The sequence below is a fragment of the Phalangium opilio genome, unplaced genomic scaffold (genome assembly GCF_054372755.1).
Source record: "Phalangium opilio isolate 3A_F unplaced genomic scaffold, DU_Popi_V2 ptg000217l_1, whole genome shotgun sequence".
Taxonomy (NCBI): domain Eukaryota; kingdom Metazoa; phylum Arthropoda; class Arachnida; order Opiliones; family Phalangiidae; genus Phalangium; species Phalangium opilio.
Window position 1 is genome coordinate 13,935,052 of NW_028324218.1, and position 59,143 is coordinate 13,994,194.

The 59,143-nt window shown below is 37.8% G+C and overlaps 2 protein-coding genes and 1 long non-coding RNA gene across 10 annotated transcripts; 1 reads left to right on the top strand and 2 right to left on the bottom strand.

The window, feature by feature from the left end:
• The first annotated feature begins 11,413 nt into the window (after window positions 1-11,413).
• On the top strand, window positions 11,414-15,618 carry LOC149616726 (uncharacterized). Of its 5 annotated transcripts, XM_089856220.1 has the most exons (3): window positions 11,414-11,823; window positions 12,610-12,915; window positions 12,976-15,618. In XM_089856220.1, the coding sequence occupies exons 2-3, from the start codon at window positions 12,660-12,662 to the stop codon at window positions 14,616-14,618; spliced, it is 1,899 nt and encodes a 632-aa protein (XP_089712346.1). In that variant the 5' UTR covers window positions 11,414-11,823; window positions 12,610-12,659; the 3' UTR covers window positions 14,619-15,618. The 5 variants fall into 5 exon arrangements, with proteins under 5 accessions (XP_089712346.1, XP_089712341.1, XP_089712343.1 ...); XM_089856215.1 differs by having other exon boundaries at window positions 12,610-15,618; XM_089856217.1 differs by having other exon boundaries at window positions 12,633-15,618.
• Window positions 15,619-28,741: 13,123 nt separating this feature from the next.
• On the bottom strand, window positions 28,742-30,912 carry LOC149616727 (uncharacterized). 3 transcript variants are annotated; one of them, XR_016375860.1, is made up of 8 exons: window positions 30,792-30,912; window positions 30,642-30,718; window positions 30,365-30,437; window positions 30,128-30,292; window positions 29,894-30,062; window positions 29,594-29,807; window positions 29,205-29,523; window positions 28,742-29,077 (listed from the first exon to the last, which is right to left on the bottom strand). XR_016375860.1 is itself a non-coding variant. In XM_089856539.1 (7 exons), the coding sequence occupies exons 2-6, from the start codon at window positions 30,644-30,646 to the stop codon at window positions 29,602-29,604; spliced, it is 618 nt and encodes a 205-aa protein (XP_089712665.1). In that variant the 5' UTR covers window positions 30,647-30,718; window positions 30,792-30,912; the 3' UTR covers window positions 28,742-29,523; window positions 29,594-29,601. The 3 variants fall into 3 exon arrangements, 1 of the variants encoding a protein (XP_089712665.1); XR_016375859.1 differs by having other exon boundaries at window positions 28,742-29,147; XM_089856539.1 differs by having other exon boundaries at window positions 28,742-29,523.
• Window positions 30,902-41,131, bottom strand: LOC149616728 (uncharacterized). 2 transcript variants are annotated; one of them, XR_016375861.1, is made up of 8 exons: window positions 40,457-41,131; window positions 40,300-40,377; window positions 40,189-40,231; window positions 40,076-40,131; window positions 37,261-37,419; window positions 36,929-37,014; window positions 36,834-36,865; window positions 30,902-32,702 (listed from the first exon to the last, which is right to left on the bottom strand). It is a non-coding gene; the product is annotated as an uncharacterized LOC149616728 (long non-coding RNA). The 2 variants fall into 2 exon arrangements; XR_016375862.1 differs by lacking the exons at window positions 40,076-40,131; window positions 40,189-40,231; window positions 40,300-40,377; window positions 40,457-41,131 and having other exon boundaries at window positions 37,261-38,145.
• Window positions 41,132-59,143: the final 18,012 nt, after the last annotated feature.

Sequence of the window (59,143 nt, forward strand, 5' to 3'; positions counted from 1 at the left end):
CACCCCAAAATCCAGTCTTTTCCGCACGAGAAAAACCTTTAACCTTGCCAAAAAAACTTCCTAGATGATCATTTCTAAGAAAAGGTTCATAGAAAAAAGAGAATATTCTTAAAAACCGAGCGCGTCATGAAATGAATAATCGTTAATAGGTCTTCAGGAACCGCCATATCACGGTTAGATTGGTCGGCCACGCTCGGGAAGGCCACAAAAGTGTCAAACTAGTGAAGCCACTGCGGGGTTTGTCCTTGAAATTTATGAAGAAAGTGTGACGAAAGAGTTGAGGATCTTCCTTACATCGTTAGGGGTGTTCTGGATATACAGTCACTGACATCAATACATAAAGTATATCACCTGAAGTTGACGATACCAACCGATGCAACATTTCGGTTAGTGATAGTGAAGACGACTGAGAGGAAATTTAAAAGCAATGCTCAAAAATATCGTGGAATTTGAAATGAATAGTAAAACAATTTGAGATACATAATATGTTTTCAAAATCTAAGCAATGATTGCAGATTTTTTAAGGAAGTTATAGTATGAAAATACCGTCTTAGTTTCATCTTACGTTTATAAGATATGTTTCATAAGTATGACACTTCCAACACTTCTTACTTAGAGACTTACTGAGAGCTATAGGTTCGAGAACGACGCGAGAATTTTGCAGTCCATCTTCCTAATATGTATTTTGTACTAAGCCTTTGACAGTGTCTCACCAGGGGTCGCTTTACGAGAATCTATGACGTTTCACCAACGTCACCTCATGACAAGCTGTCAGTAAGAACATATCTTATGAACTTTTTCATCTACTTCCTTGAGTTCTGTTTTACAAACGTTTCTACGAAAATTCCTAGTCACAGGTATCTCAGATTTTGACAAATGAGGTGTTGATGTAAAACTTTAGCTGACAGACTGATAATCAAGCTAGTGGTTTTTGATGTCAGGGGTCCGCAAACTATTGTAACTTGAAATATTCTTTGATTGCTTATGAGCCACTTCTTCACACTTCCCTCAGGTTCGGAAAAATGTCACCGGGGTGATACTGAAGATTTTGTTTTTTTACCTCTAGATCAAGGGGTCAACAAACTATCGAAACACGTGTTTTTTAAATAAAACTGCAATTAATGCATAATTTCCTTAAGCATTAAATGATAAATTCTATATTTATGTAAAGACTAGAAGCAATGGCACTCGGACTCGCCCGTCATCCTTTTAGGGACCCTTTTATTACTTTCTAGGCAGCCATTTTAAAACCATGACAGCAAATCGAACCCCAAAAAACCATAAGGCTCAACTATAGAATATAGGGAACCAGTGCACTGAATATATGTGAAATCATGAACGCTGGATCTCTAAAGGGACCGGAAAACGCCCGCCTTCCACTGTACAAACCGAGTCCTCTCTAGCATGGAGTCGGGGGAAGGGATGGGGGTTGTGAATTTGGGAACACTCAAGGCCATTCGGTCAACCTATTGAAAAGAAATTTAAACGACCTTGGCCGTACCCGTTTTTTTTTATTTATTTTTTTAGAAAGCAAACGTGCTATAGAGAAAAACCTATTCCGTTTACCAGTCCCTTTAGAGATCCAGCGTTCATGGTGAAATCGGTTGCAACACGCCAACGTCATTCCATAAAAATATTTTTACCTTTTCCTGCCGCCATTTTAAAAGATGGCGACGGATGAGAAGAATCTTTGCGTGCCTACTACTTAAGAGTAACGCCCCTGCAAAATGTCAGCCTTCTAGGTACAATGGTACATAGATTTGGGCTGGCGCTGATAATCAGTCAGTCAGTCAGTCAGGACTGTGACATACATATACATATAGAAGTAAAAAATAAGTACATATTTCTTCACTTCTGATTACCAACGTCTGGCTGTCTAAAACCGAGTGTTACGTGCTTTTCATCGTCAAGTAATGTAAGCGGTGATGCGGAGATCGAATAACGGGAGGTTATCCCTGCAAAAGATAAGCACCAAGCCGGGATCGAGAAACCCTCCCTACTTTTTAAATGGGCCGAGGGTTAACATGCGCGTGAGAATGGAAAAGGAGCGACACAATGGAATCGGGGAGACGGCAAAGTCAAGAAGGCTTTTAATGAATGTCTACTTGGCCTATTATACAGCAAATTGGAGACATTTTTTTCCATGCATGAAATTTTAACTCGCCCATTGAAATAGATCCATACGCATGTTGCTTCAGCTAAAGTAACCTCCTTGACATTGAACTTTCAGTTCCGGTTACATGCTGAATAAGTTGCGCAAGCTCTATCTTGAATCTTGATATTTTAAGCGATAAATAGGTATAGTACTCGAAATAATTATAATTCTTTTGGTGTATACAGGGTGTTTCTGATGAAATTGCCATATAAAAGGGTGTGTTCTCTGAGTCCAACTGAATGAAAAAAAGGGGTCTACAACGTTTAGTCAAGGAGATAAGGGTTCCCAAACACTAGCCCCTGAAACAAGGATATAGTGGAGTCGTTATCTTTACTTTACCAGGGCACGCACCATTCCAAACTTTTTATAGTACACTTATGTTAGTTAAAGGTTCAATAATATTCTTTTTAAAAAGACTGATATGTCTCACTCCACATGTGACTATTTCCTTTGTTTTAGGTGCAATGTTTGGGAACGCATGTCTCAGTAACTAAATGTTGTAGACCCAATGTCTTTGACACTTTCCAATCATTTAGGCCCTAACAACTCCCCCATCAGAAATACCCAGGGTTTTTCCCGTGATTTCCTCGGATTTTGCGTTTTTTCCCGTGATTTCGCAGGATTTTAAGATTTTTCCCGTGATTTCGTAGGATTTTGAGATTCCTCTTGATTTTGAATTTCGTGAATTTTGTAATGGATATTGCGATTTTTTCACTGATTTCGTGATTCCTTCGCTGATTTTGTGATTTCTTCACTGATTTTGTGATTTCTTTACCGATTTTGTGATTTCGTTGCTGATTTCGGATTTCTTATGGGATTTCGAAAGCAGCCTTGATATCGGGTTTCTTATGGGATTTCGAAAGCAGCCTTGATATCGGGTTTCTTATGGGATTTCGAAAGCAGCCTTGATATCGGGTTTCTTATGGGATTTCGAAAGCAGCCTTGATGTCGGATTTCTTTGGTTGGATTTCGCGGGTAGCGTACGGGATTTCATGAATGAACGACCCCTTGTATTTAATAGTAAAGGTTCAATAACGTTTTTAAATTGAAGACTAATTGAGACTGATGTGTCTTAAGCCTACTCCACATTTGTGAATATTTCCTTGTTGTGGGACCAGCGTGGGAAATAAGGCGGTGGCACAGGGCAAATGACCAGTTTAAAAATTGCCTGGACCAGTTTAAAAATTAAATCGGAGGGGGGGTCAGTGGTCCAGAAAATTCTAGGGTTTCCAGAGTCCAGACATTAGCTAACATATTGTAATAATCCACTTCTTCAATTTAGCAGACGACGCGTCCTGGTCAGTGGTCATGGACCAGTTTATTTATTTCAGGCCAGAGGGGTCGCTGGCCCAATGTTCAGTTTAAAAAAATCCTTATTTCCCACCCTGTGTGGGACTAACTAAATGTTCCTGACTCGATGTACTTTGACACTTTCAGTTTGACTCAAAGAATACCCCATTTAAAGGGACATTATTGGTAGAAATTAAGTATTTTTATTCTGATTCCTTATGTTAAATAACGCGCCGAGGATTGAAAGGTTAACTAACACGCAGCGCCTCTAGCGGACTGAATTGAAAACTCTTGGCGGAACTCCGCCAATGGTAGATTGGCAGTTTAATAAATGGGGAGCGCTACAATTATAAAATACGTCGCGTTTTTTGCATTAAAAGGTTTACAAAATTATTTTAGGGATTCTACTCGTCAAAAAGTATAGAATCTATTAAAAACTAAACACATTTTCAACCAAACGAAGTTAATACCGTAGTCTCTGGAGAGTGTATCAGGGGAAACCTCTGTAACTAAGCAAATTTATGATATTACCATCTATGTAAGTGTTCGAATTAAATAAATATGTTTATATTGTAAGTTAATTAAATTAAATTGCAAGTGCTTCCAGACAGACACATTTTTGAGGTTAACTATACCTGTACATTTAATTTGGGTATTGGGATTAGATAAGATAAAGTCTAAAAACTTACTTTTCTCTTTAAGTGCGTTAATTCATTCATTTCTTTTAATGCAATGAATTCTAGAACTTCGAAAACGGGTAAAATTTCACCCCTTCTGGCGAATTTCAGTAATAATTCCTACAAGTAACTACACAACAACCCTATGGCTTCATTTAAAGACGCGATCATTTTCCCGCCAATTTGTTCTTCTAAAATCCGCTAGGTGGCGAACGCGGCGGCTCGCTCGGCGCGCTACCGGCCAATCAACGCCCGCGATTTATAAGAGGCAATCCCCAAGTGTCTCATTTACGTCGTCTGCATTAGGTTCGGAAATCTATATTCTACCTTATAGAACTCAAAAGAAAGGCGCGGGTTTGATCATTTAACGAATAGCGGATAAGGAACATTAATAATTAGCAGGTTTATGCTTTTACGTTTCACTTACACTCAAATTTTTCTCCTTAATTTACTATATTAAAATACGGCGTGTCGTAATTTTGTTGTACTGTACATCTGATAATCTGAGTGTCTAATTATTAGTCTTAGGAATGGGAAGATCAGTGTTCTTTTTAAATCTCAGCAGAGTCAATCTAAAACACAATTACTATCGTCCTCAAACTTTAGCAGACGATGGGTCCCGGGGAGTCAATGGTGACGACTCTGACGAGGCCACTCTAAAAAAATACTTATTTCCCGCCCTTGGAAACTCAGCTTTTCCTATTTGAAGCAGACAGCATGCGAATAAATATTCTCTAACAGGGTGGGAAATAAGGATTTTTTTTAAACTGGACATTAGGCCAGCGACCCCCCCCCCGGGCCTGGAATAAATAAACTGGTCCATGACCATTGACCAGGGCGCGTCGTCTGCTAAACTAAAGAAGTGGGTAATTAAAACAGTTGAGATAATGTCTGGACTCTGGTTACCCTTTAATCTTCTTAGTGGTCCCGTGGACCACTGATCCCCTCCGATTTAATTTTTAAACTGGTCCAGGCCATTTTTAAACTGGTCATTTGCCCTGTGCCACCGCCTTATTTCCTACGCTGTATAATTTGTTCCTTTGAAGAAACGTTAGAGCTATTTATTGGCTGAACTCCAACTAGACGCGACCGCATCGATGTAAATGTAATCTGATTTCTTTGAATAATTATATTTCCAATATAGTAGCGCGATTATGCGATATTAGTTTCTCTGTATCTTTAAATGACTCAGACGTAGAATGCAAGTCGGATGATCTTCAGTGACTCACCTAAATATTTCAACCAAGATAACGTGATTCTTGTTAGACATTCATAATTATCACAAAGCCCTATATTCGTTGTTTACTGTATACTCTGTCGAAAATTTTATCATAACAGCTATGTGGTTTTACATTATGGGGAAAAAATGTTTTGTGGAATATAGGTTTGAGTTTTTTTTTTTTTTTTGTCGCTCATCTGTGATCAGCTTCAACAGTACTGTACATTTGAGTTTTTTCTTTGCAGGCCCTTTAAAGAGGATTTGAATGATTTGGTGCGAGTTGTCGAGCATTTGAATTATTTGGTGCGATTTGTCGAGCATTTGAATTATTTGGTGCGATTTGTCGAGCATTTGAATTATTTGGTGCGAGTTGTCGAGCATTTGAATTATTTGGTGCGATTTGTCGAGCATTGGAATGATTTGGTGCTATTTGAATGATTTGGCAGTAGTTCGAATGATTTAGTAGTGATTCGAGTGATTTGGTTCTGATTTTTAGAGTGATTTGGTTTTGATTTTTAGAGTGATTTGAATGAATTACTAGAGATTTCACTGATTTTTAGAGTGATTTGAATGAATTACTAGAGATTTCACTGATTTTTAGAGTGATTTGAATGAATTACTAGAGATTTCACTGATTTTTAGAGTGATTTGAATGAATTACTAGAGATTTCACTGATTTGTGCAGCGATTTGAACTATTTGAATGATTTCATAGCGAGTTTAGTGATTTGCTTGATTTGGGAAGTGATTTGAAAGGTTTGAAAACCTAGGTGTATGAGATTTGAAGGAGCGACGGCCCCCTCGGAGGCTCGGAACAGAATCCCAACATTATCAGCAGAATAAAAAACAAGACGACCCAAGGGCTCGTAATAGCAGCCACATCGTACCATACTTAACAGGAGTACAGAAAATTTGAGTGAATAGCCCCTCGATGCGCTACTGTTTTAAAAATTATTACTAAATTTTTTTTACTTACCTAACTTTAACAGTGGTAAAACGAAATACCCATTAAAAGAAGTACAGATAATCACAGTGAATAGCCCCTCGATGCCCTAACAAAAAATTATAACCCCCTAATCCTTACTTCAATAAATTTACTTACGTTATAATTGTAATATCTGGGGCCTCAAGCTAGTACCTTCTTTTAAAACTCTTCTCGATTTATGGAGAAATATACGTAACTTCTAATAATAAACAACACCTTAAAACCATTCCAAATATAACGTCGGTATATATTTCCTTTTGCTTTTAAACATTCCCCTCGATTTCTTTGAATTTTGAAATAGGGAAGTGAGATAAAAAGCGTGAAACCCTTATTGTTGACGGGTGACAGGAACTTTAAAGGGATTACTAAACCTCCAATTTAAATTAAGGCACTACTAAAATCCTCTCTCTCTAACTTCTATATCGAGCAAACGTAAACCACAATTCACAAAGCTTAACCTTACCTGTACAATTAAATGCAATGCTTAAACTTACTATTATAATCCCCATCCTTTTAAAATCCACTAACGAAAAATATCACTTCACCACAATTCTCTCACATACACTCTCCCTTCAATGACGAACGAAAAATTTTATACTGCCAAAGGCATAAAATAACCATTTCTTCGGTTAGCTCTGCCATAACCATTTCTTTGGGTAACTCTGACCACATTTCGAATCGCGAAAAACCACCACCACTACCACGCCCACCACAGGCTCGCGGGACTAACTAATAGCAGGAGTTCATAATAACCCCCCTTCGGGGGGGGGAAGTACGAAACTTGCCATAGAGCTAATGGTAAAAATCGCGAACAACAAGATTTTGTCGTTGCGCATATAAAGGACTAGCCTGTTGATGGACATACAACTTTACAGTAGATTGTAGTAGTATCTATACTCCTTGGTTTTCGTTCCAAAACTTGGCAGGGATCTCCGTCGTTAAAAGAACAAGATGGCCCAAGGGCTGGGCCTTAATAGTAATTTTACACGGCTCACGTGACCCCCCCCCCCCGTATAGTTGATCTCTAATAAATCGTACAACTAAAAACATTTCTGAAACACAATCGTGTATCCCTTTAATTTCTAATAACGTCACATTTCAAATAATATTAAATCCTGGATCCCCTAAACCAGAAATCACTATGACCGTAAAGCGTCCCCTCTATTTTACGAAACCTAACCTAACCATCCAGCATAATCTCTGATGTATCACGCGCACAAAGTGCAGTTGTGCAAGAAAATTATCATCTTGTTTCCCTTCCCTCAAAAAAGCCCGCGAGATTTAAACTACCTTTCTTTCCTCTCTCTCCGAGCGGGATGCCCCCTCTCCCTCTTCCCCCTCTCACTAATATACCAGGCAGGCAGTTCTCTCTCTACGCGGAGCTTCGTATCGCCTTGAAGGAGAGAGTAATGGAGTGGAAACCCCCATACCTTAAGCTTTGCCTTTGTACCCCCACCTACGGCACCATAGTCCTCCCATCATCCCCAGCGGTTAGGTAGGGTCGTGCCGGACGAAATTGTAAAGGACGCTCCCTCTATCTCAAAAATAGAAGCTAGTTCTCATTCAAATAAAATGGCGCTACGCGGCAGCACTTAGCAATCGCCTACGGAAAGGTAGGGGCGTGCGCGAGGTACACTGGGAGAGATATGGTGCCGCAGGTCGCCCATCATCATTTCCAATCCATCTGACTCCCTTATCCCTGGTATCGCCACCGCGTACGCTAGCGATCTCTCTCTCTCTCATCGTAAGCGTACGTTTCGCGGACGCGACCGGTTTCCCTCTCTCTCTCATCGTAAGCGTTCGTTTCGCGGACGCGTCCGGGACAGGGACAGGGACAGGGGTTTTGGTGCCGTTTCTTAAATTTTAAACGGAATAATTCCGTGTAGAATTAAAAATGGCGAGTATGTGGACGTAGAAACACGATGGAATTCTTATATTAAAGATACTGGGAATCAATTTGTCCATACCGTTTTAATTTAACCACGGAATTCTCACACATATCACAAGAAAACAATAATGACTATCGTTTAAATGTTTTGTTGAAAACTAGAAACCATCACAAAGCCAACTTCTTAGCCAAGGCTTAATGTACACATCGGCTGCCCGCGCGCCGTGCCGACAGACGTGAAACGCGACTCGCGAGCCATTTTCGCTCCCAAAATCACAAGATAAAAATAGTGCTAGCCCGGAATATGGGAAATTAATGCGCGTGGGCGCTAAACATTGGGGTAACTATTTCTTTGGGAGTTAAGCGGTGTATAAATCCGCTGAGCTTTACGGCGAAACTTTGTTGTTACGGGCTTTTTAACCAGTTTCGTACTTCCCCCCCCCGAAGGGGGGTTATTATGAACTCCTGCTAATAGCAAAAGTGGATGAGGGGAAAAGTATGAAAATGGCCATGAGACCGTGTTAAAAAGCGCGGACATCAAAGTTCGCCAATAACTATTTAGTTTACTAGTGACTGATGGACTTGCAAACTCGCGACTGAAAGAAGTTCAGACATTTATACTCCTTGGTTTAACCTTCGGCGTTGAAGCTCGATTACAAAACAAAATGGAGGCGATAGTAACGTTGGTTGATTTCTCATCACAATATGCACCAGAAACATAAAAATAAATTGGCGAAAACAATTGTGAAATACAATGCATTACTGTAAAGAGGGCATTTATGCATTTTCCAGGAAATAAGTGACCACAATGATAAAGTTAAAAAGAAAAAATTAGAAGAGAATCCATATAAAATGTTAAGCCTTTGCCAAAATAAACCAAACGAGCCTTTAATAATAAAGATAAAACCAGGGATAGATTTATTTTTTTAAGACGGAATGCTCAACGTATGGCCTTTACTGCAGTCCAGCTCATAGCCGAGTATAGAGCCCCTTCCTTCAACACGTAACCAAAAAATTAAATTATCTTATTGGCTCACTAAAACTACATATTGGTGACGTTGCTGACAAGGAGGGCCAAAAATAGTAATTCCTGTTTACCTCTGTCGCTATGACTACGACCCCTCTTGCGTTGTACTATAGCCCACTCGATCACGCACGTCACGACACAAGACTGAATGCAGTGTCCGGGAGCGCGGATCGAGTGGGCTATGGTTGTACAGATAAGCGTCTTCACAGGGGTTCAAAATGGAGTCGTCTAAATGCGAGGGCCCGTTAATTATTCGGGAATTGTTTTTAATAGCAATTAAAAAGGTAGTTAGTGAATTTGGTGCCGGTGTTTTGGATTTGGAGTACATCTGTAAGGGGAATGAGAAATTTATAGGACATTGTCCACTGAGTTTGCAAAAATAGTGTCGCTTCTCCATAGCCAAGCTATCAAAAATTCGGAAAATTTATTGGTCAAACTGTCCAGTGACCCCCATAGTTTTTAAAAAAATTATTGGACATTTTAAAATTTTATAGGACAATGTCCAGTGTCCTGTGCTTATTTCCGGCCCTGTCCCCTCATCCACTTTTGCTAATAGCCTCATCGAATATATACGATGTGGCTATTCACCACAATTCTCTCACATTCACTCTCCCTTCAATGAAAAACGAAAAATTTTATACTGCCAAAGGCATAAAATAACCATTTCTTCGGTTAGCTCTGACATAACCATTTCTTTGGGTAACTCTGACCACATTCCAAATCGTGAAAAAGCACCACGCCCACCACAGGCTCGCGGGACAAACTAATAGCCTCATCGTTTACATACGATGTGGCTAAAAACTTAGGCGAAAATTCTGCCGGACTCGCGACAGAAAAAAATGCTTCAGACCTATATAAGAAAACCTGATTATCTCGGCCCTCTAACTTGCAATTTTCTTGAAAATAGCACCAAGTATTATTGTCAAGCAATCGAATACGCCACCCCTCATTACTGGAAAATAAATAGTTCATCATTTAATTACATAATTAAATCATTTTAAAGGGGAGAAAAACTTGATTATCTCGGCCCACTAACATACAATTTTCTTGAAAATAGCACCAAGTATTATTATCCTTAATACAAGCAATCGAATATGCCATGCCTCATTACTGGAAAATGAATAAAGGGGGAGAAAACTTGATCTTCTCGGCCCCCTAGCATACAATTTTCTTGATAATAGCCCTAAATATTCCACGCCATATAAGGCATTTTCCAGTAATAATTCATGGCTCATTCGATTCGTGATATTGAGTAGAATATTCAGGAATATTTTCATGAAAATTGTATGTTAGGGGCCGAGATAATCAGGTTTTTCTACTTTTGTATAGTAATGATATTAGCAAATGTGGATTAGAGGGAAAGTATGGCCATGGATAAAGAATGCGCGTGCGGAAATTTGTTTTCACGCTATAGGATCGGCAACTCCCTATCTCGAACGACAGAATATTCTGTATACACTCTGTTACAACATCGGTTGTCAGCACGCGCAAAGCTAGGTCTCTATCTAATCTAGCGTTGCGCGTGCTGACAAGAGACAAAAAACTTCAGGATCTTCAGGATTTAAAACTCGTTTAAAATATCCTGAAGTTTTTTGTGTCTTGTCAGCACGCGCAAGGCTAGATTACATAGAGACCTAGGTTTACGCGTGCTGACAACCGACGTTGTAACAGAGTGTATACAGAATATTCTGTCGCCCGAGATAGGGAGTTGCCTATCCTGTAGAGTGAAAACAAATTTCCTCACGCGCATTCTTCATCCATGGTATGGCCATAGAGCCTGTGTTAAAAAACGCGGACATCAAAGTTTCGCCAATAACTATTTAGTTTACTAGTGACTGATGGACTTGCAAACTCGCGACTGAAAGTGGTTCAGACATTTATGCTCCATGGTTTAACCATAGCCCACTCGATCACGCGCATCACGACGCAAGCTGCTCGCGCTATAGCTAAATTACCGAGATTTGTTTAAAACGTATCTAGTTTTATGTGCTCTTCTATTGCTTCGATAACCTTACTTAAATCCATATTTTACCTTCAAATACCTTTTAAAACATTACCAGCTACTCTGTTCTGACTACAAACACAAATCGAGGAAGTTCTAGCATACACAATAGCAGACGACGGTAACAGCGGAACCGCGAATTAACACAAGACTAATTTTAAGGGAGTGAACAGGCCCAGTGTAGCTACGCCAATAAAACGGTCAACTACGGCGAAACTCTGATGACTCGCGACTTTTGGAAATTTTAATACTTTTCCTCTCATCCACTTTTGAGTTTTGATATGAGTGAATATTTTTTGACTATTTTCATATGTCTGAAGCAATTGTTCCGTCGTGAGTCCGACAGAATTTTCGCCAAAGTTTGTTTTGATTCTGTTCTGCTAGCCTAAATTGACGGCGGCGTTGTTGATACCGTAACTTGTTCTTCGCATTAGATGTTTAGAAAACTATTTCGGCAATATTGCAGGTATCAAATAATTCTGTTGTACGTAAATACGTCCCAAAAACACTGCTGCCATAAACGAATCAAGTTGTGAAATATTTCTGCCGCATAGTTCTGCTTGAACTCAAGGGTTTAACAGGTAAGAACTTTATTGACCTATCATGGATTTTGGATTAGGAAATTTGTTTGTAGACAGCTCCCTATCTCGAACCACAGCTTATTCTGATGATAGTATCATCATGGATAAAGAATGCGCGTGAGGAAATTGGTTTTCACTCTACAGGATAGGCAATTCCCTATCTCGAACGACAGCTTATTCTGTATATACTCTATTACAACATCGGTTGTCAGCACGCGTAAAGCTAGGTCTCTATTTAATCTAGCCTTGCGCGTGCTGACAAGAGACAAAGAACTTCAGGATCTTCAGGATTTAAAATCGTTTAAAATATCCTGAAGTTTTTTGTCTCTTGTCAGCACGCGCAAGGCTAGATTACATAGAGACCTAGCTTTACGCGTGCTGACAACCGATGTTGTAACAGAGTATATACAGAATAAGCTGTCGTTCGAGATAGAGAGTTGCCTATCCTGTAGAGTGAAAACCAATTTCCTCATGCGCATTCTTTATCCATGATAGTATGGTGTGGATGGTCAAATATAGGTGGTGGTTTGAAACTTTTTAAAGTGAACATAGCAGACAAACTACTTTTTGCACATATTTACAAAATAACGTTTAATTAAACTGTTGCTTGGGAGCATGTTACCACTGGGGTTGTTACATTCATTGCATGACATACTTCTCTATGGATCGGCCACCTTTCGGTCTTATAAATATTTGTTTAAATTGTTTCTAATTTAACTGCAATTTATAAGACAACACAAGAATTAAGTCGTTAATTCTTGGTTTTGAAAATTGTATTACAAATAGGGTATATAAATTAAATTTAAAAGAAAGTCACTTCAGACAATTTGAAGACAATGCAGGAAGCTTCGAACAAAACCCCAGAGGGGGAGCACCCTCCAGAAATCACCCGTTCACGACGAAGTAATAAAAATCAAATCACTTGTGAGGAATGCGATTTTACTTCTTATAATGAAAACGCCCTTAAGAGGCACAAGTTAACTCACCCACCGAAGTCGCGCGTTATAATTGTTGAAGACACTGATGCTCCAAAACCCAAATTGCGTAGCATTTTGAAGAGAAAGAGTTGCGCTCTTGATGACGAAGACTCCAGTAAGCGAAACAAACAGAGCCCTCGTTCACTTCAAAAAGTACGATTCAATTTGCCAATAGATAAAGTCAAAGAAACTCCCGAGGTTAAATGGAATTTAATCCGAATAAGTACTGATCAAAACATCATAAAACCAATGGATATCGAAGCCGACTCAACTCAAGATATTAACGAAGCCGACTCAACTCAAGATATTTACGAAGCCGACTCAACTCAAGATATTTACGTTAACAAAGAGTCAATGGATGGCTCGAATGCGTCTTCCGATTGTCAGCTGGATTTGAACCCAAGAAATACTCGTCATGAGTCAAAGGGGAATACGCCATATGCTTGCCAAGACATTAAGTCCTCCAATGAAACCATTGAAAGTCAAAACACCGATAAGTCAGAGCATTTAGGACAGAGAAATTTGACATGTCACGATGCTATTGAAGGAAATGAGACTACATCATCTGATGAAAAATATAATGATGATCGTGACAACTCTGCAAAAGAATTCACTGAAAGCCTCGAAGGCATTGACGCAGTCCAGGGGTCTTATAACCAAAGCCATACCAATTCATCGGATGAAAAACACAATGATGATCGTAACAACTCTGCAAAAGAATTCACTGAAAGCCTCGAAGGAATTGACGCAGTCCAGGGGTCTTATAACCAAAGCCATACCAATTCATCGGATGAAAAACATAATGATGATCGTGACAACTCTGCAAAAGAATTCACTGAAAGCCTCGAAGGAATTGACGCAGTCCAGGGGTCTTATAACCAAAGCCATACCAATTCATCGGATGAAAAACACAATGATGATCGTAACAACTCTGCAAAAGAATTCACTGAAAGCCTCGAAGGAATTGACGCAGTCCAGGGGTCTTATAACCAAAGCCATACCAATTCATCGGATGAAAAACACAATGATGATCGTAACAACTCTGCAAAAGAATTCACTGAAAGCCTCGAAGGAATTGACGCAGTCCAGGGGTCTTATAACCAAAGCCATACCAATTCATCGGATGAAAAACATAATGATGATCGTGACAACTCTGCAAAAGAATTAACTGAAAGCCTCGAAGGAATTGACGCAGTCCAGGGGTCTTATAGCCAAAGCCATACCAATCCGGAGAACCAGGCCCATGAAGTTATCGAGTTGTTGAAGCAAACTATGGACACTCATGAGACCTTGGGTGTCGCAGTCCAGTCATTTACCGAAAGCAATAACGCACAAGTCACTGTACAAACCCTCAACAAACCCTGGGAGGGAGTTGAGCAGAATTTAAGAAAAGTCAAAATTTTAGCTGAAAGACTTGACGCGAAGATGTCACCCTCCAATAAGGAAAGATCTTCGAAAAAACTTGATTATAAACCCAAGAATATTGTGGAGACTACGGTCAAAGCCAAGCTACCTCATTCCACCAAACAATCCACTGAAGCCAATATAAATCAAGGAGCTGCGAGCAAATGTGATGACAAACAAACGCCCTATAAACAAAAGGAAATGACCAAGGCCAGATTTAGTCCTCTAACTCGTCCATCTCTCAAGGGCTCCAAGAAGTTTAATGATAATATATTGGTTGTTGATGACGCAATGGAGGAGTTATCGGAAGAGTCACTTGACGATGAGGAATCTTTCGAATGCGAAAAATGTCACGTTGTCTTTAAATGCAGACATAAGTTGCGTGATCATTATTTTAAATGCGGCAAGAAATAGATTATTTTACTCAAACATTGGTTTATGACTCTGAAGCGCAAGCTTGAGCTTCAATAATATTATGATAAAAAATATTTGTATGAAAACCCGCCTTAATACATGTTCTTTCAAGAAGTCATAAACCGTCCAAGGATATTAAGTTAAATTTCAACTCTTAGCAATAAAAGTTCCTTTTTCATTTTTTTGTGTAAAACTAAGTCATAAATAAAAGGCGTTACCTGTTTACAACGTTGTTTCCTAAGCCTAATCACTCCTCAAATGGCGGGTAAGCAATATGCTAACCAACAGTTTGCCCCCCCCTTTCACCCCAACAGGTTTTGGTCGGCCGTATTTCTAGACAATTTTTTTTGCTACAATTAGACAGGCATGAAAGTTTAAGTCTAACAAACGTGTTTACTGCTTCATTACTTTGGTTACGAAATAAATATTAATTCTATTATTATTTATTATTATTAAACAGGAAACAAACCATTTAGCTGTTAAATCCACATTCACACACCCAACTATAACATTTGAACAAGCAGACAGCTTGAAAATATATATTTTTGACACTGAATAATGTTTTCCCTGCAGTAAACCTATGACGTAGTAGTGACGTCGCACAAACATTAAAACAAGCTGGAGGGTGCAGACATAGTTTGCGAAATCACCTATTCATTTCCTCTTTTTTCCCCCATTGAATGATTACATGTGTCCAAGGCACAATCCTTATTGGATGTAAAATTTCGTCTGCTTTAGGCCTACTAAATATTCTCTGCGTGAAGCTTTGGTGGAAACCCTGTCATTGGGATGCTAGACTTTTCCCGTAACCCTAGCCGATCGCCGCGTACTTCTTAATTCTAACGATGGGAGTAGAAGCCAAAAATTGCTTTCTGCGAACACGTTTGCTACGATTTGCCAACTGCGAACACGGTGACACAAACGCGTCCTCTCCGTGACGTCATTGTCACTCGGAGAGGTAAAAACATGTGTTCAATCATGGTCTGCGTTCAGTAACACTCATCGGGTAAATCATCGATGTTTGGAAAAATGAAATCGGTGTACTTTTGACGTCATGATGACGTTTTTTTTTTTTTTTTTTTCCACCTACGAGCACTAGTGCTTAGCCGTTAGGCCTTGAGCACCAGGAAGAATGGAGCGGGAGACCCTACGCGGCCCAGCACAGACGGGGGCCGCTAGGTCGTATGTGGATAAGCAGGGAAGGAAATGAGGTTTACTTGGGAGGTGACGGAAGGTGGAATTGAGGTAAGTCACCTCCGGCGGACACGAGACAGTCGGCACCTATAGGGTAGGATCGCCGACATGTGTCGTATTCCCTCAAACTTTGCCGCCCAGAAGCTGGGCTTACAGGAGCGCGCCACACTCCCGGCTATCATGATGACGTTGCAGTTGTTGAACGGCACAATTTTGTGTAATCAATGCTTTTCAAAATGGCGAAGATATGATAAGGTTATGGCAGAGGCTTAAATAATGATACCGAACTATTTACAAAGATATTGTACTTCAATTTATCAATTAAATTCTGACATAATCGTTTTTTTACCGAAATAATATATTGCTTTTTAGTATTATTATCCCTAAGGATAATATTTGTCAGTTCTTCATTAATTAAAATTGCAGAGATTGGGATGTAGTTCCCTCCATTTTTTTGTCGCGGCGCAAAATGACGAAGTTTACGTCATGAATCCGATGCTCATCAAAAAAACCTCTCACAGCTGATTTTACTGATAGGCATCCGATGAGCATCATGACGTCACGCCCAAAGACTCGAAAAACCGTTCAGTAAGACATCGATGTCATCTTTTAGCCGATTTTACTCGGAAAATTCAAATAAACATTACCTATGAAATGAACTGTCAATAGTCAACAAAAAAAATCATATAGAATGAAAACAAATGGTATTTTAAAAGACCTTAAAGAGACAGCAGCTTGTAAATGAAAGAATAATACATAGAGGCATGGAACAAATTTTCCTTTATGCTACAACATACAAATTAATGATAGCTTGGGACGCCACCGATTCATCGACAACGTGTTGATGAAAAGGGTCTCTCACTAATGCCCGTAGGGTCATATATGTATCTTTTAGTTGTATCTTCGATGGTCTTATCTTCTTTTAAAACCCAAAACCACCAGGTGGCTTCCTTGGCTGTAAGTATAATTCCCTTGTCCAGGGTCAGAGTAGAAATTGACCCATGAGGGGAAACCGTCAAACAGAATTTGAAACACGGCCTCAAATCCGCGTAATTTGACTGGCCCTTCGGTACAGCGCTCGCCCCGGGGTAAACTGGAGTAGATTTTTAACAGGGCATATCGGTTTCTACTGTTGAACTCTGATCAAGAGTTAATACGCAGAGTATTGCTGTTTCGGTTGTGACTATAGAGCTATTTCAGTGGGGGGAAAATTTCGTCCGCTACGAAAATTGGGCCTGCCTTTGAGTGTAGAGCGGCCATTTTATGAGGGTTTTCTCTATGGGCAAATAGCATTGGTGACGTAGCCATTACCCCCTCTGAAATAGCCCTATATTGGAAAATTTGGAAACTCATAATAATGTGAAACGCAATAGGTTTTTTTAAGTTTCCAATGCCGAGTCATTCCTGATTCCGGTTCTGCAACATCTACTATGTATTACTTTGTAAAAGTGTTCATACATCTACTATGTAATACTTTGAAAAGGTGATCCTTCTTTTACTATGTAATATTTTGCAAAAGTGATCCTTCTTTCACCGTGAAACACTTAGTAAAGGTTTTTTTTTAGAATTAGACAAAAGCAAATGTCCATCACTCATTATTAGAACAAAACCAAAATTATATGTTTAATATTAACAACATAATGTCACATGTCATTCACTCCAACTGCGAATCAACCACCGTTTAATGTATCTATGCTTATTATTTATTGGACAACGCTTGATGTCTTTAGTGTCTACCTACAGCTCAAAACCCGACCAAACACACTCGTATTCTATATACTACCCATATTTACTTGCGGAGATTCGTTTCAAATAATGTGTATCAGAATGGCTTACTCCGAATGAGCTCTTAAAAATATCTAATTCGAGCACACCTGGTGCTGCCAATCACGGCCTGTATTCCATATACGGGATGCTCGTGCGCGAGAGTGGTTGTTCCTTAATTAGGTTTGCGAGGTCTATGCTGCGTCCGAAGATGGGTATACCACTGGGAGGGGGTGAGTGTTACTAGCGCGAGGACTGTTCCGGCGATTATAAGATTTGGTGCAATGACGCCTTGAAAATCGTTCGGCACCCATGTGCACCCATCCGATAGGCTTGGAGGGAGAAAGATCATTAGAGAGGATCCGCGTGTTTCAGGCGTTTATGGCTCTTGCGGTTTGACCACCGGCTGTCTGATTATTTACAATTTAGTATTATGCTAAGAAAAAGCTGTTTTAAATCTAGGCCTGTATCTGCATTGCTTTCAAGTCGTCATGTTAAGTTTTTAATAGAATTCCCGATAATTATAGTGTTTCTAATCAGGCTACTTGTTATTTAATTTGGGATTATCAGACTTCTGTTAGGTTTAGAGCTCTTCAAATTGCACAGGGTGTTTTTGATAAGTATGCCATAAATTAAGAGGGATTTTCTTTGGGCGATTTTGAGTTGAAGATGTTCTATGACATTTTGCCGTTCGGGTCACTGTTTTCAAGTTAATATTGGATTATTTTGCCGATGACCCCCTTAAAATTAACTAAGAAACTGAAAGACAATTAATTAAGGGATCATCCCTATAACACTCAAATCAACTTAAAAACAGTGGTCTTTCACTGATCATATATTTAAATTAAAAAATCTGCACCTTATAAAAGGAAATTTGATGGTAAAGATCGTGTAATCAGGGGTCTAACTTTATTTTATTAATTATAAAGGTCTCAATGTGGGCTTTTATTGGGGTCAAATGAATAGCAAAATTTGATAGGACTTTTTTTATAAAGGGCTCCATCAAGGGAATAATCCGAGGGGCTAGTCATTCGCCAAAATTTTGTACATCTGATTTCTGAATTCTGAATTTTTATGATTATATAGAATGAATTCCTTGATTTCCGTGATTACGATTATTTTAGGAGATTTCGATAATCTTTACTCTGATTTCCCGTTATTGCCGCAGATTACTTGTGATTTCTATTTGAAGTAAAATGAATAGAACGATTATTTTTTTGTGAATGCCTTGATTACCATTGGATTCTTCGTGAATTACGATGAATGCGGTGATTGTTTCTATTGTCAGAGGGCAATAAGTCGCTCTATGACTTGGTCCCTCCAACAAATGTAATCTCTAAACAATGGAACTAATAAAAATATTTTTGAAATTGAAATAATTTCAACTGATTACGATTTTTATTTGGATTTTCGAATTCCTCGATTGATTATAAGTGATTATTTCACGAAATGTGTGATTACCGAGGTGATTAAAAAAGATTACTAGTAAGTCATATAATTATTTCTGATTTTCTCAAGATTTCACGTTGTTTCCAGTGATTATCGGAGATTTCTGATTACCAACAAAAATTAACGTGATTACTGATTATTTTCTAAGAATTCAGAAATCAAGTAATAGATTTCTGCAGTTTTGTATACACCTGATTATTCAAGTGACTAGCCACTCGGAATAATCTGAAATGCGAAACACTTATTCTGTCGCTTACCAAATTGTTTTCTGATCTAAAGACAATTGCATAAGCCATAAAATGGAAGAGATAAGTTTTATATCTAAATGTTTCAAAACTTAGCTCAAAATCCATAAAATCTAAAGAAACAATATAGGTTTTCTTTCCAAATACCAGGTAAGTTGAAAACGCTTTAACAAGTAATATACTACATAGATAATCTCTCCAAGGTGAACTTAAAGGTAGTGAATAGCCTCTTTAGATCATCGTCCTAAGTATTCGTAATCTGTTATGAAACCCGATATGTATGTTGACCGGGTTTGATCCAATGCTAGCAAGACGAGCATGCTACCTCACGCTGCACGCTGATAATCTTTAAAATATGAAAAGTTATTTTCAATCACACGTGCATGACGGTTTCTTTCTCCGAGCAGAAACCTAAATATAAAACCTGTTTGTAAAGAGGTTCTTCGGAATACCAAGAGAGCAGTAAGCAAGTACTAAGACGTCGAGTCTAGTTTATTTTCTTGAGAGATTCGTTTCGCGACAAACAACAACAACAAAGCAACCATCTCGCTCCTCTTTCCTTAATACCGGTAATGCATTCAACTCATTGCATCTAGGTTATTAAAGGGCTAGTATGATTCCAGTTCTAAAATGACTATACTGAAGGAGTGTTGACTACTGATTTGACCTATGGTGTCTGCCTATGGACCGAGGGGTCGGGTGTTTTGGAAAAAGTGTACGGAATTTCGTTTGATTCCGTTGGATTTCACTTGATTTCGTGGGATTTTGTTTGATTTCAGTAATTTAAATGTGGTAGACCCAATGTCTTTGACACTTTCCAATCATTTAGGCCCTAACAACTCCCCCATCAGAAATACCCAATATAATCAGAAATATCTGAACTTTTAGCCAAACTATTGATTGGGAGATATTGGCTACGAAAACCAGGAAATTGTCACACATGTTCAGTAGTTAGCTTTTCATTATATTTCATTTCTACCCATTTAATCGAGGGGCCGGACGTTTTTGAAAAAGTGTACGGGATTTCGAAATCCAATTTGATTTCTTCGGATTTCGTTGGATTTAAAAAGTCGATCAAATCCAACCGATTTCGTCGGATTTTCGCGATTTTTTTCGGTGATTTCGTTGTATTTTTAGATTTTTTCCGCTATTTCGACGGATTTTGTTAAATTTCCCTTGATTTCGTTGGATTTTAGGGTTTTTCCCGTGGCTTCCTCGGATTTTGAGATTTTTCCCATGATTTCGTCGGATTTTGCGATTTTCCCGTGATTTCGTTGGATTTTGAGGTATTTCCCGTGCTTTCCTCGGATTTTGAGACTCTTCCCGTGATTTCGTCGGATTTTGTGATATTTTTTATCTTGGGTTTTGTGATTTCTTTACTAATTTTGTGATTTCTTTATTGATTTTGTAATTTCTTCGTTGATTTTGTGATTTCTTAATTGATTTTGTAATTTCTTCGTTTATTTTGTGATTTCTTTCCTGATTTTGTGATTCCCTTCGCTGATTGTATGATTTCTTTGCTGATTTTGTGATTTCGTTATACTGATTTCGGATTTTTTTTATCGGGTTTCGAAATCACCAAAAATACGTTTGATTTCTTTCGGGATTTCTGATTTTGTTATTGATTTCGGATTTCTTAAATTGGATTCCGCGGGTACCGTACGCAACTTCGTGAATCACAACCCCTCGCTAATGTGGGTTAAGGTGGATCATACATTGTACAAAGACATTATACAGTGCTTCAAAGTTACCAGTCCACAAATTTCTTTGGTACCAGGATATATCTAAGTTCATAAGGTATGTTCCATACGTTTGTCACTGGTTACTGAAATGACGAAGGTCAAACGTCATAGATTCTTGTCAAGCGATGCCTGGTGAGGCGCTGTCAAAGGCTTAGTAATGCAGACTAACTAGGAAGATGGACTGCAAAACCGAGTGTAGTCAATTCTCACGTCGTTCTCGGAGTTGAACTAGCACTCAGTAAGTTTCTAGCATTACGAAACATAGGAAATGTCATACTTATGGAACATATCTCATAAACTTATGATGTAACTAATTCAAACCGTAGTTGCGTATCTTTGTGAGCCTTTCCCTTTAAAATAAGCATACACAGTAACTAAAAGTCTTAAAAATCTTTTTACGCACTCTTTAAAGGAAGGTCTATATTTCATACCCGGAATATCAAGTTGCGGCAAAGAATTTTGGTTAGAAAAATATTTTGAATGTGGGAGAGAGTCAAAATATAGAACGCTGAAAAAATGTAAACAAGTCGATAGATTTTTAAATTGTAAAAAAAGGATGCACTGTGTGTAAGCAACCATGCATCCGTGAAAGAATATTGGGGATTTTTAGTTATAGTCGTTTTTTAAAGGCAATGTAACTAGTTATGGCAATATTTTTCCCAGGTGATATATTTAAGGAGTTTCATAATGGCTCGAAGTTTACGCCAACTTTCTTAGTAGTTTTTACTTTATTGTGTTTATTCGTCTAACCGGTAGTTCATTGATATTGTAATTTTGATATACTCAAATAATGGAATATTTACTAATATGTATATTTCGCCAAACATTTGAATAGATTATGAGTTCGAGAACGAAAAGGTATTAAGCCGCGTATATATGCTATATATATCAAATCAATTGTTCTGTCAGTTAATTTCTCTTTGCCTTTATCTTTGTTAAAAGAACTGGCAAGGATTAAAAACAGAATTTATTTTGTTAGCTTTAGAATAATTAGATCTTCTACAAGCTGAAACAAGCCTTTGCCAAGGACTCCATCTTAAGCTATGTTCACACTTACACGGGAATTGGTTCGGAACTGGTTTTCCTACTTGTTTTGAAACCCTCTTCATTACTAATTCGAAGCTATTTGAATAGCCTCGGTTCACTTTTAACAAAGCTTCTATTAGTGCTGTCATTTAGGACTTCCTTTTGTGTTGTAAGGCAAGCGAAAATATCATTAAGACTAGTCTCAAACGAGGTGAAATATCCCTGAAAACTAGTCTCAAACGAGGTGAAATATCCCTGAAAACTAGTCTCATCCCAGGTGATATATCCCTGAAAACTAGTCTCATCCCAGGTGAAATATCCCTGAAAACTAGTCTCATCCCAGGTGAAATATCCCTGGAAGCCAGTCTCATCCTAGATGAAATACCCCTGAAAACTAATCTCATCCTAGATGAAATACCCCTGAAAACTAATCTCATCCCAGGTGAATTATCCCTGAAAACTAGTCACATCTCAGATGAAATATCCCTGAAAACTAAACTAATCTTACCCCAGGTGAATTATCCCTGAAAACTAGTCTCATCCTAGGTGAATTATCCCTGAAAACTAGTCTCATCCTAGGTGAATTATCCCTGAAAACTAGTCTCATCCTAGGTGAATTATCCCTGAAAACTAGTCTCATCCCAGGTGAAATATCCCTGAAAACTAGTCTCATCCTAGGTGAAATATCCTTGAAAACTAGTCTCATCCTAGGTGAAATATCCTTGAAAACTAGTCTCATCCTAGGTGAAATATCCCTGAAAACTAGAAACTATCCTCCAGAGGCCTCAACTTGGTTCGCGAAAGCAATTTCTAGAAACCGCGTTTGTAATTAGCAAGCGAAAATATCATTAATACTAGTCTTATACGAGGTGAAATATCCCTGAAAACTAGTCTCATCCCAGGTGAAATATCCCTGGAAACTAGTCTCATCCTAGGTGAAATAACCCTGAAAACTAATCTCATTTCAGGTGAAATATCCCTAAAAACTAATCTCATCCCAGGTGAAATATTCCTGAAAACTAGTCTCATACTAGGTGAAATATCCCTGAAAACTAGAAACTAGCCTCCAAAGAGGCCTCAACTTGGTTCGCGAAAGCAATTTCAAGAAACTGCATTTGTAATTAGCTTCTCGAGTATTAGTTTTTGTTTACACTTGAAGCGTTTTCAATCGCTTCTAAGTTCTAACAGGTTTCTGATTTAAGCTTGAACATGGCTTAATTAACTAATCTAACTCAACAAACAAAGCCGTGCTACTATTCGACATTCGGTATTACATAACACTTCAAGAAGTAAATATTACAATATCTAAACTTTTTCTTTTCTTCGGCGATGAAAAATTAACTGAAATATCAAAATTTGCAGGCAAAAACAAGTATCGATCAAACCAGCCAAAATTTCACAACGTTCCTATAGCGTCTTTCCCATAGTGAATCTTTTAAAGAAGCTTTTTTACGTACAAAGAAAAAGACGGGAAAATGTATGACTAGCCGTCATTCACTGTCGAGACTAATTTTTCAATCGGCACCGGAGTTTTATGATCCAGTTTTTGCTCGGCAAGGAAACCACCCCGTGTCGATTTATTTTACTTAAAAATTTCTCGTTTAACAATAGAGAGCCTTAATATTAAGAGTTTCTTCATTGAAATACTCTAAAAAGGTCTATTGTGCGCTTGCTATAAAAAAATTGGTAAGTTGAACGTGTACGACACCGAATCGGAGCCACTAAATTCACTTCATCATAGCAGTGTCGGTAAACACTTCCAAAGTCATTTATTATAAAAATTGCCCCAAAATTTTCTTAAGAAATTATTGTATTCAAAGGCGACCTGCAAAAAATTTTTTGAAAAATTATATTATATATTATACCTCGAAAAAACCCCTACCATCATTGTTATCTAACCCTTCTCGATATCTTGAAGCAAAAACTACGCAACGAAAACCCTTTCATACTTAAAAGGGATGGTAGCGTTTCATTTTGAATTTCATTTTGACAAATTTTCAAGTTTTAAATGCTTGAAATCCTGAATTTTGGTGGTAGTTAGTTTGTGTTGTTTCTTCAAAATTGAAAAGGAAATAGAAATACCAGCCACCTTTTTTAGGAATGATGACGTCATAACGGTGTCGCCTACAGATCTACGTTAAAGATCTGTAGTTTAGTAGCAACACCCGTTATCCCAAAGGGAAACAGCAGTAGGTCGTAGACCCCTCCTATCAAACGTCAGACCTCCATTTACCCAATCATATTTGGCGCTCTTATTACAGTTGCAAAGGGGCCAATTATAAAAATTTTATGAAAGAGAACGGTTTCACCCTTAAATTAACGTTATTGTTTTAGGGGATATTCACTTTTTATTGATTCTATTGGTTATATTGTGTGGACAACAAATGCATTATGAGATTTTAACATTGTTGTTTTTTTTTAGGAAAACTAAACTTCTTGAAGTTGCTAATTCATAGTTTTATTATAACATAAGAAGAATTTTTTTGTCCTTCATAACCTTTAATTTTTTTAACCTTAGCTTTTTTATCCTTTACTTCTTTGTCATGATTGTTTAATAAAGGCCTTCGGAAATTTTCTAAACCAATTTTTTACTATCCGTGACCTCGGCTTCACCGCTCTACGTCTATGCCTAGCCCTAATATTGTAGCGGTCGACGGGGTCACGAGGCTGAACTTATTCTTATTTTACGGTACTAAAAGCGCCCCCAAGCAAGAAAACACGGCGAACTAAATTAGTTAAAAAAATTTCTCGCTTCGCGATAGTCACGGGCCTAGATCATCCGGTCAGTCATTAACAATTTCCAGCCAGTATCTTATGGTGGCGCCCTTGGAAATATCTCTCGTAAAGCCCGTATATCGGCTATTTACTATCAGAGACTCTAGAATAGACCGTTTCATTAATTGCAGAAGAGAAGCAACCACCACAGGGACCGTACGGGGCCACCATCTTGGGTTATTGCCCTAGCGCCAAGAAACATTGCTAGAGACTGTGTAAGTTGGGTAGTCAGTCTCCCGCAAGTAATTAATGGAATGCTCTATTGCTTTTCTTTTTCCGAAGAACTTTCAGTTAGCTGGTCTTGAGCAGATTCATTTAATATGAAACAGTCCATTATTAAGTCTATGCCGTTCTTTGCGCATTTGTAATTATACTTTTGATACTTATAATAATAAACTCAGCATTTAAATTCGCATCAAACCTTTTTTTATAATTTTTTATATTCAAAATTGATTTAGTAAGGTATTGGCATTTAGTTCCCTTAGCCACCAATGCGGGCCAGGGTTGGTAAGATTTTTAATATATTGTATATGAAAAATAAATGAAAGAAGGATTAATCATAAAAGATTCACATAAAAGGCATTGTTACCCAGTATGAATGAAACCTCCATTCCTCTAGTCACGCTTAAGATTATGATAAAGAAACTACTGTCGAATTAAAAAAAACCCACCAGACAGGTAGAGGCAGAAGTGAATGTTTATATCCTGGGAAGTATAAGACTAATGTACGGACCAGTTCAACAAAATTGATTTTCGTGAAAAGGAACAAAAATTCCCATCTCACAAACGAAATGTAATTAACCTGTTGAAAAAATCACACAAGTGGAGAATATAGACTGTTTAGCTAAGTGACATGTTCGAAGTGTTTCTAGTAGAAATGTCGGTTGTTATAATGCTGATAGCCGGATTTCGGTTACACCGAATTTTTTACCTTCGGTGTAACCGAGCGATTATATCCTGATAATTTAACCTGTTTTCAGTTAAACTTGTTTTTTACTTTAGGTTTAACCAAACGATAATAACCGGTTTCGGTTACACCTGTTTATTTTTTTTACCTTCGGTTTAACCAAGTGATTTAAAGCTTACAAAGAACCACTTTTCGGTCAAAAACCGGTATATCGGCTTTAGCATAGAGTTGACACTTTAACCTTGACCAATGCATAAAGGAATACGTATTTCCTCTTTATTACGTTTTCCACTGCGATTTTTAAGATGTAATAAAAAGGCATTAGTTTGTAGTGTTGTTGTTTTTCTCGTTGTTTGCAATTTAAAAGAACAACCGGTTTAAATCGTGGAAAAATATATCGAAAAACCCGGTTAACCGAACCTAACAAGAACCAGTTTTCGGCATAACCGGCCGGTTTTTGACATCCCTTGTTTCGAGGGTGTCGCCTCTTTTCGCACGGTTTTATTTTTCACACCTTAAAACCTATAGCCCGTTTCCGCACACTTTTTCAAAACCCATTTCTGCACAGTTTGCAAAAAAAAATTATTTTCTTGATGAAAACATTTAAAAAAAACCTTAAATTTATGCTGCTGGCCCATTGGACTGAAAATGGCCAATATGTGAGGTTTTATGATTATAAAATCGATGCTATTTAATGATAGGTTTATTTTAAATGCAGATTTTACAAACGGAATTAAAAAAATGCTCCTTTACTTCAATCTTTTAACAAAAACACACTTGGTTTAATGCTTACGTCTATCAATACACTTTTCTATTTCGATAGTGATATTGCAATGGTCAAATCACAAGTTTGCATGCCTCTATTGTAGCATAACCTAACCTAACCAAACCTAACCTAACCTAACCCTAAACGAACCGAACCTTAACCTAATCAACAAGGAAATAAAAATGTTTTATTTGCAAACTGTGCGGAAATGGGTTATGGTAAAAAATGGTGAACTAAAATTTCAATGTAAAAACTGTGCGGAAATGGGCCATAAAAAGCGTGCGGAATTTGACTATGATTCTCGAAAATTGTGCGGAAATGGCCATCCTCGGTTTCGGGCTATTGTCGGCTATAAGTAAACAGTGGTTTTGTTTTGTGACACTTCTTTGAGAGAAATACACGAGAGTTTGACCACCAGATCACACAAATCACAGGCCAGGGTTAAGAACTTCGATAGATCCACTCATCTGCAGGGTGCAAGCCGTGCAAATCAGTTCAGCTCAAAATGTGAAAAGAACCGTAGATGGCTAGGAAATCGGAACTAATAAACAAGCTGGCTAACAGAGGTGGTTTAGACTATGCTCTTAGTCTTATACTTCTCAGGATATAAGTCAAAAGTTTCTGGTAGATGCTTTATAGTACAGATGATTTGGGGGAATCGTCAAGCCGTCTCGAGACCCCTTTCCTTATCTTTATTATGCGACTTTATATATTAATTTTGCTCTGATGATGAGAAATAAGGATGGTTATTATATCACTATAAAAAATAATGAACCCTTGTCCTTAGTGCGAATATAGTTATAGATGCCGATACTATACGGTTAAGTTCTTATAAGGATCAATCACAAGCCATAAAGAATCAAAATTGAGAACAAAAAGGTTACCAACTCGCGACTTTAAGTGAACATCAGACGGCGTGAGAACTAAAAAACCAATTATGCAATTTGATTTACATCAAAAATAGTGCATTAGGTGACTTGAGCTTTCTCGTTGTTAAAATTTGAATTACTATTTTTATGTTTAAATTTAAGTTTCTACAATTCTTTATTTGAAAGCAAGTATTAGAAGTCGGGATGGAGAACGGTTAGTATTTACTTCAGTCCGACTCATAGCCCAGTATAGAGCCCTTCCCTCCAACACGTAACAAAAATTTTAAATTATCTTATTGGCTCACTTATACTACGTTTTGATGACGTTTCTGACGGCGATAAGGCGAAAAATACGTAATTCTTTTTAACCTCTGTCGCTATGACCCAACTCTTCTTTCATACACCCCCCCCCCGGGCCCGGGGAAGAGGGGTCCGGGATTTTGACGTGCACCCAGATTACTCGCGATCGCGTTCAAGCAGCCTTGCTCTAACCTCTTGAGCTTATTTATAATTTAGAATATCCCTCGTTTCTAACATAGATCACGAGGCCAAACGTGATCCCTTAAGAAGGAAATACAAAAGGGTAAATTAAAAATGACGGTTAGAGGCTCACACCTGAGTAGTACTATTTAAAAATAGCGAACGAAACATCTTCATCTTCTACACACTAGGTCGAACTAATAACCCGTCGTATGTATGTATGTATACGATGTGGCTAAAAACCAGATTTTTTTTCAGTTATAGAAAGAAAACGACATTAAGGTTTGTATGTTTTCCAACATTATTTGCTTAAGACGGCTATTTACGTACAAGTGCGTTGTGGTAGATATTATATGTCAGGCTTTATTATTTTGCATTGTTCTTATGTTCCTAAAATGAAGGGGGATGTCAGGGATTTCAATCTGTTAATTTAACATGATCTCCGTGTTAAGCCTTTGATACAATTATATCCTAAAATTTTGAGAAGAAAATTCAATATCAGAAACAAAAGCGGGTGATTAACTAATTATCATTACAAAATTAAAGGGTAACTGAAAGTTGGTTTATATTTCTGTTCGTCCTTTCCAAGATTAGAGCTCGGCATTATCTATCCATTATCCACAAATTGGTGGATAACCGATTATTTGTAAACAAAGTTGTGGATTATAATACGATTTAACATGTAAGTTTTGTGGATAATTTTCCAGTATGGATAAAGATAAAATAACGTGGATAATGGATAGATAATGCCGAGCTCTATCCAAGATGACCGCCGACTGGGAAATATCGCTCTTGGTGATTAACTACAGCATTTCAAAGTCACATCGCAGCAATGTGTAGTGGTTTGCGCTGGAGTTGACAAATCAGTCAGTTCGAAATTGTACTTATGTGAACTGCATTCGTATATATTAGAAATTTTTTATTAATGCAAGGTTGAATTCTTTTTTAATTTATTTTACAATTAAGTGGGAATTTTCTTTTATCGTAATGCTAGCGTAAGTACATTTTTACCATTTACCAAATTATAGTGCATTTAAAATCGCGTAATATGTGGATGGCGTTTAAAAGTGGAGAAACTTTTTGATTTTTCGCAAAATTGGACTAAGCAAAGTGGTTGAAGATGATTTCGGTGATGACGGCGAACACTGCCCCTGACAACAGCAAGAAGAGCAAGTAGAAAGGAACGAAGACGCTACTGAGGTCCAAATCAGTCGTGCTTTTCAACGGTCTCTTCCAACTGATCTGTTCAATCGAGTATTGGCTTTGAAATTCGAGATATTTGAAAACTTTCGTTTCGAACAAAGTTCCAAAGCTTAAACAAAAACATTCGTCAAGCCTATAATCAGTTTGCTAAAAAATTAGTACAGACCTCAGTTTAAGATTTTCGTGTATTTGTGGTGAGCTTCTCAACCAAGAGGTGTTGAAAATGCATTGTAAGTATTCTAAGCTAATTACGTGCTTCGAAATAAAAGACCTCCGTTTTCCGCCAACAAATTTTTACTCTCGGGATGAGTTGTCAAGAAATCTCCCATTATCCAAGTCAACAAGATGTCCTCTGAGATTAGAGCTTTTTCCCCCAAAAGAATCGAAAGATATCCATCAAGTGTCAAAAAATCCAGACCACTACCTAAAATTTTCTCGTGATCGAGCGCGTCTAGCCATTTCTTAACAACTGGGTCCAGGGTTGGCTATAATACGCAAAAACGCACAAATGACGTCGGAAGCTTAGAGAAACTTATCACAGAAACGCCTATTCACCAAATATTTTAGATAGTCGAAATAGCTTTCATTGAGCACCTTGGTGGAATTCCCGATTTGATCAAGTCCGGTAGGGTGTCGATGCAATTGTAACTTTCCGTCGTGAACTCCGTCCGCAAATAACAACCCAAGAAAAACAGAATGAAAGTCACTCCGATCAGCCACGACGAAGAGAGCAAACGACGAGTAATGTGCGGCAAAACGGAGGGAATCGCTATATAGGGAACATAATTATATCTGATTAAAGCGGCAGCCGCAATTTTTGTTATGGGAACACAATCTCTGGTAATAATTGCTTACGTTCGGCGCACAAGAGCGACGAGTTCTCCCAGACATTTTCCAGGGTTTCTTGGGCCATTTTCTTGGTTACTCTCTTGATAGGCAACGATTTGTATTTGTTAGTTACGATGGAGTGAAAGACGAGCAAAAGTGACAGAAGAACCAAGGTAGACACAATTAAAGTCACCACCTAATTGAACCAGATATGGAAATCAATGAACCAGATATTGAGTTGATTGTTATTGCAAAGTTTACTGGAGTGTCCATATTTAAGAAGGACAATGAAGTGGACGTGACTTTCTTCGGGGCGGTGGACACGATGATCGCCCTGGCAGTTTCTAAGACCGGAGACGGACTGAAACGTTCCTGTCGGCCATCGAAAAATGAGCGTATCTTGGGTATCGTGACAATATTTGCATTCTTAAACAAGAATAAAAGTTATTAAAAAATTTACATCTGTAGACTTAAATTATGGTCTAATCTTTCACTTACGTTGAAAAAATCAGGCGCAGTGCATAATTTAAAAACATCAATAAAACCCACTTTATGTCCTTCGAAAATTGGCCTAAAACCATAAGTTTATAAACGTGCATAAGTCAGCAGTCAATGCATTTTGTTACTTGATGCGCGATTAGTTGTTTTTGACTAAGATTGAAATGTAGTTTTTTTACGAAAATTGGTTCCTCTTTCAATCGTTTAAAATTTATAATAATCGCCAGAAACCGTTACTCAGTTACTAGAATTTAATTCAAAGTAGTATGAAAAATACTTCATGTTGAGGGATCGTTTCAAATAATCCGCAACGGTTTCGAAAATTATCGCTTGGCTTTTAATCTCCCACGATTCCTGACAAGAAATATGTAAGTTTTATTGCCCAAAAATTCATCTGAGACTCGGATGTCAGTGTTGATAAACTCACTTTATACGTCGTCACATTTATAGGAGTCTCTTGGGCGTACCTATAATAATTGATTAATGTTTAAATCGTCGATATAATTGAAGATCTGAAAATTCAAATTCTAGGTACTTGTATTTAAAATATCGACCATTTCCCAGAAATTCAAATTCTGTTGGCGCCATTTTGGAATCCAAGTAAATACTATAGCATGAAAAAAGAAGTAACAAGCTTCGTCTGTAATCGTTAATAATTGAACAGAAGATTTTGTACTTGCCTTTGAGTCCAGTTTTGGCATCAGGTCTAGTGCTTAAAATTATGAACTGTTTCTTCTTTTATGACATCTGATTGCGATATCTTTCCCGCAAAATCGTCAACAGTTCATTGAACGTCGTATTTACTTTCAATTATTAAATCTGATCCGATAAGGTGATAATTTTCATCCGACCTAGCGCTATCTGAACGATTTCTAATCTTACATCTGTTTAGATATCTTTATAATTTTACAGATATCTGTGTTTAACTTTATACACTGATTATATATATATACAACCTTTCCAGTACACATGAAAACCTTCAATTATTTATTTAAGACAGAGATACAGAGATTCATGTAATTTTAGAAGCAGGAAGAGAACAGGGTACTTTTGCGGGCGTCAAAGTCACCGATACCCTTCCTCGAAACGGGGGGGGGTATGTATGAAGAGGCTGGTCATTGCGACGGAGGTAAAAAGCAACGATGAATTTTTGGCCGTCTCCGTCAGCAACGTCATCAACATGTACTTTTAAGTGTTAGTCACCAAAAATTGCTATTTTTAAAACTAAAAGGTTTTAATCCCATCTGAAAGATCAAATCTTTCTGATTCAGAATATCTATTTATATAATGCATTATAATTTTCCAAATATTATTAAAACCCCGGCTTTCTGAACCTACTCGCAGAATTTTTTCAAACTATTTTCACAGTTGAATACTCCATATACCCCTGGTGACGTCACGATTCGAGCGCGCGTGAGTACGCGGCACGCGTGACTCCGCAAGTCCTATTTTTTTTTATTGATAGGTGGTGCTTTCAAAGTGATCGAATTTGACGCGCGCGCGATGTTTAAAAACTAGGCTTAGCTCTCGTAATGAAATCTGTCTCGCGCTGGTCAAACTCTTATGACGTCACCAGGGGTATATTTATAATTCCGTTTAAGTGAGGTATGTGAAATATCAATTTTCTTTTTCATATTACAAAATGAATAAATTTCTATAAGACTTTTTACCTTGGATGTACTGTTATTATAACCCAATTGATGTTTTAAAACGAAAATTAGCCACTTTGCTAAAAACGTGGCACTAACACTTTAAGTGAGCCAGTTATATAATTTAAAAGTTTCGTTACGAGTTGAAGGGATTGGATCTATACTGGGCTATGAGTAGGACTGAAGTAAATACTAACCTTTCTTCATTCCTGCTAATAAAACTACACGGATCCTTGGTCAGGACTAATCACTGTGTTTTGATAAATCATAGCCCCCCTCTCGCGCGCGCGATAAGTTCTTTCTATCTTTATTAAATAGGTGGAACAAATTACACTGGCAACCAGTGTTGTGATTTTGAATAAATTGATGTCACACAAATAATTGCCCGCTCCTAGGGAAAAGTCTTACCTCGTACCTAGTGATGTGAAATTAACGGATATTTTAAAAACGGTAATTTACGCAATTACTGATTCAAATTTTGGGAAAACAAAAATTACTGTTCATCACCAAATTTAGTAATTTATATTTTACGTGCTTACAGTAAATTGAATTTTAACAACGTTGAATTGTGAGCACTATATAAGGTTCTTTACATGATTTTACGGCTTTTGTTATCAAGTCGACAGCCGTGGCCTTTCTAATCCGATCTTTAACTATCGATTTATAGTGCTGGCTGGCGACTGGCGAGTCTATTTGGAAATAAATACAGTACTAGTTGATCACTTAAATAGAAAATGAACTTTTAGCGCGTAATGAGCCCTAGACCAAAATAAAAGGGCACTAGCATGTGCGTGTAACTACTTGGTCCGGCTTTCAAGTAAACACTACTTAAGTGACTAACAATATAAGGATGTATGAACCACTATTTTAAGGCTAGTACTCTTCGTTTCACTCCCAGAGCGCAAAAATAAAATTACGGAAATTTGCTAAATTACCACCGGTAATTTACGGACGGTAAATTACCGACTCACATCTCTACTAGTACTAAGTCAATTGTTTGGGAAAATAAACTGAACAGTTTCCCTCGATATCCAACCTACAACAAATATACAATTTTGTCGATTTTTATATTTATGTATATGTGATATGAATACATTTGAAGCGTATAAATTCTTAAAAGGTATTAATCCGAAACTACGACCGATGCCACAGATATCTGTTTCAAATGACTACAATCTCGTTTTTATCTCAGATATGATGTGATCCGAATGTGTATCTGAAAAAGGCATCTGATCTGAACAGAAAATAGCCCTCAACTGTTTAACTGATAGCTGAAGTCAAGCAAACATATTTGATCTGTTCGGATCACAAATCAGATAACTGTGTTCGGTTTAAAGCACTAGCTCCGGTCCATATTACTTGTTTGCATTGTACCGTCTTTCTCCAAGACCTTGTCGTCTGCTAGCTTTTTTATTTTTATTTTTATTATTATTATTATTTTGGGACACCTAAGCAAGGAAACTTTAACATGGGATCATCCGCCATTAAAATCCTGGTCCATTATATATGGATGTGAATACAGATGAAATATTTCACATTAAGCCATATTATCATTTTATGACACCATTATTTCTAAAGTATAATTAAACTATAGACTATCATATTGCACGGATGTTACGCCATAATTGATTATTCAATATAATAGCTTAAACAACACATGGTTGTTTTTTTTAACCTCAGGGCCAGTAAAAAACAACAGCTACGTGATAGAGAGCCACGAAATTGAAATCGAACTTTCAGAGAAACCATTATTGGGCATAGAAAATTATAATTCGGTGAATTTAGCCTTAAGGTAGAAGTGTAGTCAAAAAAGGCATTGTTGAAATATAAGGAAAAAAAATAATTGAACCTTTTAGCGCGAAAATCGTTGGAGCGAAGACGCTCTAACGGCTCGTGCTTGCCACGTGCCGTAGCTTATGAAAAACACGTGATGTGTGACGTGCCGACAGGCGAAATACCGCGGCGCGTCAACACCCCCAAAAGCGAGCGAACATTTGGAATTGTATTAATAGTTGATCATTTAAAGTAAACTATCATGGTACTCGCATATAAGCTCCATTGACACAGTTAAAGGAAAAGTTCAGGGATCATTATGCCTTAAAAAAACGGCTATTTTCTAAATATAAAAGGAAAATTAAAAAAAAATACCTCTTATTACAAAATAATTAACATTTAATTAGTCTTAGAAACGTAAACTACTGCGCCACCATTGGTTTAGTGGCGTCTGCTAGCCAGAACCTCTTACCCCTACGCTATTGGTTGAATTCTTACAGGCTGAGAGAGGTAAGTGTAAGATGTTTGATTCAGCAGACGCCAATGGCGGCGCAGTAGTCCTGGTTTTTAAGACTAAAAAATCCCAATTATTTTGAAATAAGAAGAGATAATTTAAGAACTTGTTAACGTCGGATATGAGAACTTTGCATTTCCACAATCTAATTAAATTTATTGGTGATTTTCTTAGTTTCGTCCACTAACAACAGTCTATTAGCTTATTTGGGGGCGGCAGTGCTTTGATTATCTAGGAAAACTGAGATAATAGCGAGTTTAAGCATCCCCTAAACGCGTACGTGTAGCTACCTTCCACAGTGCATTAGACCAATGCATTGCCAAAGGTGGCTACACGTACGCGTATAGGGGATGCTTAAACTCTCTATTGGTACCATTGAATTAAGGTTCTCGAATGTTAATGATTTCTTGATATGGTTTCTCCTTTAGCCCCGTTATGTAACTGTCAATAGCATAAACAAAATGATATGAAAACATCCACAGTCAAAATTGTATTTATAACTAGAAAATGCCTGTACTTGAGGGGCTTGGCATCCATGATTAGCTCTCTATATCTACGTATTCACTAAACACAAAATAGACTAAAACCCCAACCTGGTGAAATATTTGCATGATGTAGTATTTAGAGACATTTAATTACAAAATTTTGAATAAAATATGTTTAATTAGGGCTTAATCATAAAGCTTAAATGTTACAAACTTAGAATAGACCATTTCGGAAATTACCAACACACAGGGGCGAGGCCGTCATAGAGTAATGGCAGTACTACGTATGCAAACGTCATACCCTTCTATCTCTTAGCTCAGTGTCATCCCCCTACTGGGCGCGTACAGTGGTCCCCCTTACAAGAGTTCGCCCAGCTGGAGGGATACATAGTCTACGCCCCTCTCTACCGCCACTAGTCTATTGGGGTATTCTGCCTCTCGCCAAGAAACTTCGCCAGCCTCCCGCGTGTAGTGAGCTCGGGCCAGAGTTTTCAATCCATTATCCACAAATTAGTGGATTACCGATTATTTATAAACGAAGTTGTGGATATAATACGATTTAATATGCAAGTTCTGTGGATAAATTTCGAGAACAGATGAAGATAAAATGACATGGATAATGGATAGATAATGCCGAGCTCTAGCTCGGGCTCCGTCTGGCGTTGCTTCTTGGCGCGAGGGAGAATACCCCAATGGTAGCCTCACGCCTTTTGTTGGTTTCTCCAAATACAATTTGCGAAATGGTCTACAGGACGTTCTTAACATGCTTCACGGCAAGGGGTTTGTGAACCCAACGTTGAGAAACTCGACCAAACCATTCTAAATCCTTCCCTATAGTGTGTCTGATATCAACCATGCCGTTTTATCAAAAACCGGTAAGGAATAAAGAACAAACTGAAAAATATATTCTGCCCTTCTTCTAAGAATCAACTTCTGATACTAGCACATCGAGTAGGCTATAGGTCTAATATTAAAAATAGCTTAGTCATATTTCACTTTGGGCGTCAGGTGGCGTGCATTACCGCTCGGATAAGAGCTCATTTGTGGTTTTCACTCTCCCCTAAATTCATTTGGTCGGTCGTGGTAGGCGGAGGGCAATTTTTTAGGTTTATTTTTTAAGCGGTAAAATGCGCTCTGACTGACGAAAGAGCAAATTAAAATAGCATAAGGGAGATGATCTCTTGAAAGGTTGCCTTTTGACTCCTCGGACATCTGTCATTTTCATGGGGCCCAACGCGTGCCTGAGTTAATTGGACGCTTGCGCTTTATGGTCTCTTTCTCCTTCTAAGTATAGAGTTTCATATCGCCCACTCGTGCTAGGCCTAGGGGTGGATTTCCCAAATATTCTTTTTTTTTTAAAAAGAAATCGTAATTACACATGGAAAATTTCAATAATATTCAGGTTTTGTGGTTGTAACGGAGTACTTCTGATGTAAGTCCGTAACTTAGCGTAAATAAGTTACTGATGTAAATTGAGATGGTAATCAGAATCTGGTAATTTATAAATAATATCACAAATTTATAAGATATGTTCCATAAGTTTGACATTTCCTACACTTCGTAATGCTAGAGACTTACTGGGATCTAGTTCCAGAATGACGCGAGAACACGCGGTTTTGCAGTACATGTTCCTATTTAGTCTGTAATAAGCCTTTGAAAGCGCCTCACCAGGTGTCGTTTTACGAGAATCTATGACGTTTCACCTGCGTCACTTCATGACAAGCTCTCAGTAACCAGTGGCAAACTTATGGAACATATCTTATGAACTTAAGATAATATTCTGTCAATTATTTTACTATTTTCTACTAAAATTCGAAATGTAAACCTTAATTTACTTTAAATTACCAACTAAACTACATATTAATTTTACCAATATTTACTTGCCATAATTTTACCGTTGAAATTAAGACCTCGGCCTTTGTGTCTTTTTGTACTTAATTAACTACCTAGTTTTCGTTAAATGTCACTAAAGAAGCAGAAATCTTGACCATAAGGTAAATTATTTTGCCAGGACCGCATGCATTAAGAAATTATTTAATTTGACTTACACTTCCTTTCATGACCTACCTTCGATAAATTTCTATAAAAGTCACGCTTTTTTATAATAAAGATCCTTATTATATTATTATCGATTTATAATTACCGTCGATACTGGAAAGAAAGTCCCTCGAATGTTCCCGTTATCATAGAGACGAAAGTTTGCATAGTTTGAGAAATAGCACACGTCATCTGGTCCAAAACCACTTTATTAAATACTTGGACCCGTTTTTAAATTGCAAATCTACATGAAAACTAAAGGGGGACCAGTTCTAAGAACCAGTTTATTATTTTGGACATAGGGGGTCACTGGTCCCAAAGACAAGTTGAAAAAGATTCTTAATTCCCAGACTGCAATGTCCCTTCGTTTATTGATGTATGTGGTTTTACCAGCTAACATAGTTTAAATACTTCATTTCCACAAGAAGGCCAGCTTACTTTGTGGATAAAATAGCCTTCACTTTTGTCCCACGAAGTCCCGGCATCCTTGTGTAAGTGGTATGGATCCTCCTAGTATACTAAATAATTTACATCCAATGTAAATTACTGTTTATTCCAGGCATTTGACCTTGATGTTAAGTTTTATTATCTCTTATGCTGAAATAAAGAAACATAAAAAAGAATCATATGGTCTGCCAAGCGAGAAAATGTTCTCTTAACACTGTCTATAATCTAGATTGTAGAAAAATAAAAAATAAAACTTTTCTTTAGAAAATAATCTTCGCTCAAGACATAATAATTAAGCCGATAAACCATTAGGCTACAAGTCGTTTTTCCCCAATTTTTTACTAGCGAAAACACAAAATCTAGTCTAGCCAAAGAAAAAAAATTCTTTTCAATTCGATTTTACGAACTTTTATCTTAAGCTCTGAAATACAAATGTTTGGACCGAAAAAAGGTTAAATACACTAGTGGCTTGGTCTAGACAAGAACCGTGCTCGAGTGGCTGTAGTCTGCTATAAAAAATCGTTCTACTCGTTCTAATACGCAGTCAATTGGCATTTGTGACTGAAATTAAGTATTGTTATTCACAGTGTCAAGAAGTTTACACCCAATATCTTGGAAGAAACGTGTTGATAGACCATGAGAGGCGACGATAATCCTCTTCGATGTAAAAAAGGGGTAGGAAATCCTCAGTATCGAGACATAAGAGGGGGTTGACCCACTGCTGTTTCTGAGCATTCTCTGGAGCCAAAACGCCTTGAGCGCAGGCGCCGAAAAGCGAGATAGAAGACACAGTTTTACCCCTTGTCTTTCTCTCTTAGTTACATCGAAGTGGTTTATTAATAAGAATTCCCTTGAAGATGATATGCTAATGGTAAACACCGCCATCTGAAGAACGTTTCCGGAAAAATTTTTCTTGCTCATCAAAAGCGTTCAGAGCCTTTTAGTATAGAGGGCAGCTAAACGCTACGGCCCTACCGAAACGTATGAGAGGCCAACAAATAAATCGCCTGATTGCGGCTTTCTCCTGTTATACCGGCTTCAAACTCCAACGCCACCTACCGATCAGTCAGTGATAATCCCAATCGAGGACACAATTTCATTTTGTTATTTACCTGCAGAGAAACCAACCCACAACGGTGATGTTGCTATCCTAGGTTTTTGCCCTCGCGTCAAAAGGCAACGCCAGACGGAGTGCCAGTTCACTACGACTGGTAGTCTAGCAAACTCGAACTGCTTCATGGCACGAGGGAAATAAGAAGGCGGCCCCACGCTAGCTATGGCTGCGTTCAGTAACGCTCAACGGAGGCTACGTTGAATGCGCATTCGCCACTGAACGATTTTCGAAACTTCCGGTTTGACGTCACGATTGTAAGCGAAGAGGCATCGAAGTCATCGGCTGTAAGAGCCGATTACTTCGTTGAGCAACGCAATTTGCGTATCAGCAATGGCGGAAACTTATCTCCCTGAAGGATTTCGAGAAGTTAATTTGACGGGTAATTTCGGAAATGATTATAAAATCGGTGTAGCAGCGACTGAATGAGAAAGAATGATGTCCAATAGTATTTTATGAAATTTTTTCGATTATATCTATGAAGCTTAAAAGGTTATTGGGTTTTAAAGCTTAAGCCTTGGCTAAGTTACTGGTCAGAGTTTTGCCCCTTATGGGGGTTAGTAGGCCCCCGCATATCCATTTCCAAGAACAGTAAAGTTGCCAAAAACCGTTCAGTAGCCTAATACGTCACATGACGTCACGTTAATCAACGGAGCTCAACGCGTTTGGTCTCCGTTGAGCGTTACTGAACGCACCCATGTTTCCTTCTCTACGGAAATAATGGCATTTTCCATTTTGATGCTTCGATAGATCATTCCATTAATGCCATTGGAGAAGCAAACACCACAGGTGCGGAGCCGCTATCGAAGCCTATTTACCTCGTGCCGAGAAGCACCGATAGAGGTCGTGCGAGTTGGCAAACCTTTATCGTGTAGTGAACTCGGGCTTCGTCTGGTGTTGCCTCTTAGCGCGACGGAAATAGCCGCCGCTGTGCATTGGTTTCTCTTCAAGTATATAATGGAATGGTCTATTACTACATCGAACCTCAGACCACCTAACCCATGGAAAGGCAAAGCCATGTTATTATACCCGCGTTAACAAATGACAATCGCCAAATGTCCCGTAAAGAAAAATTCGTCTGTAATGGTTCGGGATATTTTTTAGCCAAGGCTTAATATGTTAAACAATACCAAAGTGATATTTACAAAAACTAACTTGATAGATCGTTTAGGAATCGTTAATGGAAGAGAGTGGCTAAAATAAATAACGAAATTCAAGTCACTTTTATAATTTGGTCAGATTTTCTCCCCATATCTATGGCGCGAATTTTACTAAGGTGTCGTTAAAAACTTTCAACATCCGCCGCCACAACGCTAGTGTCAGGCGTTGCTCTAAGCAAACCTAGCTCCCTATTCAATTGCCTGTCCATGGGTTAGGTGGTCTAAGATCGAACTGAATCTAGCTCGAAATATTCGTGTAAAACTGCGAATACATTATCATCTTAGTTCATGTTTAGAGTTGACGTTTTTAGGTGAACAAATGAATCCATGTTTCAAATTAAAAAACTCCAGCCCAAAAACCCCACGGGTTTTAATGCGTGTAATTTTACCCACCATGAAAAACCCACATAATAAAACCCATCACTAAGATCTTCAATTTTGATTAATTTGAATGCTAGAATTATTTTATTTTAAAGATAGTTTAAGATATTTCTTAAATATTTGTTCTTTCAACTTCAAAAGCATTATTTGATACCTCTCAACTATATGAGTTTCGTCGGTGAGAAGTCAGTCACCCTATGACTCTGCCAGCTGAATAAATAAATAATTACATATATGTAAATGATTTATTACTAAGTGGTTACGTACCGTTTAAATACAGCAAACAACAGACTAGTATTTTGATACATCTCTACGAAATGCAAAGATTCCTGGTTGAATAACTTCAAAATTTAAATGTTTTCAACAAAAATGACTCACAGTTCTTAAAAAGTCTGTGACTCACAGCTAAAATATTATATTCGAAATTTGTTTACATAAATTGCATGTTTATAGACACTAGGGAAAAAATAAAAATCGATACATTTCGTATGAAAACATAGCAAAATCTTTGCCAACAATACAATCAATATATTACCGAGAATGGAGAGGCAAACGATCTTATTATATTAATGAAGTCATTGACTTGGGAAAGACTTCATAATAAAAAGGCTTGTTTTGAATAGATTCTTGGAAAAACCAATGTAGTAAACAAGTCTACGGAACTGTATGCTAATTTTATGTTTTCTTAGAACTTCAAGATAATATTTGGTACCGAAGTACTAGACCTAAGCATGGTTATATACTATAAAAATAATCATACTGGATTATATGCATTTAGAAACGACATAAGTTTATAAGATATATTCTGTAAGTGTGAAATTTATTATAAGCTGTAATGCTTCTATCTTACTGAGAGCTAGCTCAAGAATTTCGTGAGCATTTCGCCTCAACGGCGTTTCAAGTTCGTCACTCCATCTTTTAGTAAACAATTAGTGACCAATATTGGGAAAAAATATTTCAATTGGTGTCATATACACGGTGTTTGATAAATCAGCCAAAAATTAAGGAGGATGTTCTTTGTTTGATGCCAGGGATAGATTTAAGTTTAGAAGGAGGAATGGAGAACGGTATTTACTTCAGTCCGACTCACAGCCCAGTATAGAGCCCCTCCCTCCTACACGTAAAGAAAATTTCAAATTATCTTATTGGCTCACTTAAACTATGTCATTTTATCTTTATCCATGCTCGAAAATTATCCACAGAACTTCCATGTTAATTATATCCACAAATTTATATATCAATAATCAGTAATTTAGTTTGTGGATAATGGATAGAAAATGCCGAGCTCTACCTGTATAAGAATTTATTGCAGAGCAGTTAATAATCATTAAACAATTAAAATTTATATAACATTTATAATTAATAATGTCAAGAAACATTATTTTACTAATATTCTAACTAAAACTTCATTTGATACTATTTCGCAATTAATTAAGAGAAATTAATATCCGTTTGCAAATTTAGTGAAGTTTCCAAATTCGATATAGTGAAATTTGCTAAAAACAGTTGATGACTTACTTCTGTACCGAAGAGTAGCAACGTCATCTATCGTATAGTCGGTGCCACGCGGTGAGTCATCAACTGCATGTAGGATTACCCGAGTGTAACGCCTCCCCCCTGTGGCTCCAGGTTCTCTCGTGGCCTTCGAATCAATCCACAGCTCGCGTACAAAGCAGTAATTTCCTTAGAAATCACGTCATCAAAACTTCGGTTTAATGCCAAGAGGAATTATCTTCTAGGTGCGTTGAAGTTATTTCCTTTTGTAATGTTGATGGTTTAAGAAGATAGACAAAACTTCAATTTAACGAGTGATGACTGGCGTCGATGCTTAAGAGGGCAAATTTTAGGTCAAACACGATTTTGATGATGAAGCGGAACAGATTTGCTTAAAACTTCATTTGAAATAGTGAATTTTAAAGATTGCCGTTTCTGATTATGATGTTATGTTAAGAATTGTTGGATTTCTTTTATCGACAAAGGACTTTGACGTACCATTTAGTTGTTTTAGAGTTCAATGTTGGGAGCCCATATCTCCGTAACTGAATATTTTAGACCACATGTTCTTCGACACTTTCCAATCAATTTGAGTCAAAGAACACACCCGTTAAGTTATGGCAGACTTATCAGAAGCACCCTGTTTGTTAACAGTACTCAACATAATATCTCACCAGTCTCGACTGATACTGTTTATCGCAAGCTGCAAACTGAACTTTCTCGACCTGCAGAAATTAATTTATGATTAACTAGGAATTATTACATTTATTTACATTACATGTTAATTAAGGTAGCTCTAAAAAATGTAATGCCCTAAAATATTAGTAGAGTATTTAAAGAACGATGTGAAATATTTTTGGCTTACTTACGTTTGTTCGCAAGAGCACTTAATTATTGTAGTGATCTATTACGTAATTCGTGACCAGGCACTGGAACAGTGCCTGACTGATGCAGTCGCGTAGCGGTTATCGCTTTCGCCTCGCAGCAAGAGGGTCTCCGGTTCGACTCCGAACTATGACACCGGGTGAAACATAGTGGGATCAAAAGCTTCTGCATAGAGTTGGCAAGTTCCCTCCCCACGTGATACCGTTAGACAGGAGTTTTCCTCCACGGCCTTACCAGGTTTCCTACCCATGAAAACTTGCTATGGTTAACGGACTAACGGTAATAGTTAGAATAGGACGCTTTCTGTTAGCTGTGGCATCTAGACAAATTCGCTTACAACAAAAAGAAAAGCAAACACACAAGGGCGAGGCCACCATTGGAGTATCCTCCCTCTCACCAAGAAGCAACGCCAGAGGCAATGCGAGTTGGTTAACTTTCAGCATGTAGTGAACTCGGGCTCCGTCTGGCGTTGGTTCATGGCCCTCATTGGCTACCTCGCCCTTGTGAGTTTGTTTCTCTGTAATAAACTAATTTGTCTATTGAAATAAGGGTGCCTCGTGTTAAGAAGCCACAGGCTTAGTATGGACATGCTTTCAGAAACATATGTATGATTTTATTGGAAATTATTAAGGGACATGTTAAACGGTCTGAGAAAGGTGTTGCTTCTTTTATTAGAAGTGTCCGTTGGATAGGTTCTTGTCACCATTAAGTTATTTCATACGTAAGTTCCATAACAAATTGAGCAAGTAGCTTAAATTTAATGGTAAAGAGACAATATATTCCTGTTTTAGTTGTTGTGTAAATAGTTCAGTTGAGAGGAAAAATGTTTGCAATTCAGAAGTAAGTGTAAAAACTTTAACCCCAGCTTAAAAAATAAAACATAAGTTTATTTGAAATAATGTATACATAGAAATCCTATATTGTTTTATATTTACAGAAACATAAACTAGAGCACACTTTATTCCCAATCGCAGACGTTGAGTTTTGGATTAAAAACAAGATTACTTGGACAGACGAATTTGTGAGCCACACCGTTATCACATAGGTAAAACAACCGAGCTTGGGTCGGATGTGGCAGAAAGACTAAATCTTTACCATTCCGCGCTGGACATCCGGCCGATCGTAACTCGGTTTCGTTGACAATGTATGATCCATTATTGAAATGGGGTAGTACTTGGACTGAAACTCGATTACCGTATTGCGCTAGTGTATTAACTAGAACGTCAACGAGACCACCAACGTTAACGCTAACGTTTCCATCATTTTGAGTGCTAACTGTCATCGCCTTATAAGCTATGATGCATGCAGTGAAGACAAATACTACAGAACGCATTTTCTATATGAGGGAGGAATTGTTTAGTCTAGACTCTAGAGTGACCAAGGGAGTTAATTAAATTGCAAAATATTTACATCTTACCAATTGGAATCGAAGTCAAGTAACTTGAAACGACTGGTAACGGAAGAGCTGAGTGGTTTCTGACGTTGTATTAATGAACAGGTTAATTGTTATTAAGAAATCGTTATTGCTCTTATTTATATAGCGATATTTTCAGAAATGCATCGAAGAAAAAAATGCTTTGGTAGGTATTATTTTTTTTAATTGTGTTTTTGTTAAAAATAGCACTTCCAGTTGATTTAATTTTGCTTGAATTGATTAAATAGGTCTATGATGATTGAACCTTCATTAGATTGATTAGAAAGTTTAACTCCGATTAAAATGAATTCATATGTCGGGAGTGTGGCGCACTTTTGTAAGTAGAGCCTCTGGGTTACCAAAGTTTGAGGGAATACGACACATAACTGCCCCCCTATCCTATAGGCGTTGACTGCCTCCTGTCCGCCCGTGGTGACTTCACCACATCACCCTTACTTCACCACACAAGTAAACCTCGTTTATTTCCCAGGCTTGTCACATTAAATTGCTCCCTGGAAATTCACATCCTGGGTAGGTACTGCTTAACAATGTAGTAACCTTGTGCAATAAGGACAGGTCTGCGAACTTAATTTGTCTCTATTTCACCTAGAAGCTTGGCAAAATCGTCACTAAATACTTTAAATATAAAAATAAATGATCAGACAACCGATTTTTAATCGATTATCTGTGTTCGGCCAAGAAGGAATTTACTATAAGAAGACCTAAGTAGCCCGATTTTACGCTTACGCCGGTGTTAGTGGACAAGTAATCTCCACCCCTTTCATGTTCGTCATTGCTCTGTGAATTCCTATTGGATCCCGTGGGGATAGGTCATACAGACGCAAATGACGTATTCCGACTAGATAGAAAAAACCTCGAGCAAAGTAAACAAAAAATGGAGGCTGCCCGCGGTGCTGAAACGGTACGCGAATGGTTTATAATTGCCACTGACAAGTTAATTCAAGGTTTTGAACCTAACTTAATGGATTTTGAATACATGAAAATCGTTCGTTCTCTAATTGTTTCTAAATCGAATCAGGTGTACTATACTTATGATTTCGTGAGTTCCAAAAACCAAAAAAAGGCTTAAGGAAAAATTAAAAGAGATAGATGCCATGGTGGAAAACATAGAGTAAGATAAAATATGAAGCCCCGCCTTGGTTTCCAGCCTCCCCCCACTAAAGAGGGGGGATTGTCGTCTATGAGACTATGACGCGCGCACCGGATGCTTTTTTAGGCCTTCTTATAGTAAATTCCTTCTTGGTTCGGCTTATTAAAAGCGCTAGATATTATCAAAAAGCGTGATCTAGTTTATTAGGGAGAAGCTTTAAGATGCCTAAGTATTCGCGCGCCAATAGTCCCAGTCCACGTTTCAAAATACAAATGGGACGTAAAAGGAGGCCGGGCTATTTCACCTCCCCTCAGTCGAAAAATACGTAATTTTCGTCATTCGCGTCGGGCTGACGTGCGTTTTCAAGAACCAATGAGATGCTGCTTGTAATTTAGAGACGTGTATTAACTCTGGACCTACGTTTGGACTGGAGATAAAGCTGGAAATGTGGCAAATTTATACCTTCTCCCTAATAAACTAGATATCACTTCTTCTACCATCCTCAGTTTCCTCACCAATTAAGTATAATCACGGCACCATGAAGGTTTACTGGGTCGCTTACTCTATACAAGGACATAAACCGTTAAAAGCCTAATTTACCCCTTCCATGTTGAGAAATTGCCTCATCAGACAGCCGTGATATTTTAAAAACAAAGAAGAACCGACAATTATAGCCGAGATGATTAAAGTGAGATAGCGTGTCAGTATTATTTGGTTTAAATTGGGAAACATGGGAGAGTTATTACCATTCTAATAACATAGATGCGTGTGAACTTGATAAAGACTTCTATAATTCAAAACGTGATTTAACATTATGTATTATAACACCACAGCATTTCCTACAGTATACACTTGAATGAAAATTGCTCGGTAAATGTAGAGTACGAAAAATGAATGTAAATTTTCGAAACGACATTTCGTAATCAAATAACTAGGCCTATACTTGCTTGCAACTTTATCCAATATGTTACGTAACCCTGAGAATGGCCCTGAATAAGGTAAGATTTCAAAATTATCATCTGCATTGATATGAACATTATTATTATTGGGGTAGATAATTTTGAAAAATTAAAAGATGTGAGCAGGATCTACAATAAACTCACGACATTTGGATAATCGTGACGTCAGTAAGTGTTTTATAGAAGCTCCTCCTACATCACGGGGCCACTTAAAGCTGGGTTCCCACTTGACCGAAACTAACGAGCGGAAACTTTAGCGTCGCGTCAAAACTTTACTATTAGCAGGAGTTCATAATAACCCCCTTTCGGGGGGGGGGAAGTATGAAACTGGCCATAGAGCTAATGGTAAAAATCGCGAACAACAAGATTCTGTCGTTGCGCATAGAAAGGATTAGCCTGTTTATGGGCATACAACCTTACAGTATATCGTAGTGGTATCTATGCTCCTTGGTTTTCGTTCCAAAACTTCCGTTGGCTGGGATCTCCGTCGAAAAGAAAACTGGCGATATGGTGGACGTAGAAACACGTTGCAATTCTTATATTAAAGATACTGGGAATAAATTTGTCCAAACCGTTTTAAATTAACCACGGAATTCTCACTCACACATATCACAACAACACATCATTGACGATCTTTTAAATGTTTTGTAGAAAACTAGAAACCCCGACTAAAAGCCAACTTCTTAGCCAAGGCTTAATTTACACCGTTCCGACAGAAGCAGACGTGAGCCATTTTCGCTCCCAAAATCACAAGATAAAAATAGTGCTAAACCGGAAGTGTGCAATTTAATGCGCGTGGGCGCTAAAAAATGGGGTAACTATTTCTTTGGGAGTTAAGCGGTGTATGAATCCGCTGAGCTTTACGGCGAAACTTTGTTGTTACGGGCTTTTTAACCAGTTTCGTACTTCGGGTTATTATGAACTCCTGCTATTAGGTAGGCCTTCGATGGCAACATTTTAGTTGGGCTCACTTAGAGATGTGAGTCGGTAATTTACCGTCCGTAAATTACCGGTAATTCACCAAATACCGCGTAAATTACCGATTTATATCTCACCGTAATTTTAGAATGGTTATTTACCGGCAAATTACAAAATTACATAAAATACCATAAATTACGGTAATTTTTGTAATTTCAAAATTTTAATCGGTAATTTACCGGTAATTTTTCGGTAATTTACCCGGTAAATTACCATTTTTTAAAATTACGGTAATTTCACATCTCTAGGCTCACTCATAAAATCGAATTGCGACTGAAAATAGCGGTCGACCGGTAGTCACGTGGCACGAGTTGCATTTGGGACTTGGAGTCAGAAGAACTTAAGCCTCAATGGCCTTTGGTTTTTCCTTGATGATATTTTAATTAGGGAGCTTAATACTATACCAAGAAGCGATATCTAGTTTACTAGGGAGAAGGTATAAGATGCCTAAGTATTCGCGCGCCCCCTTTCAAAATACTAGGGGGGACATAAAATGAGCCCAGGCTATTTCGCCTCTTATCAGTCGGAAAATACGTAATTTTCGTCATTCGCGTCGCGTTGACGTGAGTTTTCAAGAACCAATGAGATGCTAGTTCTAATTTAGAGGCGGGGTTTAACTCCGGACCAACGTTTGGACTGGAGATAAAGATAGAAATGTGGCGAATTTATACCTTCTCCCTAGTAAACTAGATATCGCTTCTTGACTATACTTAATGCTGGATAGAGAGATACAAACTCAAAAGTTTACAACATGCATTTACGGCAATAGCGAATCGCAACCAAATACGGTTAGAGAATTCAGACTCAAACGTTCATAACATGCAAATGTGGCAATGGCGACTGGCGATTTTAAAAAGAAAACCCTAAACGAGGGATAAAATATTTCCCCTATTATGACGTCAAAAGAAGCTTCTTCCCGAAAGAATTTTGATTGGTTATCAAAATAATTTTACAACGTAGAAATTAGAATACCAATTCTGTCCGACCGAAAAAGTCATTTCAGTCCCACTCTGTGGAAGATGTTCTACCACAGGGGTACTTACGCAGTGTTTCAGTTGTGTTTTTGGTCTAGTGGGAACTAAGCTTAATTTTACCTAGTCGCGTAGATCGGTCATAAATGAACTCTAATTGACTTATTTTTTGTTAAAACGCCGTAGCATATCGTTGAGTATACACTAGGCGAAAAGTTTATTTTGTTGTAGACTCGTTTTAAAATCAAGTAACGATCGTCATTTTTGCGAAACACACAATAATAAAGTGACATTGTCTTCAAGTCTCCTCTCCGTCGAAAATAAGCCATCACAGATTTTAGCCAAATTTCGAAGTTATACATATAACAAATTGTTTTGAAAACACGAAATAACTTGACAACTCAAATTTTTTTAAATAATTTACCTTTATTGGGAAACTTAATCCAATATCTTACTACTTTGTTCAATATGTTATTTTCAAACGTAACTCTGAGAATGGCCCTGAATAAGGTAAGGTTTCAAAATTATCTTCTGCAAAAATTGATCGCTCACAAGACAATAGAGAAAGTGATATACTGTATAACGGATAAAATTTCTGTTTTCAGACATACGTCATGCAAAATACGGGCGAATTCAATTTTAAAGCTGTTTCAAAACATTATGCTGTTGTAACGGAATTTTTAACCAATTTCAAAACGTAAGTACGAGTAGTAATTAAATAATCTTCCAAATTTTAATTTCGATTAATTATAGGCATACGCTTCAATTAATTCCTGACGCTGGAAATCTCGTAAGTAAAATTCGAATTTTAATTAAACGCGACTTCCTTTCATTTCTTTGTAAGAAAATTAAGCGTTTTTTGAATTTTTCACGAAGTATGGACAAAATAAATATTATTTTTCAATATTGAATAATCTTCGACCGATTAAAGGCCGACTTCCAACGAAAAGGGTTCTAGCGAACTGAAAACCGGGCATCGTGACTAACAATGAAGCGACCGTGCCGATTTTTGAATACCCGCTATTGTCGAAAGTTGGAAGGGTTCTAGATAACTGAAAGCCGTGCAATGTTGTGGTTCTACCGAACTGAAAATGAACAATAGAAATCCTTTTAAATTTATTTCCTCTCGAATTTTTGCTTTCCCCGAAGGAAATTCTCTATTGTGTATCTTCAGTTCGCTAGAACCACATTGAACGGCTTTCAGTTAGCGAGAACCCTTCCATCTTTTGCCCCAGCGGGGATTCGAAAATCGGCACGGTCGCTCCATTGTTAGTCTCGATGCTCGGTTTTCAGTTCGCCAGAACCCTTTTCGCTGGAAGTCGGCCATTAAGTTCTAGGCGTTTACTTTTTTAGAATACCGACTTGGGCTATTCATTATGATAAACAAGACTTCACTGGTTATGAACTAGGACCACCCGTTTTCTTCAAATTTTACACGTTTTTGGTCAAATACTTTCGACGTTAACGTCACCAAAATGTTTAACAATACAGCTTATGGGGTATAAAAATGTGATAATGAGAATGACCCTTAAAATTAAAACCGAAAATAATTATTAGGCTTCGCTCATTTTACTCTTGTGGGCTCTAATTGTCAAAATTAAATATTGGAAATTGCCACAATTGGGAACAACCCTTGGAAAAAGCAAAATAGGCAAGAATTTGAATTTTACGTAAACTCACTTGATTGATGTTAGCGGAGCCTCCGAAATGATCTAGGCCCGTGCCTATCGCGAAGCGAGAATATTTTTTTTAAATAATTTATTTCGCCGTGTTTTCTCGCTTGGGGGCGCTTTTAGTATCGTAAAATAAAAATAAGTTTAGCTTCGTGACCCCGTCGAGTGCTACAATATTAGACGTAGAGTGGTGAAACCGAGGTCGCGGATAGTTAAAAAATGTTTTAGAAAATTTCCGAAGACTTTTATTGAACAATCGTGCCAAAGAAGTAAAAGATAAAAAAGGTAAGGTTAGAAAAATGAAAGGTTACGAAGGAGTAAAAAAATTCGTCTTATGGTCTAATAAAACTGTGAATTAGCAACTTGAAGAAGTTTTGTTTTAGTAAAATAACAACAATGTTAAAATCGCATAATTAATTTTGTTTTCCACACAATCTAACCAAAAAATTCAATAAAAAATAAATAGCCCCTAAAACAATTACGTTAATTTAAGGGTGAAACCTTTCACTTTCATAAAATTTTTATAATTGGCCCCTAAAATATCAGCAACAATTTATGGAAGACCCCCTTCGCAACTGTAATAAGAGCGCCATCTAGTACACATATTGGGTGAAAATATTTCCTCTGTAAAACTGGATATTTCCTCATATAAAAATCGACACAAACGGGCCTAGATATCTCGGAGGCTCCGATGTTAGGCTTGAATATATTCTTCTTAATACGAAACGCGTAGGTTTTCTGGGGATCGCATGCGTGTTATTTGTGTCAATAATGAAAGCCAATGTGTATTCTTACCACGTTTACCAATCATCCCCAAAAATCTTCACTCTCAATGACTTAATGAAGGAGCCCAACATGAAGGTCTTCGTCCAAGATGAAATTTATGTTAAAGGCTACATCAAAGTATGTCATTCTGTCTTTGAAAAAATATTAATACCGCCTCAGACCATTTAACCCATGGACAGACAACTGAATAGGGAGCTTGATTTGCTTAGAGCAACGCCTGACACCAACCCTAGTAAAATTCTCGCCATTTTGTTTTTTGAGGAATAGATATGAGGAGAAAATCTGACTAAATTATAAAAGTGAGTTGAATATCATTATTTATTTTAGCCTATCTCTCTCATTAAAGATACATAAACGATCTATTAAGTTAGTTTTTGTAAATATTACTCTGGTATAGTTTAATGTTTATAAAGTCTGTTTAACATTAAGCCTTGGCTAAAAAATATCCCGAACCATTACAAGCGAATTTTTCTTTACGGGACATTTGGCGATTTGTTAACGCGGGTTTAAAGGCCGACTTCCAGCGAAAAGGGTTCTAGCGAACTGAAAACCGAGCATCGAGACTAACGAAGCGACCGTGACGATTTTCGAAGCCCCGCTGGGGTAAAAGATGGAAGGGTTCTAGCTAACTGAAAGCCGTGCAATGTGGTTCTAGCTAACTGAAAGCCGTGCAATGTGGTTCTAGCTAACTGAAGATGAACAACAGAAATCCTTTAAATTTATTTCCTCTCGAATTTTTGCTTTCCCCTGAAGGAAATTCTCTTTTGTTCATCTTCAGTTCGCTAGAACCACATTGCACGGCTTTCAATTAGCTAGAACCCCCTCCAACTTTCAGCACAGCGGGGCTTCGAAAATCGTCACGGTCGCTTCATTGTTAGTCTTGATGCTCGGTTTTCAGTTCGCTAGAACCCTTTTCGAAGGAAGTCGGCCTTTAACATGGCTTTGCCTGTCCATGGGTTAGGTGGTCTGAGATACCGCTGTTAACTCACAATATTATAGCTCATCTCTCTATTATGTTTCCGCTTTCTACATGATCTCTTCTTTTCAGACGTTTTAATCTCACTAAAATTTCTTAAGACAAGCAAATAATAATAATGATAATAATTACGATGCAGATCACCGATAACACTTTGACACTTTCCTTTGGAAAAGGTCTTCATAAATGTTATCATAAGTTTATCATGCCTCTAAGTACCCAAATATGGGTTACAACTGGGCATCTTCCGCAGGCTACTGTGACGTCAGAACACGTATAGCGCTAAGATCCGAAGAGAGAAAATTTTGAAATTCCTGTCGCGGTGCAGCCACCAAGCGGTCGAGACGATTACAAAATGGGTCACATGAAGAAAATCATCCAATGGAATAAAGGAGATTTTTACGTTTCGTATAGGCAGGCATTGGGGGGGCGAATTTTACTTAAGCAACCCCAAAATCCCTCTCTCTTGTGAGATAGAGGCGGTTTCAGTCCTGAAACATTCTAAAAGGGATAAAAGAAACGCTAGGCTAGGCAGTTCAATTTTGTATTGAAGTTGAGGTGATAAATGATACGGAGAGAGTATAGGGTTTCATTAAAGGGAGCCAGACAAACACTATTGCCATAGAAGTAGCAGCCATTTCTCTACTTAGAGGCATGATAAACTTATGATATTATGCATTTCCAGAAATATTTTCAAGCTTTTTTCGACGATTATGTGGAAAGGGTTATGAAACTGAAAGAGTCTGGGTTTAATGAAAGGGAAATATTCAAAGCGAATGAAAATATAGCGTATATAGCCTCTTCTACGACAATGCGACGTCACTGTTTCTGGTATAAACACCTAGAGGGAGTCAACTACGGGGAGATTTTCATGGAACGACCCTCCTCCTATCTAATTTCGCAAAACGCATCCTTGGAAGGCAGAGAAATATTCGTTCAAAGGTATCGAAACAAGACCCTTATGGCAAGAACGGATTCTTGCTCATGAATCCGTTCTTGCTTATGGTTATATCAGGGATAGATTTAATTTTAGAAGTAGGAATGGAGAACGGTTAGTATTTACTTCAGTCCGACTGATAGCCCAGTATAGAGCCCCTCCCTCCAACACGTAACGAAAAGTTTAAATTATCTTATTGGCTCACTTAAACTACGTTCTGATGACGTTGCTGACGGGGACGGTGAAAAATACGTAATTCCTTTTTACCTCTGTCGCTAGCTTTGGTCCCATTGAACCGAATTCCCATTCGACAGAACGGCTTTTTTGTGGTGTCCCATTCGACCGAACGTAGCCAAAAGGTGCGATTTTATTATAGTCCCATTGGCCCGAAATTCTATTGAACTGGAAGAAGACATACTGTGTGGTTTTGCATTAAATATATTTTTAATTTCACAACTTATTATTGTTAAAATGAATGTGAGTTGAAAATGTATTACTGCACTTATTTTAACTACGTTTTAATTACGGCGAACCTCACCTATCCTAGCCTAACCTAACCAAACCTAACCTAACCCAACCCAACCTTGTTTGGAGGTAAAAAGATTATTTATATGAGTATAAAAAGCCCGCCTCTTACCACGAACAATTTATTAGCAATAATAGAAATATTTTGGAAAAGATGTCAGATAATTAATTGGAGAAAATTTTGGAAAAGGTGGCAGCTAATTAATAGGAGAATATTTTGGAAAAGGTGGCAGCTAATTAATAGGAAAATCTTTTGGAAAAGGTGGCAGCTAATTAATAGGAGAATATTTTAGAAAAGGTGGTAGCTAATTAAAAGGAGAATATTTTGGAAAATGTGGCAGCTAATTAGTAGGAGAATGTTTTGGAAAAGGTGGTAGCTAATTAAAAGGAGAATATTTTGGAAAAGGTGGTAGCTAATTAAAAGGAGAATATTTTGGAAAAGGTGGTAGCTAATAAAAAGGAGAATATTTTGGAAAAGGTGGTAGCTAATTAAAAGGAGAATATTTTAGAAAATGTGGCAGCTAATTAGTAGGAGAATGTTTTGGAAAAGGTTGCAGCTAATTAATAGGAGAATATTTTGGAAAAGGTGGCAGCTAATTAATAGGAAAATCTTTTGGAAAAGGTGGCAGCTAATTAATAGGAGAATGTTTTGGAAAAGGTGGTAGCTATTTAAAAGGAGCATATTTTGGAAAAGGTGTCAACGAATCATTGGAACCAAACCAAACCAAACCTAAACTAACCTAACCTAACTTAAACTAACCTAACCTAACCCACCCGAAACCAAAATATTAAAATTTTAATTTAAAACTTAAAGACATTGATGGAACTACCATTAAGACTGTACTTCATTTTAAGCACAATTTGTTTACTAATTCTATATATCTCTTGCCTTGAAAGGAATGAAAGTGAGCGTTTTCACGAAACATTTACTTTTAATATTATTAACGTACAGTCGCGATCAAAAGTTTCCGGCCGTTTTCATTCGGTCGCCATTTTTCTTCTATAATAGCTAGAACGACGAGTAAGACGTTTTTGGAAAGGCTGAACCCTTGAAAAATGAAAACCCGATGCCATCGAAATTAATAGAAAATCTTGAAAGGAGCACGAGCAACACATGAATGTGTAAATTATTGCAAAATGACGTCACGAAATATTTCTTCGAATTTGTTGTGGTTTGTCTCATTTTATGCATAACGTTACCCAGAAACCGAATCTGTTTTCAAAATTAAAATCGGATTTGAACTTCAAAGGTTATTAAGGAAATAGTGACGCAAAAAAACCCTTTTTCATTAATTATAATTAAATTAGAGTCAACCCGACTATGCTTAAGCTATAGCTGGGAAAAACAAGTTGGGCCACACCGTATTAAAATCTAGCTTCACCCTAGAACGTAAACTTATACAATTGTAATGGAAATGTTCACTAGTTGTCTAAATCGCGGATATTTGTTTAGACATGTGAAGGTGGAAGGGTAGACTAATGGGAGATGTCTGGAAACTAGAATTTCGTTTCGGTGGCGCTTATTTACGTTTTAGACATAAAAGTCTCAAAGAGTCATGTTGGTAGGTGATTCGCAAATTTGATAATCATCCACGCTTTGGATGACTGAAGGAGAATAGAGTGCTTACCGATTCATGATCGACAGTGTTTCATAATGGCTGGTTGCTGGTCGGGGTTTCTAGACAGCCGGACAGAATCTGAATGATTTTGTTTTGGTGACTACTGTTCAATAACAGTGATAGAACTGGACAGGGCGAATGTTTATAGAATGGTGTAATTGACGAAGGACGTTTAATGTCGGGGTTGGGCAGGGAATGTGGAGTTTGGCTGATATTGATCCTCAGCATGACAAAATATGCACACGACAAGGTTGAAACCTCATTGCCAGCTTTTTTTGCCAGGGAAAACTACAAGGTAGGACACGAGTGACACGTGATATTATTTAAGCAGACAGTGTCTGTTGCATTTGGACAACCGCCATTTGTTTTTGGAGCGCCTAGAATGTTGTTGCGCAAAGATAGGTCAAAATTTGTATACCCGCGCCATCAAGGTTACTTGCCATATCAACAAGAAAAGTCGAAAGCACTCACGCACTGTGTTTGTAACGCGTAAGAGAATTTAGAAATAAGAGAGAAGCAATGGTTTTAGGTTTTTACTGGCTTTACGTGTTTTTCTCTTCGCATTGAGTTCCGATTTTAATTTTTTTTGCCTTAGACAATATAAGGAAGGAATAGCAGATAGACCAATTTTTTAAAGGTTTACTGTTAATGTCAACCTCTCATGGCTTATACAACTCTGCTGCTGGAAAACGACTCTTATACTACTTTAGAAACTGTGTTTCACGTTTTTACCAGTGGGCAGCTGTCCGAATCGAGCAGGGCGGCTGAGCCGCTCCCAAACAAATTACCTTGAAAGATAATAGGCCTATTTCATGTTTTTATAGTTTGACCTTTCAGAAACAGTACGAATCTGTTTGAAAGAGTATAGTGTTGAATCGCCTCTAGATGAGGTAGATTTCCCTTTTCGAAGTCCGATTTTTCCTCGTTAATCTTTACAACTAAATTTTCAATTGTTAGGCAACAATTACAAGTCTGTTGTCAAAGCTACTTGAATTAAGGATATAGATTAATTTCAAAAGAAGGTTCGCATGCGGTTGCAGAGTTGTAGGATTGAGTTTCCGCTGGTGTAGCATTCCGCTTTCAAAACGGATCCCTTCTTACAAGTCAGTGGCGGCTCCTTTTGACCCGCTTTTCTATGTTTATCAGTAGGGTGTTTTCGTGGTTCAATGATTAGAAGAAACGGTGATAATAACGTTGGCCGAATCGAACTCAATTCGGTTTTGGCAGAATTTAATGTGGCCGCTATATATTTATATTGCAAATTTGTAAAATCAGTTTGGTGGAATCTGTTTTAATTAATTAATTCCGGTTCTGTGGGCATGCTTTATTTATATATAGACCGAAAAAATAACACAGTTGGAAAATAATGATAATGTTTATTCAATTTTATTTTGTTTTCTACTTCAAAGATAATCATTCGGCACATTTTAAAGGAATCAGTGTTAATAATTAACTAATACTACAATTTATACTTAATAATGCGACCAGTAACCGCCATTATCGAACACTTCTCTTACTCGATTGGGCATTGACTCATTGTAGGATTGGAATAATTCCTCCTTCAGCTTTAGATCTCGCCAAGCATTTTGCACAGCCTCCAACAACTCTTGGACATTTCTCACGTTTCTGTGATCAATAACACGAACCATTTCCGCCCAGAGATTCTCAATTGGATTCGTGTCGCATCCCTTAGCAGGCCAATTCATGACCTTCAAATAAAATAAACCATTAACTACAAGGTCGCAATGTCCAATTGATTTAAATACTTATACAAAAGTAAACAACATAACTTACTCTAAATCCATGGATTTCCCTAAGCCTTTCCAATGCTTGGGTTGCGATTCTTGCCGTATGAATCAGTGGGCGCGAGTGATATTCACGGACGAAAAAAGCTTCGTTGTCGGGCACAATGGCCAGGTAATGAGTGTTTTTAACGAGTAATTAGAATAATAGTTTAAGCATTCGTCAATATTTTATATTTAAGATCTGGGTTAGAAGACCAATCGGTACTCGCTTCGACGAACCATACGTAACCGAGGTTCAAAGAAGCGGTCGGTTTTCCGTAAACTGTTGGGGCTGGCTATTGGCAGCTAACTCCGGATGTCTTGTTCACATCCAAGGGAGAAATACCGCGCAACGTTACGTCGAGTTATTGGAGAACGATGGCCTCCCAAGCATCCTGGAGAGGTTTCCGAACGGGGACTTCGACTTTATGCACGACAGAGCCCCGATTCATACGGCAAGAATCGCAACCCAAGCATTGGAAAGGCTTAGGGAAATCCATGGATTTAGAGTAAGTTATGTTGTTTACTTTTGTATAAGTATTTAAATCAATTGGACATTGCGACCTTGTAGTTAATGGTTTATTTTATTTGAAGGTCATGAATTGGCCTGCTAAGGGATGCGACACGAATCCAATTGAGAATCTCTGGGCGGAAATGGTTCGTGTTATTGATCACAGAAACGTGAGAAATGTCCAAGAGTTGTTGGAGGCTGTGCAAAATGCTTGGCGAGATCTAAAGCTGAAGGAGGAATTATTCCAATCCTACAATGAGTCAATGCCCAATCGAGTAAGAGAAGTGTTCGATAATGGCGGTTACTGGTCGCATTATTAAGTATAAATTGTAGTATTAGTTAATTATTAACACTGATTCCTTTAAAATGTGCCGAATGATTATCTTTGAAGTAGAAAACAAAATAAAATTGAATAAACATTATCATTATTTTCCAACTGTGTTATTTTTTCGGTCTATATATAAATAAAGCATGCCCACAGAACCGGAATTAATTAATTAAAACAGATTCCACCAAACTGATTTTACAAATTTGCAATATAAATATATAGCGGCCACATTAAATTCTGCCAAAACCGAATTGAGTTCGATTCGGCCAACGTTATTATCACCGTTTCTTCTAATCATTGAACCACGAAAACACCCTACTGATAAACATAGAAAAGCGGGTCAAAAGGAGCCGCCACTGACTTGTAAGAAGGGATCCGTTTTGAAAGCGGAATGCTACACCAGCGGAAACTCAATCCTACAACTCTGCAACCGCATGCGAACCTTCTTTTGAAATTAATCTATATCCTTAATTCAAGTAGCTTTGACAACAGACTTGTAATTGTTGCCTAACAATTGAAAATTTAGTTGTAAAGATTAACGAGGAAAAATCGGACTTCGAAAAGGGAAATCTACCTCATCTAGAGGCGATTCAACACTATACTCTTTCAAACAGATTCGTACTGTTTCTGAAAGGTCAAACTATAAAAACATGAAATAGGCCTATTATCTTTCAAGGTAATTTGTTTGGGAGCGGCTCAGCCGCCCTGCTCGATTCGGACAGCTGCCCACTGGTAAAAACGTGAAACACAGTTTCTAAAGTAGTATAAGAGTCGTTTTCCAGCAGCAGAGTTGTATAAGCCATGAGAGGTTGACATTAACAGTAAACCTTTAAAAAATTGGTCTATCTGCTATTCCTTCCTTATATTGTCTAAGGCAAAAAAAATTAAAATCGGAACTCAATGCGAAGAGAAAAACACGTAAAGCCAGTAAAAACCTAAAACCATTGCTTCTCTCTTATTTCTAAATTCTCTTACGCGTTACAAACACAGTGCGTGAGTGCTTTCGACTTTTCTTGTTGATATGGCAAGTAACCTTGATGGCGCGGGTATACAAATTTTGACCTATCTTTGCGCAACAACATTCTAGGCGCTCCAAAAACAAATGGCGGTTGTCCAAATGCAACAGACACTGTCTGCTTAAATAATATCACGTGTCACTCGTGTCCTACCTTGTAGTTTTCCCTGGCAAAAAAAGCTGGCAATGAGGTTTCAACCTTGTCGTGTGCATATTTTGTCATGCTGAGGATCAATATCAGCCAAACTCCACATTCCCTGCCCAACCCCGACATTAAACGTCCTTCGTCAATTACACCATTCTATAAACATTCGCCCTGTCCAGTTCTATCACTGTTATTGAACAGTAGTCACCAAAACAAAATCATTCAGATTCTGTCCGGCTGTCTAGAAACCCCGACCAGCAACCAGCCATTATGAAACACTGTCGATCATGAATCGGTAAGCACTCTATTCTCCTTCAGTCATCCAAAGCGTGGATGATTATCAAATTTGCGAATCACCTACCAACATGACTCTTTGAGACTTTTATGTCTAAAACGTAAATAAGCGCCACCGAAACGAAATTCTAGTTTCCAGACATCTCCCATTAGTCTACCCTTCCACCTTCACATGTCTAAACAAATATCCGCGATTTAGACAACTAGTGAACATTTCCATTACAATTGTATAAGTTTACGTTCTAGGGTGAAGCTAGATTTTAATACGGTGTGGCCCAACTTGTTTTTCCCAGCTATAGCTTAAGCATAGTCGGGTTGACTCTAATTTAATTATAATTAATGAAAAAGGGTTTTTTTGCGTCACTATTTCCTTAATAACCTTTGAAGTTCAAATCCGATTTTAATTTTGAAAACAGATTCGGTTTCTGGGTAACGTTATGCATAAAATGAGACAAACCACAACAAATTCGAAGAAATATTTCGTGACGTCATTTTGCAATAATTTACACATTCATGTGTTGCTCGTGCTCCTTTCAAGATTTTCTATTAATTTCGATGGCATCGGGTTTTCATTTTTCAAGGGTTCAGCCTTTCCAAAAACGTCTTACTCGTCGTTCTAGCTATTATAGAAGAAAAATGGCGACCGAATGAAAACGGCCGGAAACTTTTGATCGCGACTGTACCTTTCGGAGATTCGAACCAACAACCTATCGCTTCGCAGTCCAACATCGTATCCACTACACCACCGAATCGCTGACGGCTACAGTGTTTCAAGTTATATTCATGTATTTTTTAGGGGCATATTTGGACGATTGGG

Bases quoted from the DNA above. Each gene is read 5' to 3' on its own strand.
- LOC149616726 (XM_089856215.1), top strand. From the start codon at position 12,660: ATGCAGGAAGCTTCGAACAAAACCCCAGAGGGGGAGCACCCTCCAGAA.
- LOC149616727 (XM_089856539.1), bottom strand. The intron at 30,293-30,364 runs GTAAGTGAAAGA...TTCTTGTTTAAG, and splicing joins CTGCGCCTGATTTTTTCAAC to AATGCAAATATTGTCACGAT. The intron at 30,063-30,127 runs GTAAACTTTGCA...TGGTTCAATTAG, and splicing joins TCTTAAATATGGACACTCCA to GTGGTGACTTTAATTGTGTC.